This window comes from Hyaena hyaena, unplaced genomic scaffold (assembly GCF_003009895.1).
Source record: "Hyaena hyaena isolate Hyena2069 unplaced genomic scaffold, ASM300989v1 scaffold_54, whole genome shotgun sequence".
In the NCBI taxonomy this organism is placed as follows: domain Eukaryota; kingdom Metazoa; phylum Chordata; class Mammalia; order Carnivora; family Hyaenidae; genus Hyaena; species Hyaena hyaena.
Window position 1 is genome coordinate 2536227 of NW_024080685.1, and position 55038 is coordinate 2591264.

Below are 55038 nucleotides of genomic sequence, written 5' to 3' on the forward strand. Positions count from 1 at the left end.
GTGCATGGTGTGAGAAAATGATCTAGTTTCATTCTTCTGCATGTTGCTGTCCAGTTCTCCCAACACCATCTGTTAAAAAGGCTGTCTTTTTTCCATTGGATATTCTTTCCTGCTTTGTCAAAGATCAGTTGGCTGTATACTTTTGGGTCCACTTCTGAGTTCTCAATTCTGTTCCATTGGTCTATGGGTCTGTTTTTGTGCCAATACCATACTGTCTTGAGGATGACAGCTTTGTAGTAGAGGCTGAAGTCTGGGATGGTGATACCTCCCGTTTTCCACCAAAACATTTTTAAAACAGTTTTACAAAACATTTTAAAACACAATTTTTAAAGTTTCCCATTCTATCCCTGGGGGAGATCAAAGAATATCCACACTTCCTAGAATACCCTTTTTGGGTTGGCTGTTGGATCTGTAGGCTATCTGTGCGTCCCAGTTAATAAGTAGTTACACAGAAAACAGAACTTGAGGAAATGTGAGAAACTGCAGAAACAGCTTCATGGTCTAAAAAGTGTGCTGCTTTGCCATGGCAGTAACGCCAAGGTAATAGAGACCATGGATTAAAAATATTAAGTGCCAAAATTTCTGCATTTATAGCTGAAGATTTCTCTTGCAGCAAGAGGTTCACTGCTGAAAAAAGATGGTCTTGTCATCTATGAGGATAAATGAAGGGTTTCTCTCTCTTTCTCTCCCTTCTTTTTAAATGGGAAGGTGAACAGACATATGCTTAAGTGTCAGACAGTGCTCTCAATCATTTTTTGAATATTAACTCATTTAATCCTTGCAACATCCCTATGAAACAGGTGTGTTATGCCTCCATTTTATGGAAGAGAAGCCTGAGGTATGAAGAGGTTACATGGCTTGCCCAGGATCAACAGCAAAACCAGGATTCAAAATATGTAGACTGCTTCCATCCTCCCTCCCCACACCCCCCACTCCCCAAGCTCTGGCAGCCATCAATCTCTATGGATTTGCCTGCTCTGGATATTTCATATAAATGGAATCACCCAATATGTGGTCCTCTCTGACTGGCTTCTTTCACCTGGCATAATGTTTTTGTTTTTGTTTTTTTTACAAATAGTTCTCAAGTTGGTTTCCATATAACACCCAGTGCTCATCCCCACAAGTGCCCCCCTCCGTGCCCATCTCCCCCCTCCCCCCCACATCCATCAGTCCTCAGTTTGTTCTCAGCATTCAAGAGTCTCTCATGGTTTGCCTCTCTCTCTTTCCCCCACCATTTCCCCCTTTCTTCTCCTCCATGGTCCTCCATTAGGAATTTACCCAAGGGATACAGAAATGCTGAGGCATAGGAGCACATGGACCCCAATGTTCATAGCAGCACTCTCCACAATAGCTAAAACATGGAAAGAGCCTAAGTGTCCATCAACGGATGAATGGATCAAGAAGATGTGGTTTATCTATACGATGGAATACTACATGGCAACGAGAAAGAATGAAATTTGGCCATGTGTAGCAACATGGATGGACCTTGAGGGTGTTATGCTGAGCGAAATAAGTCAGGCAGAGAAGGACAAATATCATATGTTTGCACGTTTAGGAGGATTAGAAGGAACTTAATGGCATAATGTTTTTAAGGTTCATCCATGTTGTGGCACATATGCGTACTCCATTAGTTTTACGGCCGCATAATATTCTGTTATGTAGCTATACCATATTTTGTTTATCCATTCATCAGTTGATAGATATTTAAGATGTCTTCACTTTGTGGCTAATGTAATAATGATGCTATGAACGTTCATGTTCGAGTTTTTATGTGGATCTATGTTTCCATTTACTCTTGGGTATACACCTAAGAGTGGAATTTCTGGATAGTATAGTAACTCTATGCTTAACCTTTTCAGGAATTGCCACACTGTTTTCCAAAGTGACACCATACTTATTCCCACCATCCACGTATATGTGTGTTCTAATATCTTCACATGCTCACCAACACTTATTATTATCTGTCTTTTGATCATAGCCATCCTAGTGGGTGTGAAGTGGTATCCCATTGTGTTTTTGATTCTCATTTCCCTGATAGCTAATGATGCTGCGAATCTTTTTATGTGGCTAGCAGATATAAACCTGCAGGTCCCCTCACTTGGGGATTCTCTCTGGATCACCTCTTTTAATTCTAAAATGTTTGTCTCTCTTCTTTTACCAATGAAATTTTAATCCATTTTGGTGTCTTTTTAAAAATTTTTTATTATTATGTTTATTTATTTTGAGAGAGAGAGAGAAAGACAGAGTGCGAGTGGGGAAGTGGCAGAGAGAGTGGAAAACACAGAATCTGAAGCAGGCTGGAGGCTCTAAGCTGTTAGTGCAGAGCCCGATGTGTGGCTCGAACCCATGAGTGCGAGATCATGACCTGAGTTGAAGTCAGATCCTCAACTGACTGAGCCACCTAGGTGCTCCCACTTTGATGCCTTATTTTCTCCCTCTTTAACCCCTCTTTCTGTCACATAATTCCAACTATTCCAAACTTAGTATTTAGCCAGAGACCCCCCAAAAGAACTACTTTTTCTAAGTAGCTGCTCCATGTTTTATAGTCTTTGGAGTATTTATCACTGTCTCAAATAATCTCATTTACCTCTTTATCTCCTGTCTTCCCATACACATACTAAAAAATAAGCCCCATGGGATAGAGACGCTATTTGTTTACCACTGTATCCCCAGTGCCTAGAAAAGAGTCACAACAGAAATTCAAAAAATATCTGGTGACTGAATGAATAGTTCCTAGATTGTAGAGTCCTCACTTAATTTTATTATGCTATATTATGTATGCGTGCACACTAACATTTCATAGCTCTTTAAAATAAGGTATATTTCCTTACAGATCAAAACCACAATGAGATACCACCTCACACCTGTCAGAGTGGCTAACATTAACAACTCAGGCAATGGCAGATTTTGGTGAAGATGTGGAGAAAGAGAAACCCTTTTGCACTGCTGGTGGGAATGCAAACTGGTATAGCCACTCTGGAAAAGAGTGTGGAGGTTCTTCAAAAAATTAAAAAGAATTACCCTATGACCTAGCAATTACACTACTAGGTATTTATCTAAGGGATACAGGTGTGCTGTTTCAAAGGGACACATGACCCCCAATGTTTATAGCAGTGCTATCAACAATAGCCAAAGTACAGAAAGAGTCCAAATGTCCACCAACAGATGAATGGATAAAGAAGACATGGTTTGTATATACAATGGAATACTACTTGGCAGTGAGAAAGAATGAAACCTTGCCATGTACAGCAACGTGGATGGAGCTGGAGGGTATTATGCTAAGTGAAATAAGTCAGTCAGAGAAAGACAAATATCATATGACTTCACTCATATGTGGAATTTAAGACATAAAGCAGATGAACATAGGGGAAGGGAAGCAAAAATAATATAAAAACAGAAAGGAGGACAAAACATAAGAGACTCTCAAATATGGAGAACAAACTGAGGATTGCTGGAGGGGTTGTGGGGGGGGGAAGGGCTAAATGGGCAAGGGGCATTAAGGAGGACACTTGTTTGTTAGGATAAACACTGGGTATTATACATAGGGAATGAAGCACTGGATTCTACTCCTGAAATCATTATTGCACTATATGTTAGCTAATTTGGATATAAATTTTTAAAAAATAAATAATAATAAGTAATTAAAGATTAAATTAATAAAATTAAATTAAATTAAAAGAAGGTGCAGTTCCTAAGGTTAGTCTCTGAAATACAGAAGAGCAAAATACATCACTCTTCATCATAGCATATTTACAAATGAAAAGATATCAGTAACACTCTGAATGCTTGACATCTATAATTGAAATGTTATGCAGGACAGTTAATGGTGTTTACATACAGATTGTACTATTACAGGGATGTGTTTGCTCTATTATATGAAAAAGAGCAAGACACAAATATGTGCATGTTACATTATGATCACAAATGGATTTTTTTAAATATAATTTATTGTCAAGTTAGCTAACATACAGTGTATACAATATGCTCTTGGTTTCAGGAGTAGAATCCCATGATTCTAGCTTACAATCAACACCCAGTGCTCATCCCAACAAGTGCCCTTCTCAATACCCATCACCCAATTCGCTTCTCTCTTGCCCCCCCCCATGAACTCTCAGTTTGTTCTCTGTATTTAAGAGATTTAAGAGTCTCTTATGGTTTGCCTCCCTCTCTGTTTAAAACTATTCTTCCTGCTTCCCTTCCCCCATGGTCTTCTGTTATGTTTCTCAAGTTCCACATATGAGTGAAAACATATGATATCTGTCTTCTCTGACTTATTTCACTTAGCATAATACCCTCCAGTCCCATCCACGTTGTTGCAAATGGCAGAATTTCATTCTTTCTCATTGCCAAGTAGTATTTCGTTTTTATATAAACCACATCTTCTTTATCCATTCATCAGTTGATGGATATTTGGGCTCTTTCCATAATTTGGCTACTGCTGAAAGCACTGCTATAAACATTGGGGTACATGTGCTCCTAAGAATCAGTACTTCTCTATTCTTTGGATAAATTCCTAGTAGTGTTATTTCTGGGTCATAGGGTAATTCAATTTTTAATTTTTTGAGGAACCTCCATACTGTTTTCCAGAGTGGCTGCACCAGTTTGCATTCCCACCAACAGTGCAAGAGGGTTCCCATTTCTCCACATCCTCACCAGCATTTTTTTTCCTGAGCTGTTTATTTTAGCCATTCTGACAGGTGTGAGGTGGTATCTCATTGCGGTTTTGATTTGTATTTTCCTGATGATGAGTGATGTTGAGCATCATTTCCTGTGTCTGTTGGCCATCTGGATGTCTTCTTTGGAAAAATGTCTATTCATGTCTTCCCATTTCTTCATTGAATTATTTGTTTTTTGGGTGTTGAGTTTGGTAAATTCTTCATAGATTTTGGAGACTAATCTTTTAACTGATATGTCAACAAATGGGGTTTTTTAAATGCTTAAAGAAGAGATAGGAGGAAATTAACTAAAATATTTACAGGATTGTCTTTGGGTGGTACTATTAAGGGCCACTGTTTTTCTCTTTCCTTGTTTCTACTTTTCCACATTTTCTAATTTTCTATCATGAACATGTGTCACTCTAATGATAAACAAAACCAACTTTATTAAGAAAATCTAACTATAATTAGCATAGTGCTCTCACCACAACATAGAAATAGGCATTTTTACTGATTTTGATACAATTCTAAAACAATAATTTACAAAATAAAAACATCAGGCCACAATTATTATTTACATTGTCAAGTTGATTAGGGAGTTTTCTCTTTATAGTAATGTTCCTGCATAAACAAAAGATGAATAGTGGAATAATCTCCAACTGCTAATAAAGTAATGATTTAAGACAGTGATCATCAATGGCTACCAGCCATTCTGTGTCCCCTAAAGGAAGAACACAATGTAAGCTACAAGTAGGCTTGACAGGAATTTATCTTAAAATTGATTACTCTTATAGATTATCTGTTTACAGGAAATACAGGGACTAGAAGAACATGAAAAATGATACCACAGGGATGCAAGCAGCAAAATCCAGAATGTGAAAAAAACTGTAGGACAAACAACACATTTTCTTTAACAAACAAATTACAAAGGAATAAAATGAATAGGGAGGTAGGGGGAAGGATCCTATAGACTAAAAGTATCATAAGCGACATATCAACCAATTGCAATAAATAGATCTGCACTGTCCAATTTGATAGCCACTAGCTATTTGTGGCTCAAATTGAGGTGTGGAACCCCCTGATTTCAAACTATATTAGAAAGTTATAGCAATCAAAGCAGTAAGGTACTGGCACAAAAACAGATACAGAAATCAATGGAATAGAAAGCCCAGAAATTAACCCACACATATATGGTTATTTAATCTATGACAAAGGAGGCAAGTATATACAGTGAGGAAAAGATAGTCTCTTCAATAAGTGATGCTGGGAAAACTAGAAAGCTACATGCAAAAGAATGAAACTGGACCACTATTTTATGTCATATACAAAAATAAATTCAAAATGCATTAAAGGCTTGAATGCAATATCTGAAACTATAAAACATCTAGAGGCAGTAAGCCCTTTGACAGCAGTCAGGAATATTTTTTTGCACAAATCTCATCCTTTATATCAAACTAAAAAGGCCTTGCACAGCCAAGAAATCCATCAACAAAACTAAAGGGCAACCTACTGAATGGGAGAAGATATTTGAATGCCATATAACCAATAAGAGATTAACATCTAAAATATTAACTTACATCATTAATATTAAGAAACCCAGTTTAAAAATGGGCAGAGCACTTGAATAGACATTTTTCTAAAGAAGACATACAGATTGGTAATAGACACATGAAAAGATGCTCAACGTCACTCATCATCATGAAGTGCAAATCAAAACCACAATGTGGTATCACCTTACACTGGTCAGATTGGCTGTTATCAAAAAGACAAAAACATAACAAGTGTTGGTGAGAATGTGGAGAAAAAGGAATCCTTGGGCACTGCCAATGTGACTGTAAATTGGTGTGGCCACTGAGGAAAACAGTCTGGAGTTTTCTCAAAACATTAAAACTAGAACTAGCCTACAATCCAGCAATTCCACTTCTGAGTATTTATTCAAAGAAAACAAAAACACCAATCTGAATAGATACATACACTCCTATATTTATTGCAGCATTATTCACAATAGTCAAGATAAGAAGAAACTAAGTGTCCATCAATAGATGAATGGGTAAAGAAAATGTAGTCTATATACATGAAACATTACTCAGCCACAAAAAAAGAATGAAACCTTGCCATTTGGGACAACATGGATGGACCTATGGAGTATTATGCTAAGTGAAATAAGTCAGAAAGAGAAAGATGAATACCATATGATTTCACTTATATGTGGAATCTAAAAATCAAAACAAACAAACAAAACAAAACAGAAAGACTCAGATACAGGAAACAAAATGTTTGCTGTGATTGCTATGAGTACACCTGAAATGAGTAAGGTGTTGTATGTCAATTACACTACAATTAAAAAAATGAGGTAAAATATATACCAGATTTCAAATAGTTAATATGAAAAGAATGTAAAATATTTAAATATTTTATCCTGATAAATGCTGAAATAATAATGGTAATATTTTTGGTATATTAGATTAAATAAAACATTACATTCAACTTTGTTTTTACTTTTTAAATTAGCATTAAAAATTCATATATAGACTGCATTATATTTCTACGATAACCTGGCATTATTGATATTATTCAAATTATGATTTAAACACAAAAGTTATATAAATATTTAATTGTTCATTGGTCATTGCTTTAGGTGTGATTGTGGTTATGGCTTTTTTTTAATGGTCCTTATTTGTTAGAACTATATCTGAAGTGTGTAGGGACAATATGACACTATGGCTGGAATTTGCTTCAAAGTAATGTGAAGGAGGAAAATGAGTAAGGGTATAGATATATAAGGTTGGCCACGTGTTGATCATGTTGAAACTGGGCAATGAATATGGGGTTCGGTGCCTTAGTCTCTCCACTTTTGCATGTGTTTTTGCATGACATTTTCCATAATACAAAAAGAAGGGGGCAAGCTCAGGGTGAGGCTACAATTGTGAGCTTACTTTTACGAAGAGCAAGATAGCAGGCAGTATGCCATGTCCCAGAACCCCAACTAGTTGTGCTTTGTTAGAGATTCCCTTAGTGGCTACCCCATCCTTGATCTTGAATCCTTCTGTGCCCAAACTCCTTTCTGCTATTTAGCTTTTCCTTTGGAAATATATCCTTGATCTAACTCTCTTACCACAAATCCTCTTTCTGGTGGACCTTAATTTTGTATTCCAGTTGCTATTACTGGGTACAAATCCCCCCAAAACTTGGTGGATTAAAACAACAACAATCGTTTTCTTATCATGTCTCATGGATCGACGATGTTGAGCTGGGAAGGTCTCAGTCTATCATGTGGTAACAGGAGGTGATTGAAGCTACCGCCATCTGAAGACTTCCTCTCTCTCAAGTCTGGCAATCAAGGTTGACAGCTGGTTGGGATGTCAGCTGAGGCTGTCAGCCAGAACACCTACACCCGGGCTCTCCATGTCACCTGGGTTTCCTCATGGCATGGCAGCAAGGTTCCAAGAGCTGGCAACCCAACGGTATTCCAGGCAGCAAGTCTATAAACTTTATGACCGAGTTTAGGAAACTATTTCAACTACAGTCACCAGCCCCCCACACTGAAGGGGAGAAAACTAGGTCCCAGCTCTTGCTGGAAGCAGTGTCAATGTCACATTAGAAAACGAGCGTGTGACATGGAGGTCTTGTCACAGCCATCTTAGAAAATTCAGTCAGCCATACTTTACATCCCCCCACCGTAGGAACGTTTTTGTCCTCTGGTGTTGACCAGCTTCCAATCATCAGCAAGCCAAAGGACACTTTTCTGCTTAGGACTATCACTCACCTGGTCCCTCTCAGCTTGCAAATTCCCCATGGCACCACCACAACTAGCATCATTCCAGCATGGGAGCTGCCTGCTCCGCCTCCTGTCTCTACCCCATAACCCTCACTGTTCCTGCCTCTACTCAAGCCTGTTTCAAAATGCATAAGGACATAACAGCATATAACACTGTTCACATACTCTAGAAAATACTCCACCTTTACAAACCCTCTCCAAGAAATGCAAACAAGCAGATATGAAATATGGTGGTAACAGACATGCTTAATTAAATTTCAAAACTATTCAATGACATGTTTATGTCATTATTATAAAATGGACAATAAAAGTCCTCAATGTCAGTAATCCTGAAAAAGCTCTTACTTTTAATACCAGATAGAAAAAAAAAATCATTCTGCACAGAGAAGTCCTATCACCAGAAACATTGTGGCACCCTCTGCTGTCAGAAAACAGTTTAGAGTTACCCTAGGTTCATTTTCTTTGAAGGATTCTCCAGCATCCTTATACCATAAGCTGTCAACCATCTCATCCAGATGCAAAAGCATAAAGCAGAGACTGGGGGGAAGTTATGGGGCTTAATTCAGGCAAGACAGTAAAGACTGAAAATCCAATCAGTGTGTTTAACTGAATGGTGATTAAGTAGGAGACAGAAAAGGGAGCTAGGTAGAGAATCTCAAGAGGTAGCAGATATCAGAGACATCGCAGTATAGGTGTCATTGTCTAAACATTTTACATAACTTAATCTTGGCAAATTTCCCTTGAAACACAGAAAGGTTAAATAAGTTGCCCAAGGTCACAAAGCGAGTGAATGGCAGGGCCATCTGTCTCCAGAGCCTGTGACCTTGACCACTCTTCTCTACTGCCTAATAAACAAGTATGGCTATTCATGGGGAGGGACTTTCTTTAAATATATCAAGAATTATCATTCAGTATTATTGCTCTTACCTAAAAGAAAGCTGATTTCAAGGAAAATTACTTGCCCCATAATAAGCAGGGAAATTAGGAACTCATCCAAGGCTTCCATTCACAATTAAGCCATTCTAAAGTCTGGAAGATTCTTTTCCCTTCTAAATTTAGGAACAAATTTATTCTGAGAAAGCAAAATGTATTGCAATGACCCCCAAGCTAATGTCCCTCATCACAACCTCATGAAAGACTGGCTCACCTGCCAAGTGAAACCTGTGTGGAGGTAGGAGAGAAAAAGCCTTTCTTCATAAAGGACAGAACAATCAATTCCTATACTCTTTCATGAAAAAATAAGTGAAGCAGATCTGGGTCAGGATGAAAAGTACGTCCAAGGGGCTGGAGAGCTCTAGGCAGCAGGCTGAATAAAACAGGACCAAATTCCTGGTATGGTGTTAGAAGAACCTCATAGTTTAGTCAGCACCCACATGATAATGGTAGAGTCTAGACCCTGTTCCAGTGTTGGAGACTTGGGGACACTCACTAGTACAATTCACTGGGAGCACATGCTGTAGATCACCTAAATGCTGCCAAGAGGAAAATTATGAGCCTAATGTCTACTGAGGACTCAATGTGCACCGGGCACTATCCTTAGTGCTTTATCTTATTTAAACTTCACAACACAAACCCTATGAGACTGTTAATACTATCCTTATTTTACAGAGTAAAAGGTCTGGGTGGTTAAGAACTGACTCAAGGTCACATGCCAATATGTGTTAGATTGAAAGAATTTGAACTTTTGTCTCTCTGCTTTCAAAGTCCAAGCTATTTCTATTATATCAAGCAAATCATGCAACAAACAATTCATGACATTGAGTAACTCAGAGAATTGTTTATGGCCTTCCCCTGAAATTTTAGACTAGGCTAGAAGCCCAAATGTTGGGACAAACAAATACACCTAGAGTGGGAGAGGAAAAATGGGTGAAGGGCATTGAGGAGGGCACTGGCTGGGAGGAGCACTGGGTGTTGTATGTAAGCCAATTTGACAATAAATTATATTCATAAAAAAATACACCTAGATTGTGATACCCAGCTACGACACTGCGCAGTACATCTTGGAGGAGATACCTCTTCTATTTACTCCTCCGTGTTTTTCCTTCTTTTCCCACAGTCGTCATGTCTCCCCTCCCCAACCCAGGTCGTCTCTCTTGATCTTTATGTCTTGGATGGGTATTTGTCAAATGGGAGAATCCTATTTATTCCAGCATATATTTAGTCCAACACGTATTTAGTTAGCCTCAGAGAAAATAATGGTGCAGAAAATCAAGAGAAAGTCTTCCTTTGTAGGCCTTTGTAGAAAGCCTAGGCAAAGAAATTTAAGTTTGCTGGGCTTCAGTTTGTACAAGCAAAACCAGAGTGGGCTGGACTATACAGTCTTCTAGCTCTAAAGTCTATAATTGCATTACTTTAAACAAATTTGTTATTCTTCACAATGAAATGGCCCCAATGAAATACATCAACTTACAAAGAAAAAGGTCAAAAGAAAGGGATAGATTAATTGTAACAAATTCTGTGCTTTGCCTCGGACAGCATGATTTGATTTAAAAAAAAAAAAAAAAAAAGTACACAGACTTACACCAGCCAGCATTGCTTCTCTCTCAAAATGACAGGGTGGAAGGTGGGTCTCGCCTGGTGCCACAGCTCACCATCCCTGAAGGTCAGGCCAATTTTAGAGTCTGTACCAGAAAAAGGTTATTTACTTCATCCTCTGCAAATTACATTCAGCCCACAGGGGCTCACCTGATTCAGATTACCCTCCATCCAACGAATACCAGGAACTAGGGCTGCCTTGGGGTCTTTGAAGGAGGATTTCTCTATATTCTTGCCTCAGCTAATCAACCCTGCCCCCTGTGGAAGTACTGGGAAGAAAAGCTGCCCTCCCTCCCTCCATGGCTTCCCCTTTCACTCCACCCCACCAGAGGAGAGAGTTATATGATGGTGGCGAGATTTGAGAAAAAGCCATTGCACAGGTGTGGTCTAAGCCCTTCCTAGGGCTCTAGCCTCGCCCCAGGCAGCTGCAATATTTATAACTCGCTGCTCCTCTGCTTCGGACAGAGCCTCCCTGTAAAGGGAGGCCTGTAGCCTGTGATCTTTTGGGTAAACTCAACTGAGAAACAAGGAAGAACAAACTCAGTTTGGCCTTAGGTCCAAGCCACAATCCATTTTCCAGCTTTAGCAGCAATATTTGACTCCCATATCTACTTCCCAACTGATTTAAAACTTGATTCAGAAGTCTGGAGGAATTTATAACCCTTTAAAACTTTAAGAAAGCAAGCACAGATCATATTAAGTTCAATGTCACACACTGTAGTAGTTGCTCTAAAGGAAATTAGAATTCAACAAGGGACATTAACATCTGCATGATCTAAGCAAGGCAGAGTGGAACAAATGCCAACCAGAGATTTCAAGCAAATGCTGTTGTGATGCCAAGTGGGAGGTGGGGAGAAGGCAGTGGTGACAGCAGTCCAGGGCATTCAGGGCTAGGTTTCAAAAAATCTTTTGATGTTGTGACCAGGCCCTGAGAGAAGACCCGGAACCATCCTTTCCTTTCAGCGTTCTCCAAACTCCAGCAGGCAGGCTTAGTAGCTCAGGGTCCCCACACACGAGGATGCCAATGCTCCACCTAAATCCACTCTATTGGCAATGGCTGCATTTACAGGAACCTCTAGACAGGCCAGAAGTCTCTTTACCATACTTAGCTCATTTTGATTTCAGACTCCAGAAATACAGAATATGTAAGACAAGGAAAAGGACAGAGTGAAACTGGGACAAAGTATTTGTTGGAAGCAGGTTGGTGATTAAGAAAAATTTTAACTCCAGGGCGCCTGGGTGGCTCATTCAGTGAAGTGTCTGATTCTTGATTTCAGCTCAGGTCATAATCTCATGGTGGTGAGATGAAGCCTCACTTTGGGCCCCAGACTCCAGGGTCCTATGCTGGGCGTGGAGCCTGCGTAAGATTCTCTCTCTCCCTCTTTCTCTGCCCCTCTCATCTGCTCCCCCGCTGTCCCCATCTCCCCACACACGCACTTGCTCTCTCTCATAAAAAAAAAAAAGGTTTGACTCTAATTTGAATATATGTTGTTTGTGTCAGGAGGGGGGGGTAAGGAGGGGGGGTAAAGGCAATCAGTCTGAAATTTGATCTTGATCAGAGGTCTACAAGAGTAGATGTCTGGCTTGCCTGGGCAACATAATCTGGACAAGAGCAATCCTTAATGAACTGAGAAACGGCAGGTGTTCCACCAGGGACCCAGTGTATCCCTTATCACAGACTGGGCCTGTTAACTGACACCCACAGAAATCTAAGCTTAAATGCTGGTTCTAAAATAGAGGGCATATGAGTCACAGGCTTACATACTTCCCCAAAACCATATCTTTGTAGTCCCTGAGTGGCAGAACCAAGCCAAAATGTTGTCCTGAAGAGGCTATTTCTAAGGACATCTTCCTTATTGAGCCACTCAACACTAAGGTTAGAATTCAGCCAAAATTGTGGTGCATAGGCGTCTCAGTCAGTTGAATGTCCGACTTCAGCTCAGGTCATGATCTCAGGGTTCGTGGGTTCGAGCCCCGCATGGGGCTCTGTGCTGACAGCTAGCTCAGAGCCTGGAGCCTGTTTCAGATTCTGTACCTCCCTCTCTCTCTGACCCTCCCTTGTTCACACTCTCTCTCAGAAATAAATAAAGCATTAAAAAGAAATTAAAAATAAAAAAAAGAATTCGGCCAAAGCACTCCTTCAGCACTTTCTGTTGATCACACATCCACCTCTTCCAGACAGAACAATTTGAGGTTATTTATGGTCATACTCATTTCTTTATAACCCAGCTCTACGTAGTGTGTCTGGCACAAAGCCAGTACAAAATAGGTATTTGTTAAATGCAGTAAATGTATAGATGAACCTAACAATCAGATTCCAGCATGACTTGATTGTCTTCTAGTTTGAGAAAGGTAGGATTCCATATTTCAATTAGTATGTTCTAGTGTTAAACACTTATGTGTGAGGGTGTGTCTTCAATCAATTTTGGTATATTATGTGTGCACACACTTCTATCTGATTCCTACATGATAGAAATTCAACGAATTTTTTTCATTTATTTTGAAAGAGAGGGAGCGCAGAGGAGCGGCAGAGAGAGAATCCTAAGCAGGCTCCGCACTGTCAGCAGAGTCTGACATAGTCCTCGAACTCACCAATCATGAGATCATGATCTGAGCCAAAATCAAGAGTCGGACGCTTAACCAGCTGAGCCACCCAGACACTCGGAAATTCAACAAATTCTTATGGGTAAGATAAGAAACGAAAAGCTGCATCACCGTCGTCAAAATGTATTACGCTTTCTCTAAACCTGACCAATTACCTCCTGTGTTTTGTCTTGCATGAGCCAACTGCTAGAAAGCTTTCAGTAGCTTTAATCATACCCCCAACTCGACCCAGCTTCGTCTACAAGAAGCTTTATATAGTTTAATGTACAATGTTGAAATGAGGGGAAAAGCAAAAATTGAACTATAATAAAGGATATGCTAAATCTTTTAAAACTGGTACAAAGTGCTTATAGTTTAGAAGAAGGAAAGGAGCACTCAGTGGCTCGTCGGTTAAGCATCTGACTTTTTTTTTTTAAATGTTTTATTTATTTCTAGGAGAGAGAGAGAGACAGCGTGAGCAGGGGAGGGTCAGAGAGAGAGGGAGTCACAGACTGAAACAGGCTCCAGGCTCCGAGCTGGCAGTCAGCGCAGAGCCCGACGCGGGGCCCGAACCCACGAACCACGAGATCATGACCTAAGCGAAAGTCGGACGCTTAACCGACTAAGCCACGCAGGCGCCCCAAGCATCTGACTCTTGATGTCCACTCAGGTCATGATCTTGCGGTTTCTGAGTTCAAGTCCCACATTGTGCTCTGTGCTGACAGCACTGAGCCTGCTTGGATTTCTGTCTCCCTCTCCTCTCTCTCTCTCTCTCTCACACACACACAAAAGAGCAATTACAAAATACTTTTGTAGCATTCACGGAAAAGGTAAACTTTAAACTGGACTATGAGGAAGCAGAGTTTTCTAAGAATGAATGCTTCATGAAGGAACCATGTGCACAAAGGAGCAAAAATTCAGAGGCAGTGTGTTATAAAAATGTATGTAAACAAAGAACATAGAAGTAAAAAGATAAAATGGGAACAATATTGTAAAGACTTCAAAGTAAGGAATCTGGGCTTAATGAAATAAACATTAGTATACCTGTACATTATTTTGACCGAGACTGTAACGAGTCTAAGCTTAGGAAAGTAATCTGGCAGGATGGATAAGGAGAGACAAAGTGAAATCGGATGTAAAATAATCAGCTATTATGAGAATGAAAGGGATATGTAAGAACAAACAAAAAAAGTAGGCCTGTCCAAAGGTGGCATTTAATCTAAAGGATTAACTGGACAAACACAAGGAAAAGTCCACGTGAAAACGTCAGTAAGAAACAACTCCACGTAGTAAGAAATTCAGTAAATATAAGGCAAACAGCAGAACCTTTAAGAGAATTTCAGCACAGATGATTAAAAAAATAGCATAAAGAATGAACATCCACCATTTCAAATTAATTTATTCACTACTGCTCAACTATTAAGTGACAGGCACTTATAAAATAGGATCTTGGTTCCATAGTACTCACATTCACTTTGATTCATGACCAAAATTTCAAAATATTAAAAGAAAATTAACATAATGTACACATTATAAAAATGTTTTAGTGGGGAGAAAAATCTGGATTTTAAAATCTACGATGCCATAAAGGTACCACTACTTCAAACACAAGCTAGTTAGTATCCTACAGAGCTCCATGTACTAGTTAAGGTTCTGAAAGCTAGAGAGATACAAACTCCATACACACTCTTTGATGAAGCAATGAGTTTCTGCTTTATCACCCAGATATTCATAAACATGATGCATTACTGGTTTTTAAAGTAAGAGCACAATAGATACAAATTCTGTGGCAGGGCAACCTTATTTTAGGGACAATTCTGCTATACCTGATTTCATGGACAATTCTACCATATTAAAATCAGACTAAGCACTTAACATTTCTCTGAGTTTTGTTGAAAGTCTCTGAATAGAAAAAGGAAAAAAAAAGTTAACAGTATTTACCTCTGGAAAATGAGATTGTGAGTTTTTCACACATATTTCTTACATATTTCCTACAATAGATATTTTTGAACATTCAATTCACATGTCATGGACATATCTTGGAAGAAACCTGGGTACTACAGCCTAGACTCCAAGGGCGTGCGAAAACTGTTTCAAGCACATGACTGGATGTCAACAAGCGATAACATGTTAATTCTGCATTATTTCAGATAAATTTGGATCCTGAGTCAGATACAAGTCATCAGGTTTTGAATTAAAACATCTAAAAATGGACAGTCTATCAAATCATGAGCTCCTCCATGACAGAGGACTTAGCTATTATGTAGCTGAGTCAAAGGCAGTGTGGTTTGGTGTGTTTGGGGTCAGAGACCTAACTGGATTCCCAGCTCCCAGCATTTAATAGCTATCATTTACTTAAGCATATCATTTAACCTCTGAACCTCAGCTTTCTCATCTATAAAATGAAGACAACACCTACCCTGCAGAATTATCACACGGTCAATGCTAGTGCATAAGCACACAGTAGATGCTCAAAACACAAGCCTCTGTTACTATTACACACTCACTCCTACTCAAGGCCCAATGTTCCTGTGATTTAAAGCAGTTATGTTTTTAATTAGCTTAGAGCGAGATAACAGAACTACAAAGTATTACACTGGAGGGGCGTCCGACTCTTGATTTCAGCCCAGGTTGTGATCCCAGGGTCATGGATGGAGCCCTGTGTCAGGCTCCACGCAGAGCATGGAGCCTGCTTAAGATTCTCTCTCTGCTCCTTGGCTCCTCTCCTTTGCTCGTACTCTCTAAAACAAATCTGACGGGTATCTGGGTGGCTCAGTTGACTAAGTGTCCAACTCTTGATTTTGGCTCAGATCATGATCTCACAGTTCTTGAGTTTGAGCCTTACACCCAGCTCTGCGCTGACAGCGCAAAGCCTGCTTGGGATTCTGTCTCCCCCGCTGTCTGCTCCTCCCCTACTTGCTCTCTAATTAAATAAAAAATAAACCTTAAAAAATAAAAACCTTTTTTAATTAAAAAAAGTATTACAACCAGAAAACTAGTCTTTCCTTATCTGTATACTGATTGGCAACACCTGGCAAGATATCTCATTCCTTCCCCAAATCAAGATCAGCACTACTACTCTGCCTAGGCCAAGGAAACTAACATAGGAAGGGAGCACAGAAGAGTAGAACACAGAAGACAGGAAGGCAGGAGAGAATAAAGATCTGAGCCCCAAACTGGAAATCAATACTATTGCCTTCATCTAGGTAATGAGATTTCTACAGAATACATTTCTTTACAGAATAAATAAATTAGGAAAATGGTACCCAATAAGTACCCCTCAACTATTATATACACATTTACTAAAAGTGTTTATAAACAGGCTATGTTAAAACACTGGTATGTATACTACTGTAAAAGTTGTAGGATCATCAAAGCATCTTTTGTGTATTTTCTTCCTGAATTAAGAGGTGCATTTAATTCCATTACATGAGCCAAAAATAGTACTATAAAATCAGATCTTGCCAGGAATACTCCATGTCCCTTCTATTCATTCACACCTATTTTCAAGCACTTCAGGTTCAAGAAAGAAGCAATGCATTTACAATAAAGACAACCACCTCATGAATTTAAAAAAAAAAAAAGAAAAGAAAAAAAACAAGGAAAAGCTAGTCATGAGGCACCTGAGGCATGAAGAACCACTACCAAGAGGGCAGGGACTTTTGTCTTGCTCAGTTTTCTCCACAACCATCTAGAACCTCACCCAGCACAGAGTAGTTGGTCACTAAATACTTGCTCACTGAATGAATTAATCTCTCTTTGAAGAAATAACTTTGGGAAACCAAAACAAAATTATTTTCGATGTTGATGGTTTTTCTTAAGGCTTGGAAGAGTTCTACTGTTTTATATTTTTTCCAACTACTTTAATGGTTGGAATGCTTCAAAAGATAGAAAAGAGGTTTTCTATAGAATATGTACACATATATATGTATGCAAATCTGTACTTACAGAGAATTACATATAAGACTATATTGCCCAAACTAAGCCAAAAATAGGTAAACTTGGAAAAAACTTTCTATAAAACACTGTTTCGATATAATTTTATTAGCAGTTATTACATCAAAATTCACATTTATAGGATCCAAAGGACAGTCTTAGAAAATTCTAAAGTATATGTAATAAGATTTCAAAGTATGATAGAACATATTCTCATTATAGCACAGCCCTTAAAAAGTCAATAATACTGAGAAATAAGTGCAGTTCTATCAAGAACTAGAAATGAATTCTGCGTGCATAGTGTCACTTAAAGCGAAGTTCCATGGAAGTATAACATACTTCTGTGGATGTGAATTTCAGTGGCAAACATCATTGGCTTCCAAACAACTGACACTAAAGGAATTTCCAATCAAAACACAAGCACAGTAGCTTTCATCCAATATAGAGCTATGATAATTCTACAAAGAGACCCTGAATCCTTAAGTACTTGTAGTATGATTTTATGCTGTGACACTAGTACAAAATACATCAACTCTAATGCATAGATTCTGACACATTATGACAACAGAATACTAAAGATAGCCTTTTCCTAGATCAGAAAATGCTGAGTTTTCCAGTGTAGTAAATGCTGGTCATTGCTGATCTAGTGAAATTCTACATCCTCCAGCTTGAGCAGTATTGTAAGATTCACAAATATTACATTTCATGCCTAATATATGGAACTGGACAGTAGATCTCCCATTGCAATCATTGCAGAGAATCTGAAAAGTGAAGAGAATTCAAATTAAGTACATTAAATCTAATAGATACAAAGTGGCATTGTCTGCCCAAAACAATTCCTCAAAAATCATACCAAATAACTGGAACACATATAGGTAAGTCTAAATATTTCCCTAAATAGAAATGCCTTTGGCATAGAAAATTCTATTAGGGCTACTAAGGTAGCTTTGAATTTAGAAAATGAAAGTGTCAATTTGAGTCAAGAAGTCTCATTTTAAAACTGTTCCCAAATAGTATATAAACAGTACCGAGCATAAAATTTAATATAGGCATTATCAGATTGACACCTATATTTACAATTCAAAATAACATACATGATTTCATTATTCTTGACACTAGCAAAATTATCTTAGTTAATAAAACAAATCTTTACAAACACAATATTTTTTGCTTATTCTTTAGGTTTAATATACTAAGGTTCTCAATCTTCTATGCCTCAGAAATAAAGTCCAAAAAAGTAGTTCCTAAAATTTAATAAAAAGAAACTTTTGGCCCATCCCTAATATGACAGTAAGATGTCACTTGGGAATTAACCTCTTCTAACATGAAGATCCCCCAAAACAAAAAAGGTGTTAACCTTAAAACAGATCAACGCATTATGTGAGAAAAGCATTAGCTTTAGAATACTCATACCTGTTTTGTTTCTTAAATTACACGTAAGTGAAATCATATAGTATTTGTCTTTCTCTGACCTATTTCATTGAGCATAATACATTCCAGCTCCATCCACATCTTTGCAAATGGCAAGATCTCATTCTTTTTGATGGCTTAGTAACACACGTAGAATTTAAGAAACAAAACAGATGAACATATAGGAAGGGAAAGGGGTGATAAAGAAGAAAAGGAAACAAAGCACAAGAGACTTAACAACAGAGAACGACCAAGGGTTGATGGAGGGAGGTGGGTAGGGGATGTGCTAGATGGGTGATGGGTACTAAAGAGGGCACTTGTTGTGAAGAACACTGGATGTTGTATGCAGGTGATCAATCCTAAGACCATTATTGCACAGTATATGAACTAAAATTTAAAAATAAATAAGATTAAAAAAAGAAAGAATAATCCTACCATAATAAATAGAAAACTTCCAAATTTTTCAAAAATTTATTTTGGAATATAATCTGAATGTAGAAAGATTAGTGGTTTCCTAGAGCTGGGGGACTGGGGAATAATTGCTAATGGGTGTGGGATTTCTTTTAAAGGCAATAAAAAATATCCTAAAACTAACAGTGGTTGATGTTTGTACAATTCCAAGAATATACTAAAAAGCACTAAACTGCATACTTTAAATGGATGAGTTACATGGCATATAAGTTATATCTCAGTAAAGCTGTTATTTGAAAAAATGACATGGAACAAAGCACAGTGAAGCCTCTAGTAAAACATCACAAAATTATCAATTAGTATTCCAAACGTGATCCTTCATTTACCTTACTAACAATTCAATTATCCACATGAATAAAAAGGGTAACGAACATTAAAAAAACAAAAAATAATCTTCTTCATATATCAACAAATATGTATGCCTGAAATAAAATTTAAAATAATTAGAAATAAAGCATCATTAAAACATCAGACCAGTAATTCACCTCCACATCGTTACATCACTGACTGGCTCTGACAAGTAATGTGTAAATAATTCAGAATAAAGTTTTTGCCTGCCATCTAGTGTTGGGAAGAATTGCATAAAGATTATTCTTAGTATTTTTTTTGGTTTGGTCCTTTAAATTTAAAATTTGTATTTTGTCCTTCCCATTAATCATCACATTGGTGTTTCTGCCAAAGCAGTATTTTTTAAACAGGTTTGAGCAAAAAGGCAAAAACAAACAAGAACATCTAAGAACCTGAAAAGTTTTAAACACTGCTTGTACTCACGTCCACAGTCATGTTCTGGTATTCTGATGGCATAGGAGTCTGTGCTACCTCATCATCCAGCTGTCTCCAGTACCGAGTCATATCTAAAGCAGAGTGCATACATAATGGACATCTGTAGCCTCTAGAAGAAACAGAGACGTTATTTTCAAACATTTAACAAGGAGTAAATGAACTCAAGTATATAAGAGGATCATGCTAACTGGTACATAAACCATCCAAAACAGAGCATTATTCTAAATTTCAAGATGATCGGTAGATCTATAGTTTTTTAAAACCTAAGATCTATCTATATAGTTTTTTAAAACCTACTTTTTCCTAAGCTTTCTAAAATGGGAAGGGGTCAGTTTGTATTTTTTGTAGAATATATTCAATACGTTTTAAAAGCCAATTAAGGGGCGCCTGGCTGGCTTAGTCGGTTAAGCGTCCAACTTTCGCTTAGGTCATGATCCCGCGGATCGTGGGTTCGAGCCCCGCGTCGGGCTCTGTGCTAACTGCCAGCTTGGAGCCTGGAGCCTGTTTCAGTCTGTGACTCCCTCTCTCTCTGACCCTCCCCTGCTCACGCTCTCTCTCTCTCTCTCCTAGAAATAAATAAAACATTTAAAAAAAAATTAAAAAAAAAAAGCCAATTAAGCTGCTTTCTAACTAAATGACCTCAATTTCTTAATACATTCAGGCAACTCAGATCATATTTTTTCTTTGTAAACATTCTGAAAAAGTTCCCATCTATGTGGCTCTTACAATAAATTAAAATTTCTGCCTATGAATTTGCAGGACCAAAATACATTTACACAGTCTCTTCTCTCCTAACTACTCTCATCTTATTGTAACATCCTTTCCCCATAATAAAGACTCTGCTTTAGATAATCTTGTTACCAGCTTTCTTTGCAGATAAGTCTCCTGGGCCAATATAATGACTTAAAAGAATTCTGAGCGACATGCCTCGGCATTTTTACAATGCGATCAATTGTCTCTGGCAGAGCCCGTGCCTCCCGTTAAGCACAGCCAGAAAATAAGAGTATGTCTCTCAAGTTGAGGGATGAGATAAGGCATAATGCAAACATGGGGGGAAAGGTACAGTCCTACATCTATCAGATGCTTTGACCAGTTTCCCACAACTCATTTACCCTGCCCGTCTCAACATAAATATCTGCCACACGCGACATGGTATGAGGAACAGAGCTGGCCTGCTTCCACATTCCCACAAAAATAATAAATCAGCATCTTACAATAATAATTTTTAAAAATCCCAAACACTCACTCTTTCAACATTTCTTCATAACACGTTCTGAAAAAAAATATATAACATTATTTCAGTAGAGCAAAAACTATCTACTATTTTCAAACACTTTTGAGAGAAAAAGCAACACAAACTTCCTTTACCTATGTAAAAGATGTCCACACGGCAAGACATGAGCAACAACACGGGATGTGTGAATATCCTGGAAAGGGAATAAATATTAGTGCTTGCATGGAGACAATATAAACATCCACATACCTTAAATTCAACAGCGAAGATTTCCAAAGCAAATGATATTTTAAGCTTACCTCCAAACATATTGGACAATTCTGCCGGGAAACATTTTCAATACACTGTTTAAAAGAGAAACTCAAATTACTAAAAACCTAACTAAATGGAAATGACAAACATATATACTAATAAAAACAATAAAGGGAACAATAATACTAACTTACTAAAGATAATAATTAACAATACAGGTTTCTTATATGTCAGATAAGAACTGAACAATTAATTCACACAACTATTTCAGGCTTTGCACATTACCTGAAACAATAAAATTGCTCAGTATATCTTAATTGTTCAAATTATCATTTTACAAATCAGCGAATCAAGATTTACCAAAGATGCAGAGATAATAACGTTTGGAATCTATTTTATAGGTGTTTGGTTCCAAGGTAAACTACTTAATAATATCGATAATGATAAGAGTTCATATTCTTGAAATTTACTACATGCCATATACTAAGTACATTACCTTTATTAGCTCAATTAAGTCCCACAACTCTAAATGAAACAGGTACAATTATTACCCCATTTTACAGGTGAGGTATTTGAGGCCTAGAGAAGCTAAATAACTTCCCAAGTCATATGCTAATAAGAGGTGAAACTGTTTTTGAGCTCCAAAAAGCTGCCTCCAGTGTCAGAGTTCTTAACTTGACAAGACAGTGTGTGATTAAATAGGGGAAGGTGAGGGGTAGCACCAAGCCATGGATGATGCCCAGGTTTTTTAAGTAAGCACCTGAGTATACAACAGGACCATTTACTACAACATAGACAATAAGAAATAACTGAGAAGACAAAGATACCACAAGAGACAATCTGTATAGTTTTTGAAAGACAACAGAGCTATCACCCCAACTAAAGTCTATAAAACCAAACTCAATCTAAGGTATCTCCAGCAAATTTACAATCTATTTATCCAGTACCTTAAAAGCAAGGGCTAAAATCCCTGGGAGTCCTCTTTACTCAGCCCCACTCTTTTTCCCTTATACCTTTGTCACCATATCCCAAATGCTCATCATTCATCTCAATTTCTTTTAATACTTGACTATTTTAGGCCAGTTATTATCTAGTACCTATTTTTAAAAACCCTCATTAATGTTAACTATACTGGAATTAAAATTTTTTTAATTTTAAAAATCATCATTACCTCTCTCCATTCTCTGATGTTTATTAGGTTTTTTCCTAAATAATGAAAAATAATTTTAAAGGAGCTAGTATCATGATATAATTACTATATCCAAATTAAAAATATTTCTAACTATGAAAGAAAACACAAAAACATTTTCTGAATTTTCCTGGGATGCTGTTACATTGCTATTTCCTCTGTACTATCCATTTTTATTCTTAAAACTAGTATGAGAAGAATCCATTATTAACTTATTAGGAGCTGTCCACATTATGCTAATAATGATAAAAGTATTCTTATACACTATAAAGAAAAAGCATTGTAGATCACATATTCTGAGGCATAAATCTTAGAACACTTACTTAATACTGCTTATAAGTAAAAAGCAACAGAGTTGTACTTGGTAATATCTGAAGATTAGCAAGCTTCCAAACATATTAGGATTTAAGGTAGTTTTCAAACACAATATAGTATTTTTTAAATTACACAAACTTAGTTATATACCTTGTGCTTTCCTTGGAGATTCATAGCTAAACATAAGTTACATTTCAAACAGTGGAAAAAATCTTCCTTTGGACCAATCCTAAAAATACATGTGAAAGCCAAAAGATTAGGTTCATTTTTACTACAATGGTATTCATTTCTATGTAAGTTTAGTTTCACTCTATGTTAGTTCAAACCACACTGAAAAACATGAGGTAAACACTCACCTCCCTACATAACTCCCCAAATGTAAGTACTATAAACAGAATGGGATCTATCATCCAAGTCTTTTTTTCTATAAAAATGTGTGCACACACATACACACACACACCCTTTGGGCTTTATTTTTTACATAATTGAATTCTTTCTATATTTCTTGTTCTGCAACTTCTTCACTTAACAATATACCCTGAAGATTAGTCTAGGTCTGTCTGTATAAAACCACTTCATTCCTCTTCATAATTACATAGTATTACATGGCATGGAATAGACCATAGTTTTTAAAGTATTCCCTTATATGATTTACTGTCCTTAGGTAATGCAATGATATAAAACAACTATCCTTATACAAACATCACTTAGCCTATCTGTTGATAATCTTTTATAAGATTTCTAAAAGTTAAACTACGAGTACTGAGGGTATCACATCACCGGTTTCGATCCTGACAAAAGATCTCCAAAAAGACAATACTAAATTATGCCCCCACTAACCATGTGTGATAGCACTTGCATTCCCCACCCCCTAGTGAACACTGGTTACCTATATGATAGACAAAAGATGTCATTTTAATTTACACTTCTCAGATTATGAGACAGGAAATATATTTTGATGTTTATGAACTATGTGGATTTCTACTGTAGATTGTCTATTCATGTGCTCTTTTCATTCTTCTGCTAGGGAATTTGTCTTTTACCATTTTAAAGCAGCTGTTTATATATCCTGAATATTAATCTTTTTCATTTGTATACTTACAATTTCCTGGTATGTGACACCAAGATAATCTTGATTTATATATTTTGTCATACAGTTATTTTAATTCTATGTATTAAAAAGCCATTGATATTTTCCTTGATGGTTTGTGCTTCTGTCTCTTGTTTAGGAAAGGTTTTTGAAACCTATAGGTCATAAATATATGTATACCTCTAATACTTATTATGGCTTTTCATTTTTGTATTTTTCTTTTATCCATCTGAAATGTATTATGATAAAGATACATTGTTAGCTGTCCCCATATTTTTATTATCCCCTACTTTCACGACAACAGAACACTCAGGCACAGGGCTGTCCTGAATAAAAACTATTTGCAACTTCTCTGGAGACTGTGGACAGAGAGATAAATATAAATTCTGTGTTGTGTCCTTAAAGGAAAGCTCAACAAACCCTAAACACAAGCAACATTTAAAAAACAAAAAACAAAACAAAAAAAACCCTCTATCATAGATCATCATAATCAAACTGCTCAAAACCAAAGTTAAAGAGAAAATCTTAAAGGAAGCCAAAAAAAAAAAAAAGAAAGATCTATATAGTGGAACAAAAATAAGGATGACACCAGATTTCTCACTGGAAACAATGCACAATGTTTTCCACAAAATACAGTAGATCAACATTTTTGAAGTACTGAAAAAAAACACTGTCAGCCTAGAATTCTATACCCAACAAAAATATCTTTCAAAAAAGAAAGTAATATAAAGATACAAAACATACAAAAAACATAACAAAAACCAGGAGACCCTGTTTAAACAAAAGCACTCCATTTGGCATTAGTACATAAGCAGTTAGAGGTGATCTAGCAGGCTCTGCAGCAGTGTCTCTCAAACTTCACTTCAACACACAGCAAATATTTTTACATCCTGAACCAGTTCTCCCTCCCTCCTCTCACACAAATATACACACACACACACTCAAAATGCTAATGAAAGCTTCACATAACAATACTTATCCTTACCACATATTTATCTTTTTATTGTATCTTTTTTAAAACGGTGGCAGAGACTAACTAGATTTGCTTCAGCTTATTCTTAATGTTGTTTTTGTTTTTCATTTATTTCTGAGAGAGAGAGAGAGAGACAGAGACAGACAGACAGACAACGTGAGAAGGGAGGGTCAGAGAGGGAGGGAGACACAGAATCTGAAACAGGCTCCAGGCTCTGAGCTGGCTGTCAGCACAGAGCCTGACGCGGGGCTCGAACCCACAAACTGTGAGATCATGACCTGAGCCAAAGTCGGACGCTTAACCGACTGAGCCACCCAGGCGACCCAGATTTGCTTCAGTTTAAAATAACTACTCTAAATAACATATCCTCTTCACTCTCATCCTCAACCCCAGTCTCTATCTGTACTGCCCCTAACTCCATTCTTTTCCTGCCTTCTGTTAGGCTTGGTTATTTATTTATTTCTACCCCAGACCATTCTGATCTATTCAGCCTTGACCTATCTCTGTAAAAACTTTACTCAAACATTCCTAAAATTAAAATCACTCCAATCCCCATAATCTGATCACTCTTTAGTAGTGATTGCTTATGAAGCCCATTCTTCCACAAACAAAATATAAATTTAAGAACAAGAATCATGCCTTCTATCCTCTAGAGCTCTACACTTAAGATTGGTCTGATGCTTATTTAATAATCTGCAGAAATGTGAAAGCACACATCCTTCTCTTACAGCATCATTTTATTAGATGTTTTATTTATTAGATGATTTATACCAACTTATGTATCTTTTTATATTTTAAAAGTAATACTCATCATTTAAAACATATAAAACCCAGAAGAACATGAACCAACAAATATACCAACAAATACCTAAAATCACTCATGATCTTACCACTCATGGATAACTACTGCTGATATTTTGGTATGTATAACATCCTAACAGATATTTTTTACCAATCATTTTCCCAATCTCTAAATATTATTCAAGGACATTACTTTTGATATGGGCTTGCAAATTAACAATCTCTCAAACATATAGGTTTTCATTTTTCACTATTATATTTATTGGTATGAGACATATACTATATAGAATTCTTGGTACATATCTATTTTCTTGGGATAATCTCCTAAAAATGAAATTATATAGTCAAAGGGATGAAACATTTTTTAAGATCAGAAATCCGAATACCAAAACCACATCTATTATATCATACTCTCATAAAAGTATTGTGGTGATTATCTAATAACATTAAGAAATTTTATTTCCCCATTTAAAGAAAAGCTCATTCTAGTATATTTCAGTAAGGATATATGCACCTACTGCCAAAAAATTCAGTACTGGATGTCTGCCTCTAATTAAAGAATTAAAGAAATCCTATCTTTTAGGGCATATCGCTCTTTAAGAGAATTACCGCTGCACTCAAAAGATTATCTAAAACTATTTTGAGGCTATTTCAAAATATAAAATCAGTAATAACATGTTACTAACTCTAAGAAGCACTGATTTCCTTACAGTGATTATTGCCTAAAGACAATTGTCAAGCTCACACTTCCAGACCACAGCAAAGCCTACAGGTGCTGTGAGCGCCAAGTGCCAGTAGGAGAAATCTGATCTTCCTTGCCTGGCAGCTTTGTTCAATAAGCTAAAAGAAAAAACTAAATTTCATAATATACTCAAGACAAAAAAAAAAATGCTTGCTTTTAGTATCCAAAAGAGGACTCACTGTAAAAAATTATCAAAGAAAGTGCAGCTACAAAGTAAAGAGATTGATATTTATGCAAATATGTAAGAATTCATACATTCAAATGACATGATTTTTTTAAAAGTTACTATGAGAGGTAGAGTTTCCAACAAAACTGCTATTGCAAAAACATTTTTTAACTTGTCTTTTAATATTTTTGTTTAAAAAAAATAGTCATTATCTGATGGTCATATGTCATTTCTGACACACAATATATGCCAATCTTATTTAATAGAGTTTGCTCCCAATATCTTTAGTAATTTGAAAAAAAAAAAAAAGACAAGCAGCTCTGAAAATCCCCAAGGGAGGATGAATTTTCAGTGTGCCACTGGCACTATGAAAAACTGTACAAAGATGTTTCAAAGAGGGGCGGGCACCTGAGTGCCTTGGTCAATTAAGCCTTGGACTTCAGGTCATGACACCACAGTTCATGAGTTCGAGTCCCATGCCCAGGTCTGTGTTGACAGCTCAGAGCCTGGAGCCTGCTTCGGATTCTGTGCCCTCTCTCTCTTCCCCTCCCCCACTCATGCTCTGTTTCTCTCAAAAATAAGTATTTTTAAAAAAGATGTTTCAAAGATTTTTAAGCAATGACAACAGACATAATGCCACCTAAAACTACCTACTTTAAGTGATAATAATCCTTTAAAACACATACCATAGATGAATGGCCTCACTCAAAAAATGAATGAATAATGAATTTCTAATGAAAACCAATATGGATTCTTCACCTAGTCAGTCTTTCAGTAAGAAGGACTTCAATCCAAAGTATTTTGTTACATGAACCTAAACCATTCCATTTTACTAAAAAGATGTGGGACAGCGGTTTTCCATCTTTTATTATGTTTGTACACCAAAATTTACTAGGTATGACTCATAAATGGACAAAAGTTTAAGGGAAATAAGTGCATAAAGTATTTAGAAGAGAATAGATGATATAAAAATTGAAAAAATTCACAGGACTGATCATCCTAGTAGGGATTTACAAATCTAAAAATAAATATTTTGTTATATTGGAACTAAAAAGATGGCTACCTTTAAATACAAGGTTTCAAAAACACTTAACTTGGCAATGCGTAGAAACAAGTAAGGATAAGCAAGAATCTACTAGTGATTTATCTGAGCTCTGAAATCAATATTACATTTTGATGGTACAAGTATAAGAACCAAAAGTAATTACAAGCTAGAACATATTAGAACTGTATCTAAGACCTGGAATCAGTAATTAACAAGACGGACATGTGCCAGATTCATGTATGACAAATGACGGTAAATACAGTCAAAGGATATTGTCAAATTTAGTACATATCCCTTCAAAACTAGAAAAATATGGAATCAAAATTTGGATTTGCAACATTTAAATTCTTTTTTTTCTTTAAATTTTTAATGTTTTTTATTTATTTCTGAGAGAGAGAGCATGAGCAGGGGAGGGTCAGAGAGAGAGAGGGAGACACAGAATCTGAAGCAGGCTCCAGGCTCTGAGCTGTCAGCACAGAGCCCAACGCGGGGCTCAATCCCACAAACTGTGAGATCATGACCTGAGCCAAAGTCGGATGCTTTACCGACTGAGCCACCCAGGTGCCCCTACAACGGTTAAATTCTTATTAAAATTTCCAATGAAGTTGTTTTTCACTGCCTTTATTCTTACTTGTATCATTCATAATAATAAATAAAACAAAAATAACTTATTCTATGTTATTTTTAAAAGGTTTTAAAAATATACTTAGATGGTAAATGTTGATGACAAATTTTCCTCACATACAGAGAGGAATCCTAACACCAAAAACATCTTGCTTAAGATACATAGCCTATACATTACTAGCACCTACTGCGTACATGGTACTCTCAGGTATAGACATTTAAACTTTGAAAATACCTTGAGCTCATGAAGCTTAATACTACCAGGTATAGGAATTTAAAATCTGAAAATATCTTAACTTCACAAAGCTTAATATATACAGGATGGGATTAGATGTGCATTCTGCAGTCTCAACAACTTGAGAGTCAATAAATTAACTATAAAATGTATTGATTCCTTTATTGTAATAGTGGTAATTAAAAACTTTTGTGCAGATCTGACATACAAAATAACTCTGTACAACAGTGAAAATGAATTGGAGCTTATGAATCAAATAGGACAAACCCTAGAAACAAGACCGTTTCAAGGGAAAAAAATCCACAGAAAAATATATATAGTATGAGTTTAAGAATAAGCAAAACTAAACATATATTGTAAACTTCCACTCCGCAATGGATAAAATAGCTTGTACAGGACCAAAGCTCCCACTGAGAACTACAAAGTATGGATTCAAAGAAAAACAAGCAAGCTATTTAAAAGCAGCAAAAAACCAACAAAGGGCTCAATGGGTCAATATCCCAGAGAGAAGGGAAATACCCTGAGACAAAGCCTACGGTCCCTGCTTCCTCCTCCCTCCTCGGGAGACTTACAGATCCTATAGGGTCAGAAGAGAATAAGCAGCAAGCAGCAGGGAAGAGAATATGAAACCACGTAAACCCTCTGGCAATTTCTCTGCTAGGGAGGCAAAAAATTGGGAGCCCAGGTCCCATTACAAGAGTTGCCCTGGTAAACAACCTGGCTTTAAGTCAAGACTTGATAAAAGAAAACTCTACCCTAATTTTCTATTTCAGCTGCCTACAAAACACATCATATAAAAGCATATTTTATATCCAAAAGTTAAAATTTTAAATAGACACATAATAGTTGATGGGCTAATTAAATAATTACTACAGGGGCACCTGGATGGCTCAGTCGGTTAAGCATCCGACTTCGGTTCAGGTCATGATCTCACGGTTCGTGGGTTCGAGCCCCGCATCGGACTCTGTGCTGACAGCTAGCTCAGAGCCTGGAGCCTGTTTCAGATTCTGTGTCTCCCTCTCTCTCTGACCCTTCCCAGCTCACGCTGCCTTCTCTCTCTCAGAAATTAATAAATCATTAAAAAAAAAAAAAATAATAATAATTACTACAAAAGAAGCATGAAAATATTTTTCAGAATGGAAATGTTTTTTATCTTGATTATATTGGTAGTAACACAGTTACATACATTTGTCAAACTTACTGGACACTTAAAATGAATGCATTTTATTAGATCCAAGTTACATCCCAATAAAGATTTTAAAAACTATTATTGCCCAGGTACATTAAACTTAGAAAAGAACGTTTTACATACAGTACCTACAAATTCCACAGTTTTCACAATGATATTGCTTCTTGTCTTTGTCAAAGAGATGGCATATACTGCAATAATATTCTCCAAACAATGTGCTACATTCTTCACAAGTCTGTTGGGCCTAAAACAGATATGTGTAATTACAAATTAGACTAAATTTATCAAAACATTTTGTACTATTATTTAAATATCCAGTTTGTTATATCCAGATTTTTACAAGGTTTTAAACATTTAAATCAAAGATATTGCTTAGAATTAAAGAAGTCATTTGCAATACTCGATTCATTTTTGAAGCCGCCTTAATTATTTTTTAAAAAGAAAATAGAAATGTGATAAAATCTTACGTGTTGAATTTTTTCACAGTTTATGCACTGCACTTCCTTTACTTTAAAGCGATCTAGCTGATGATCTTCATTGTTATCATGACACAACCGACAAGTATAAAGTTTGTCACAGCAAGGTGCCTAATGCCCAAGGGGGAAAAAGAGTTATAAGAAGAGAAAAACAAGTTTGCAATACAACAAAAAATTTTTTCCTCCTCCTCCTCCCAGAACAAGGTCAAAGAATACAACCAATGGATTAGTTTATAAACTAATCCTAAACATAACTTTTCACTGTTTCTTAGCATATTTTAATTATTCCCTTCAACATCTACGTCTGTATCAAATTGGACATAATCTGGTCTTTAAAGATAAAGGAATAATGAAGAATGGAAATCCCTAGACTGAAGAACTAATCTCACAACACCCTAAACTCATCCTCAGCCTAGACAGCAGGCAGACAACTTCTTCTTAGACATTTCCAGATAAATTCATTTACCTACTTCAACCCTTAAACATTAAATATGATAAAGATATTTTAATTCAGTTGTACTTATTAATCATCAACTATATGCTTGTTATTTTAGAGGATGCAATAAATGTAAGAGCTAGCCCTTGTTTGCAAGAGTGGCAGACGATCAAAGTCTATTCTCTCCTTCTTCCCAGACACGCTTGCCCAGCTTTATTACAATTCCCAGCCTTCTTTGATTTCAGCTGTGGCTGAATGACTAAGTTCTTACCAAAACAATACAGGCAGAAGAAATGAGTGCCACTCCTAGGCCTGAATATTAAGAAACGGGCATGTCTCCTCCTCCACGCTCCCTTTCTCCTTTCCATCAGATGAAACCTGGCCATAGCAGCAACCCAGCTGATGACTGTATGCCCCAAAACAGGGCAAAATACAGTGAGGAAAACTTGTCCCTGAAGTGATCATGTAGAACAGTCTCATTACCAAACTGGATTATTCATCTTGAAATTGTTAGGTGGGAAGAAATAAACTATTTTTTTTCTTAGTTTATTGTCAAATTGGTTTCCATATAACACCCAGTGCTCATCCCCACAAGTGCCCTCCTCCATGCCCATCTCCCCCCCCTTCCCCTCGCCCCTCACCCCCATCAGCCCTCAGTTTGTTCTCAGCATTCAAGGGTCTCTCATGGTTTGCCTCCCTCCCTCTCCCCATTTTTCCCCTTCTCCTCCCCCATGGTCCTCCGTTAAGTTCCTCCTAATCTACCTATACGGGCAAACATGGTATCTGTCCTTCTCTGCCTGACTTATTTCGCTTAGCGTAACACCCTCAAGTTCCATCCACATTGCTACACAAGACCAGATTTCATTCTTTCTCATTTCCATGTAGTACTCCATTGTATAGATAAACCACATCTTCTTGATCCATTCATCAGTTGATGGACACTTAGGCTCTTTCCATGATTTGGCTATTGTTGACAGTGCTGCTATGAACACTGGGGTACGTGTGCCCCTATGCATCAGCACTCCTGTATCCTTTGGGTAAACTCCTACCAGTGCTATTGCTGGGTCATAGGGGAGTTTTACTGTGAATTTTTTGAGGAATCTCCACACTGTTTTCCAGAGCGGCTGCACCAGTTTACATTCCCACCAACAGTGTAGGAGGGTGCCCATTTTTCCACATCCTCGCCAGAATCGAGAGTCTCCTGATTTGTTCATTTTAGCCACTCTGACTGGCATGAGGTGCTATCTCAGTGTGGATAAACTCTCTTCTTTAACCTACATTAGCGTTGGGCCTTTATGTTACCATTAGTAACTTACCTTTATCCTAATTAGAATAGTACATCAAAAAAAAGGTTTCCAAGCCAGTAAACTCACCCAATAGTTTCCAGTATACTGTGACCTTCCAGGTCCACTCATTTCTGAAGATCTTATACCATGATTTACCACAATGCAGTTCATTCCTTAAAGATTTTAACACTTAACTGGTACCCCTTCTCTCCCAACACTACTCTTGTCCTACATCTTAATGATCTGCACATCCACCATTATAATCCTTCCAATACTCTGAACTCTCAATTCCTTGACTTTCTTACTTCCTACGGCCTTGTCCTCCAACCTTCCTCAGCCACATATTCTCAAGGCCATACCACAGAATAGCGGTTTTTAAATGTTTTGGTCTCAGGACCTCCTCACATTCTTAAAAATTATTGAGGATCGGGGCACCTGGGTGGCTCAGTCTGTTAAGCATCTGACTCTTGGTTTCAGCTCAGGTCACGATCTCACGGTTTTGTGAGTTTGAGCACCCTACCATCCCTGCTTTGGATCACTGACAGTGTGGGACCTCCTTAGGTTCTGTCTCATCTCCCTTCCTCTCTGCCACTCCCCCATTCATGCTATCTCTGTCTCTCAAAGTAAACTTAAAAAAAAAAAATTGAAGATCTCAAAGACCTTTTGATTATGTGACTCACATCCACTGACACCATATTATAAAACTGAAAGGTTTTTTGAATATTACTTCTCTTTAAAATAATAGTAATGAACCCATAACATGTTAACATAAATATTTTAATGAAATAACTAGTTTCCTCTCAAAATAGCTGGATTCTCATTTCTGCTTCTGTATTCAATCAGTTTACTTGAAGTATATGAAGAAATTTTGGCCTCCCACAGATATGTAGTTGGAAAAGGGAGGAGTATCTTAACAGCTTTTGCAAGAATACTCATCTCTGATACTACATCAAAACTCAACAATTCATAAATGATTAGTGTGCAATGGCTCTGAAATTATATCAGTGAACTTTTCCCCCTCTGTTACATGAAAATCCATTGATCTATCTTGCACTTTGAATGGATCTTTTACCCACGTATTAGTCATTTGGAAAATATCAGTTCACTGAGTTCTACCGCTCTTTGAAATATTCACAAATTTTCCATGCTGATCTCATCAGAAAAGTCTTTAGGTACCAGGATACTTTCAAGCTTACAGCAAATAATACAAGTTTTCCAAAATTCTAATTTTGGGGGCACCTGGGTGATGCAGTCAGTTAAGCATCCAACTTCGACTCAGGTCATGATCTTGAGGTCCATTAGTTAGAGCCCCGAATTGGGCTCTGTGCTGACAGCTCAGAGCCTGGAGCCTGCTTTGGATTCTGTGTCTCCTTCTCTCTGCCCCTCCCCCACTCACACTCTGTGTCTCTCTTAAAAAGAAACAAACAGTAAAAATATTTTTTATTCTAACTTTTATGTGAGAGCTTGAATTTTATCACTATCAATGATTTTCCTTGACAGTTTCACTTCCCTCCTTTTCGAGAAAACGTTTACCAAATACTCAAATTTGAATAACCAGATTTCAAGTAAGAAATAAATGTACTTATTTCTACTAGTTCAGTTTGCAATCCAATTGCATAACAGCTTTCCTCACAATGACCATCTAATTTTAGTTTGCAGAAGTGACTGATGAAAACATCTCATTTCATCAAATATGTAAAAAGACGTGTATGCAAGAGCTGAGATTTTACAGAATAATTTAATCAATGACATTCTTAAGTGAAACTGGCTTTTTAAAAAAACTATAGTTGTAAAACAGGTCACTGCCACTGCCATCATTTTGCTAAGGTGCCAGCAATTTCAATCATCACTTTTGCACACACTGAGAAAGAATACATCTTAGTATTAGAAAGTAGTTTTGTCCTAAAAGGACCTCAGGATTCACGGGGTGGAGGAGTCCATTCATCACACTTTGAGAACCACTGCTCTAAACAATTGAATCCTGTTTCTATCTTAATTTCAAGCATGAAATTTTCTAATCACTACCTCATCTCTTCCCAACTCACTTCAATGTTCCCCTTGCACATAACTCTATTTCCTTCTCTCTCCCTCTACATACTCACCTAACCAAAACTCCAAGTCTGGTTAAATCCAATTCTCTCCTATATAAGAACAGTGAGATACAGCTGAAGAAAAAGGACAACTGGGGCACCTGGGTGGCTCAGTCGGTTAAGTGTCTGACTTGGGCTCAGGTTATGATCTCACGGTTCGTGGGTTCGAGCCCCATGTCGGGCTCTGTGCTGACAGCCAGCTCAGAGCCTGGAGCCTGTTCCAGATTCTGTATCTCCCTCTCTCTCTGACCCTCCCCTGCATGTGTGCTCTCTGTCTCTCAGAAATAAATAAAACATTAAAAAAAAATTAAAAAAAAAAGAAAAAGCACCACTGGTCTCACTTCTAAGTTACAACCACTAATAAAATATGAGTTTTTATTACGTTTCCCTAGTCATTTCCCTCATTCTTATACAATCTAGGACCAAAAATTTGGATGATTATTTCACATCTCTTTCTTTACAGCTTTTCCTCCACCCTTACATTGTGCTGATAGCCTTACTTATTTCACTATGAAAACAGAAATAATCAAAAGAAATCCTACCACAAACTCCATCAACCTACTCGCAAACGTACCTAATACTCTGTCCTCCCTTCCAGGTTTTTATCCAAGGCTAACTCCTCCAATTGGGCACTGGATCCCATCTTTTCTTTGATTACTCAAGGGCAGTTAAGTGCTCCTACAGTTTTCTTTCCCTCCTGCATTTAAAATGTTCTCACTTTTCTGGGTCATTTCCAAGAATAAAAAACATTCTGCAATACCTCCCATTTTAAAGGGAAAAAAAATCTCATGATTCTACATCTTTCAGCAACCAGAGCCTCATTTTTCTTTTTTTGCTTTCTTTCACAGCAAAACTCCAAGAACTGTCTATAAAGACTACTTCCAGTTTAACTTCTCTCTGTCACTCTCTCATCCACTTCAATCAGACTCTGACCAAATCTCTTCACTGAAACTTCTGTCAAGATCACCAGTGACCTCATTAAATTTAAAGTCAATTTTCAGTTCTTATCTTACTCAAACAGCAGCATTTGATTTAGTTGATTACTTCCTCCTTAAAACTCTTCACTTGGCTCCTGGCATTGAACAAAAGAGCGAGAGCAAGCAAAAAGTATTTGATACTGAAGGTCAAGTATCTCAACTCTATGAAATACAGACATATTTACGTAGTTTCTTGGGGGAAAGGACCAGCATGTTGAATTCAGTTCTAATCATCAAGTTTCAAAGAGTAACATCATATCAGTGGAAATGGAATCATAAGGATAGCCTTCAAACTGCTTACACAACACTTGGCGAAAGACTTTGAAAAATTTTATCCAGTGCTCTAGAGGAATTTCACCAAGCCTGGCCTAAAAGAAAGTTTTAAGTTGTCCTTCCAGGCCTCATACTTTTTTATGAAACAGTAACTCTATCACCCCTATTTTACAAACGGAGCACCTGCTCAAATGCACTGAGCTATCAAGGGGCAGCGCCATGACTTTTGGGTAGGGTTGTGGGGCTCCAAAGCTCAAGCTTTCTAAGTAAAATCTTTCAACCGCTCGTCAACAACAAAATTTGGAAACTTTAATTGAGTGGGTGCCAATTATAAAAGTTCTAGACTGACTAGAAATTTTCCTCGAAGTACACAGCAAAAAAGAATATATGTATAGTAGACACTTTCCTACACATAATTTAGTGGCAATTTCATGGCTGTCTTCCTATGTCACAAAAGCACTTTCTCCTTGGCAGGCTTAGGCACACTCACTGACTCTAAAATGAAGCTGGCAAGCTGTAAAACTTAGTTACTACAAGGGCCGAAATCGTATTCCGAGTCTCCACTTGCTTATTCCTCTTCCATTATTTCATCACACTCCTGAAAGTCATCCTGGGAAAAAGCTAGCCCAGGCCCGACGCTGCCTCAGTCTACTTCCGGTAGCAAAAGACCAAATAAACCCATTGATAAGGGTGACTGATGTGCAAGCCTAGGCTCTTCCCAAGCAAAAAGGGTTTTGCTCTACAAAGTAAAACAAGAGGAAAGGTGCGGCCTGTGGTCGCCCTGCTGAAACGTCTCGACAGCGGGAACCCCGTTCGAGAGGTAGAAGGTATCCTGGCAAACAGTTTAGCCTCTTAACTTAAGCCCAAGCCTAACCGCCTTGCCCACTCCCTCCCCACCCGACCCGGCGGCAGCTCGTAGGGGAAAAGCCCATTGAAGTCGTCACCTTCAGGAGGCATCCTCTGTCATAGTGCTCGCAGCCCCGCCGCCCTTGCTTTTGGCCGCGGGCGCCATCTTCCCGCGCCGAGGCCGCCATCTCCTCCATCTCCCCTCAAACTCCACGGACCCTTCCCCCAGGATGAAAACCACGCCCAGAGAAGTAGCGTCACTATCGCACCCCCTCTCGGCCGCAGCCGCCAGCGGAGCTGATATGGCGGCTGAGCACGTGACCCGGGGCAGCCGGATTTCCGGTTCCCGGGGCTACGGAGCGGAAGTGAAGGGAAACGCAATCTCAGTCGTCGACGTTAGTCGCTGACTTCGCTGCTAACGGTAATAACTCTTAGGTTGCCTCTTCTCTCCACCTCCCCCCACCCCCATCGCTGCTCGCCCAAACCCTGGGCGTGGTTCGGGGCGAGGTGGACCGCAAAGGCGCGGAGACGCCGGCTGGCCTCTAAAGAAGGGACGCTATCCGGCCGCATCCGCACCTGTGACAGGGCGGCCCCTCCCTCTCCCCCTGAGGTGGCCTGGAGCCTCGAGAAGGGGGCGGAGCTCCGCCAGGCCTCTGGGCTCAGAGCGGGTACTGGCGCGCTCTGCTTTTACAGCTACTGCGCTCACCCGGCGCTGGGATCTGCTGCTGCTTTTAGTTCTTCATTCCTTTAAAATGTGTATTGAGATTTCCTGTGTTCCAGTCACCAGCTTAGCATGGGGACAAAAAGTGAGAAAAAGTAACCGCCCCACCATGCCCTCTTGGAACTCACAGACTGGTAAAGGAGAAAGACATTGATCGCAGAATCACTGACATAATTAAGATTACAGCTTCGAGAAGTGCTAGGAAGAAGTGTGTGTTCCGTAAGAGCTAATGCTAGAAGGGATCTGATTCAATTTGGATGCCTAGGAAGGTTTCCCTGGGAAAGCAACACGTGAGCTAAAAAGATGAGCAGGAGTTTGTGTGCAAAGGCCTTGTTGCATGGTGCCTGTAAGAAGGCGGAAGGGAAATGTACACGCCTGCAAGACTGAGTCAGACGCTCCCGAGTGTGTAGTGAAATGCGATTTGCCTTATATCGAGGCAAGCCCCCGGAAGATATTTAGAGCTGCTGGTGTTGGAAGAAAATATTTGCCTTCGGCTTTCTAGCAAGATTTCACATTACCCAAAACATGCTGGGAAAAGTAAATGTGTTCCCCTTAGCTTTGAAGTTGCTAACTCTTACCGTTCTAATTTTCTTTCAGTTCTGTTATGAGTTGCTAAAATCATGGTGAAATGTTGCTCGGCCATTGGATGTGCTTCCCGCTGTTTGCCAAACTCCAAGTTAAAAGGACTTACGTTTCACGTGTAAGATTTTGTCATAGTTAAGCCAAGTACTCTCGGCCTTTATAAAAAGCCAAAGACAGTTATACTTAAATCTTCAGTTTTGAACTTTAGTTCCCAAACCTTTTTGAAATAAATAGCCTTTTAAGTAAATTTGAAGTGATACACTTACATTTTTATAACTTAGTTTAAAAATTTAAGGTACCTGTCAAGGTATCAGAGGCTAGTAAACAAAAATATCAAGTTCATTTTTGCTAATATTGTTACTTTGCGTTTTAACATACCTTCAAAGAAATTCAGTTTTGTTTATATGGAGTTTACAGTCTGAAGGAAGGATCTTTGCCCAAATATGTTCTATCCTTTCTAATTAGAAATAGATCAAACTTACACTGTAGGGAAAATATATAAATTACAAGTTCAGACCAAGGGTTCTTTAACAGTGTTACAGGTAAATCAAGTTGATATTAATTTTAATAATTATTCATCTGCTAAAAGTTTATTTTGCTGCTTGCGTGCCAGGCACTGTGCTATGTGCCAGAGAAAGATCTGCTAGATACTTCTCCAGATGTGAGGAAATAAAAAATGAGTATGTGTACCCCACTTTATTCCAAGAAGAATTTGAATCAGCTTGGAAAATTAGAAAAGATATGGTTATTGGTTTCCAGATCTCTCAAAATAGTTTTTATCTCTAGAACCCCAAACTGCAGCTGTTCTCTGCCTTCATTCACTAAGAATTTATAGACCTGTTGTGTGTTACATGCTGTACAAAGCAACTTTCAGATGCTGACAGAAGAATGAAAGTACAAGGTACTCTGTTTATCTGGGATAAATTCTGGATATTGCTTCACATAGAAAAAGTCCCAAGTAATAATATCATATATAGATGTAGAAAAACCCCCAATTGTAGATCTTAATGTAAGGTTGAAATATCCATTGAAACTTTTATTTATGATATGAGGAAAATTGAAATGAGGACCATATGTCGGCAGCATGATTGGTAGAAAGATCTATTAAAACCGAAAGTTCTGAGGTACCTGGGTGGCTCAGTCGGTTAAGTGTCCAACTTCAACTTAGGTCGTGATCTCATGGTTCGTGGGTTCAAGCCCCACTTCGGGCTCAGTGCTGACAGCTAGCTCAGAGCCTGGAGCCTGCTTCAGATTCTGTGTCTCTCTCTCTCTCTGACCCTCCCCCGCTCACTCTCTCTCTCTCACTCTCTCTCTGAGAAATTAAAAAAAAAATTTTTTTATTTTCAAACAAACAAAAACGAAACTTCTATAAGCATGATTCATGATGGCTTCCTGAATAGCCCATTTCCCAAAAGTAATAACAAACTTATCAGTAAACCAATGTAGTCACAACCTTAGTTCAAGTATTTGTCAATGGCGCTTCATTTTAGAGTGCTTTTTGTATGTTTTTTCCTAGATTCCCCACAGATGAAAACGTCAAAAGAAAATGGGTGTTAGCAATGAAAAGACTTGATGTGAATGCTGCAGGCATCTGGGAGCCTAAAAAAGGAGATGTGTTGTGTTCAAGGCACTTTAAGAAGACAGATTTTGACAGAAGTGCTCCAAATATTAAACTAAAACCTGGAGTCATACCTTCTATCTTTGATCCCCCATCTCACTTACAGGTTTGTTAATGAGACACTGTCATTTTTATGGTACTATTGAAGAACCGTCACCATTCAGCGTAATGTTATTATTGTCTGCTTATTCATTTGAAGTCCATTTTTTGAGTTTTGTAATTTGTAAGCTACTTTTTCAGGTTTTATGATATGTAGTAGGAGTATTTTACCAGTAGCCACTCAGAAATATTTGTATGTTACGAAGATTTGGTGAAGGGGACTGACTTTAGGAGTTGACATAAGTCAGGATTTGTATCTAAAAAAGGAGGAAAACAAGAGGGTTGAACTAAAGTTCCAAGTTGCCAGTCTTCTTCATGCTGGAGCAAAAATCAAGAGCAGAGCCACTAACAGGACCCAAGTATACTTTTAGAGCCACATACATTCAAGCTTAAAGCCTAGGTAGAACTAAAAGGAAGAAAAGCAAAAGAGATGAGAATGGGAGAATGAAAGGAGAGAAGAGGTAAGAAAAAGACAATAAAAAGATTGTATAAGTAAAGGCTAGTTGAATTTTGTGGGTGTTTTCTCAGTGATATTAGTGCCAGGTTGACTGCCTCACCTTCATTGTCTCTCTTGAGTTAACATATGGCAAAGTTTTTCTAGACACCGATTCCAGTGTAGAAAATTCAGGGAGAGAGAGCCTATCCGTTCCCAGAACAATAGTAATGAACCTCCATTGAAAGATACCTCCTTCCTGACAGCTGTTAACAAGGGAAGTACAGATGGTCCTTGACTTCTGATTTTTTAACTTTATGACAATCCAACAGCAATACGTGTTCAATAGAAACCATACTTTGAATTTTTAATTTTCATCTTTTCCTGAGCTATTGATACGCAATACAGTGCACATGGGAGTATGCAATCCCATACTCTTATGATGCTGGGCAGTGGGAGTAAGCTGTAGCCACGTGGTCATGAGGATAAACAACCAATACGCTGACAACCATTCTGTACCTACACAACCAGTCTGTTTTTCCATTTCAAAACAGTAATCAATAAATTACATGAGATATCAACACTTCGTTATAAAAATAGGCTTTGCTTTAGATGACTTTGCCCAACTATAAGCTAATGGGAGTATTCTGAGTATGTTTAAGGTAGGGTAGGCTAAACTACTATGTTCAGTAGGTTGGGTGTATCAGATGCCTTTTCAACTTAGAATATTCTCAATTTATATAACCCTATCATAAGTCAAGGAAGATCTGTAATCCAGAAGTGTACGTGCTTCTAGATGGTCTTGGTCACTCTCTTCACGTGGTCATATTCCAGTGCCAGAGTGATCAAATAGAGACTGCCTCACTCTCTCTCATATTAATCAGTTTATAATATCTTGTGCAATTTGTTGTAAAGGATTTCCTTATAGCGAAGTCTCATCCAGCATTAATGTTGAGAACCTTAAGAAATGTAGGCATACTAAAATCAAACCATAAGTTACTAACTTTCAAGAACTATATCCTATAACAAGAAATTTTTCATTGTAGGAAATTAGATGACACAGGCAAAAAGAAAAGAAAAATTATCAATAATCAGCTAATCCAGAGATAATACTTTTAACACTTACTTCAATGTGTATTTTTCCAGTCATTTGTATATACATGTTTGTGTATATATTCATCTCTATTTATATATTCTTATAAAACTATAATTATACTCTACATTTGAACCTGCACAAACAGAATTTGAATGGATGGGTCTACTTATATATGGATTTTTTTTCAATAAATATACAGTGCAGTACTGTAAATGTATTTTCTCTTCCTTAGGATTTTAGTAACATTTTTTCTAGTTTATTGTAAGAACATAGTATAGAATAGATATACAAAATATGTGTTAACTGTGTTATCAATAAGGCTTCCAGTCAACAAACGTTAGGCTGTTAGCAAACATTAGGCCATTAGCAGTTAACTGTTGGCAGAGTCACAAGTTATACACGAATTTTCAACTGTGCAGAGAAGTTGGTGCCCCTAACCCTGCATTGTTCAGGGAGCAACTATATATCCTTTTCTTTCTTTCTTTTTTTAAATTTTTTTAAATGTTTTATTTATTTCTAAGAGAGAGAGAGACAGCGTGAGCAAGGGAGGGTCAGAGAGAGAGGGAGACACAGAATCTGAAGCAGGCTCCAGGCTCTGAGCTAGCTGTCCGCACAGAGCCTGACACGGAGCTCAAACCCATGAACTGTGAGATCATGAGCTGAGCCAAAGTCGGACGCTTAACTGACTGAGCTACCTGGGTGCCCCTATATCCTTTTTTTAATTTGTTTCCATCTCATTCCCTTCCTCCCTCCCCTTCAGCTTCATCTCAACATTTATATAGTGTTTATTATGCACCAGGCACTATTCTAGACCCTTTGGATATAAACTCATTTACTTTATAAATGCCCATGAGAAAGAAATACTTTATTACTCTCATTTTATTACTTGAGGAAACCTAGGTCCAGAGAGCTAGAATATCTTCCTCAGTGTCATATTAAATGGCAGAGGCCGGATTTGAACCCAGGCATTTTGGCTTCAGAGTCCACTGTTTTTTGGTTTTGTTTTGTTTTTTAGGGAGAGAGTGCATGAGCAGGGAGAGGGACAGTGAGAGAGAGAATGTTAAGTAGGCTCCATGCCCGGCACAGAGCCTGGCATAGGGCTCGATCCCACGACTCAAGATCATGACCCAAGCCAAAATCAAGAGTCAGACTCTTTGAGCTACCCAGGTGCCCCTAGAGTCCACTGTTAAATACTACTTTCCATGATGCTAAATATTATCCACAACAATGGCTTTTAAACTCTAGTCTGCATAAGAATTATTCAGGAAGCTTGTTTAAAATGGAGAATCCCGTGGCCCAGAGAATTTGACTCACTGAGTTTGCGCTGGAGTCCAGAAGCCTACACTTTTTTTTTTAAAGTTTATTTTGAGAGAGAGAGAAAGAGAGAGAGAATCCCAAGTAGGCTCCACACTGTCAGTGTGGAACCTGACGCAGGGCTCGAACTCATGATCGTGACCTGAGCCAAAATCAAGAGTCGGACACTTAAAAACCTTAGCTTTCCAGGAGCCCCAAGAATTCTGACTGCACTTTTTCACAGGCACCCCACACAATTGTGTTGCAGATCTATGGATCATATTTTTAAGAGAAACCTCTATGGAACATCAATTTTTAAACTAAATTTACTGAAATATACGTATGCAAAAGTGCACACATCGTAAGTATACTGAGCAATACATTGTCATAAAGTGAATACACTCATGTAACTCCCTTCATACCAAGGTATAAAATATTATCAGCATCCCAGAAGCCTCTGCATGCTCTTTGGCAGTCACTACACCCCCAAAGGCAACTACTATCCTGACTTCTATCACCATCCATTATATAAATGAACTCAGATAGTATGTACTCTGACTTCTTTAGCTCAGCATTTTGTTTGTGTAATTCATCCATATTTTATGTGATAATCGTCCATTCATTTTCTTTGCAATATAGTATTCTATTGTTTAAATAAACTTTCACCATTCTACTGTTGATTAACATTTAGGTTGTTTTCACTTTGGGGCTATTATGAATGGTGCAACTATGAATATTTTTGTCCATGTCTTTTGGTGCACTTAGGTTCACATTTCTGCAGAGTATATGTACAACTCTCTTAAAAGTGGAACTGCTGGGGGGTGCCTGGGTGGCTTAGTCGGTTAAGCGTCTGACTTTCGCTTAGGTCATGATCTCACGGTTCGTGGGTTCGGGCCCCGCGTCGGGCTCTGTGCTGACTGCCAGCTCAGAGCCTGGAGCCTGTTTCAGTCTGTGACTCCTTCTCTCTCTGACCTCCCCGGCTCACGCTGTCTCTCTCTCCCAGAAATAAATAAAACATTAAAAAAAAAAAAAAAGTGGAACTGCTGGGTCCTAGGGATGTGTGTGTTCATCTTGAGCTGTTATCACTATAGTTTTCCAAAGTGGTTTTGCCAGTTTGTAGTCTTACCATCTGCATGGAAGTTCTGGTTCTATATCCTTTGTCAATACCTAGTGGTATTGGTTTTATGGAACATTTTTAGTGACCAGGTGGCAATTGATCTTACGTATGAACAGTGGTTTATGTAGCCCAATCACTATTGTATATAGGTTATCATCTTACCATTTTAAACAACACTGTGGTGAACATGATTCTAGCCAAATCTTTGTATGTATCCTTATTTCCTCAAACTAAATTCCTGGAAATAAAATTGGTACACCAAAGATTATACACATTTTTGAAGCCTTTGCTTTTGAACAGATCCTCAAAGTCCCACCAGAAAGCTGGTACCAATCTTCTCCCCAGTATCTATGCATGAAAGTGTCCATCCACCCTATTCCACAGTGTAAGTTGTGTTTTTAACCTTTTTTAAAATTGATAGGCAAAAATGGCATAAATATTGTTGAGTCTCCACATTTTGTCATATGTTTGTTAGACATTTGTATCTTTTGTGAGTTACTTATTCGGATCCTCTGCTATTTCCATCTTTCTTAAACTATCTGTAAAAACATTGTACATTGAAGATACGACTCTTTTAACTACCATCTGTGTTGCAGTTTTTTTTATATAATTTTATTTATTTTTTAATGCTTATTTATTTTTGAGAGAGAGCACAAGCAGGGGAGGGGCAGAGAAAGAGGGAGACACAGAATCTGAAACAGGCTACAGGCTCTGAGCTGTCAGCACAGAGCCCAATGCAGGGTTCAGACTCCCGAACCACAAGATCATTACCTGAGCTGAAGTCAGACATTTAACAGACTGAGCCACCCAGGCGCCCCATGTGTTGGAGCTACTTTTTGTGATTTGTCTTTAGTGTTAATTATCACATTGGTTTGGTATTTTTTGTTTTGTTTCATTTGAAGTTCAGACTTTGTTTTTAAATAGTCATTTCTATATTTTTTATTGAATTATCTGACTTTAGCCTTTCCCACTTTAAGATTATGTAAATATTTCCTAATTTTTTCTAGTTCCTAAGGGTTTTCATTTGTACATAAATTTTCAGTACTAGAATTTCGTCATGATTTATTATATACAAAGGATGTAACTATTTTTCTTAATTAATTTTTACATGACCTACAGCTTTTTTCCACTTATTTAGAAGGCCATTTTTTATCCTAATGCCTTTTTACACCTGATCTATTTCTAGATTTTTCTGTCTCATCTTAGGAGAGTAGCAAGAGTAGCACACTATTTTAACTGTTGTTACTGGGTAATATATCTTTAGTAAGTGGTAGAACATATTCTTTTCTCAATAGCACTTTTTTTTTTAGGAAAATTGGTGTTTCTAGATGAACTTTAGAGTTATTTTCAGGAAGTTCCTTTAATCTCAGAGGAATTTAAAATTTACTGAGTTTTTAAAGCAATTTCATGAAAAGAAATATTAATTCCACTACACAAAGTAAAGAAGGAATAAAAAATGTAAGAAAGGACAGAAGTATCCACAATGATTTTTATTAACTCTTCTTAACAGGGGAAAAAAGAAAAACTTCATTGTAGAAAAAACTTCACCCTCAAAACCCTTCCAGCCACAAATCACAATCACCAGCTTGTTGGTGCTTCCTCATGTACTGAAGAATTCCAATCTCAGTTCACTTTTGTAAGTAAAATTACTTACTGAACTAATGTTGATATTTTTTAAGATAATATGTCTTCTCCATTAGGATTAAACTAGAGATTTAGGTGTTTGAGGGTTCATTTAAGTTTATTTTGAGAGAACATGTGCATGTGTGTGCATGCTCATGCATGAATGGAGGAGGGGCAGAGAGAGAGAGGGAGCAAGAGAATCCCAAGCAGATGCTGTGCTGTTAGTGTGGAGCTGGAGGTGGGGCTCAGTCCCACGAACCATGAGATCATGACCTAACCTTAAACAACTGTATATATATTTAATGCCCCAAAATAGTACTGCTTCCCAGGGCCATTATAATTTTTATATATGCACTATTAATATATACAGGTAGTTAATCCTTTGGTACATATTTAGTTCTAAGAGTGCTTTCATACAGCTATTTTTACCAAGAAAATGCAATAATCCCTTTAAGTACTGCATTTTCTACATGGAAATATCTAATAAAAAAATATAGTTACGTCTTTAGGTTTTCTTAAAGAACAGTCATACACTTACAGAGTTCTCAAGCTTGTATTATTTATTCATCTCATTGTGTATTCATGTTAGAGCCCCACCTAGAACCCAGGTCTGTTTTACTTTCTTGATTACCATAGCTTTATAATAATATTTGAAATAGGGCGGTGATTGTCTTCCAACTTTGTTAGTTTTCAAAGTTGTTTTGAATATTCTAAATCTTTTGCATTTTCATGTGAATTTTAGAATCATTTTGTAACAATTTCTATAAAAATGCCTGCTGTAATTTTAACTGGGGTTGTGTTGAATGTACAGATTCATTTGGGAAGAACTGACAGCTTAATGAAACTGTTTTCAGTCTTTGAACCTGTGAACTCATTATATATACACATTTATTTAGGTCTTTAACTTCTCTCAACAATCGTTTGTAGTTTTCACTGTACACATCTCTCATTTTGTCAGATTTATCCCTAAGTATTGTATGTGTTTGGATGCTATTACAAATGGTGGTGTTTTGTTAGGTTTTACTGATAGTATATGGAAGTTGATTTTTGTATGCTGATCTTGAATTTGGCAAACTTATAAACTCACATATTAATATAAAAGCTTTTTTGTAGAGGCTGTTAGAGTTTCTACATAATTGTGTTGTCTGTCATTAAAGATAGGTTAATTTTTTCTTTCCAATATGGATGCCTCATTTCTTTCTTGCAATATGTACTGCTTTGAACCTCCAGGGCTTTGCTGAATAGAACACTGAGAGCTGATCTCCATGCTTTGCTCCTGATTTCAGGAGGAAGGCATTCCGTCTTTCACCACTGAATATGATGTTAACTGTAGGTTGTTCATAAATGCTTTTATCAGGTTAAGGAAGTGCCTTTCTGTTCCTAGTTTGCTGAGAATTTTTATCAAAAATGAATGTTAGTTTTGTCAAATGTTTTTTCTGTACCTATTGAGGTTTTCTATGGTTTTTCTATTTTAGTTTGGTAATATGATTAGTTATATCAGTTGATGTTTGGATATTAAACCAGCCTCAGCATAAACTCAATTCTTCATGGTATGTTATCTTTTTATATATTGTTGAATTGGATTTATTAAAAATTTTTTAGAACCTTTCCTTGTATGTTCAGTAGGGATATTGGCCTGTAGTTTTCTTTCCTTATAATGTTTTTGTCTGGCTTTTCGAATCAGAATAATGCTGACCTCAATGAATAAGTTGGAAAATATTGCCTCCTGTTTTGATTTCTGAAAGAGTTTGTATAGATTTGGTATTATTTGTTCCATAAGTATTTGGTATAATACTCCAGTTAAACTATCGGGGCCTGTGATTTTGTGGGTAAGGTTTTCTTGGTAGCTTGTATCTTCCAAAGGATTTGTCCCATTTTATCTCATTTGCCAACTTTATCAGTTTAAAATTGTTCATAATATTTGCTTCCTGTCCTTTTAATATATATAGAATTTGTAGTGATACCATCCTCTCCCATTTCTGATATTGGCAATTTGTTTCTGTTCTTTTTTATTAATGATCAGTCTGCCTAGAGATTTGTCAATGTTACCGATTTTGTCAAAGAACTAGCTTCCATTGATATTCTCGCTTTTTTGTTTTTGTACTTCAGTGATTTCCATTCATCTTTATTATTTTCTTTTTTCTACTTATTTCAGTAAAATTTGCTCATCTTTTTCTAGTTTCTTAAAATGAAAGCTAAGGTCACTGACTTGAGACATTCCTTTATAATAAAGGCATATAGTGGCATTAATTTCTCCCTAGGTATTGCTTTAGCAACACTCCATAAATTAAATGTTTTCCTTTTCATTTAGGTCAGAAAACTTTCAGATTCCATTTTTCATTTGTTCTTTGACACTTGAGTTATTTAGAAGTGTGTGTGTGCTAAGTAGTTTCCAAATATTGGGATATTTTCCAGATGTCTATTAATTTCTAATTTAATTCTGTGGTAGTCAGAGAATATACATTGTATGGCTTGAAATTGCTTGAAATGTTTTTAAATTTCTTGAGACTTATAGTCTATAATATAGCCTCTCTTGGCATAGCCAAGAGCCTTGTTGGCTCTATAGCCTTGTTCTGTGTGCGTTTGTAAAGAATATGCATTCTGCTGATGGTACCTAGAATGTTTTAGAAATGTAAAAATTGTTGTTCAGGTTTTCATCCTTACTAAACTTCTGCCTACTTGTTCTTTCTCTTATTGAGAGAGGATTTTATTTTTTTGGTATAACTATGTATTTGTTTGATTTTCCTTAAGTTGTCAGTTTTTACTCATTACATTTTGCAGCACTGTTATTGGGTGCTGAATATCTAGGATTGTATGTCTTGTTAATTTAACCCCTTTATTCTTAGGAAATGACCTTTTTTATCCCTGGTAATGTTCTTTCCTCTGAAATCTATTTTGTCTGATAGCAGTATACCTACTCTAGTTTGCTTTTTCATTAGCATTATGTTGGTATACAGATAGTCCCCAACTTATGATCATTCAACTCATGAGTTTTCAGCTTTACAATGGCGCAAAATCAATAAGGTATTCAGTAGGAACCATATTTCAAGTTTCTAATTTTTAACTTTTCCTGGGCTAGCAATATATATAATACTATCCTCTTTCATGATGCTGGGGCAGTGGCAGCAAGCCACAGCTCCCAGTCAGCCATGCGATCACTAGGGTGAACAACCAACACACTTGGAACCATTCTGTGCCCACACAACCATTGTATTTTTCACTTCCAATACAGTATTCAATAAATTACATGAGATACTCAACACTTTATTATAAAATAGGCCTTATGAGACCCATCATAACTGGAGAACGATCAGTATCTTTTTCTAGTCTTTTACTTTAAACCTATTTGGGACTTTTTGAAGTACATGGTTTTCTTAGGCAGCTTATGCTTTTGGGTCCTGATTTTTTAATCTGATCTGGCAATTTCAGCCTTTTAATTGGGTTATTTAGACCATTTACATGTAACGTATTAATATTGTGTGGTTTCCTGCATGTTCCATTTGTTCTTTGTTTTTTAACAATAAGTTATCTAATTTTTGACAATAAATTATCATTTATAGAAATATAAGTAAAAAGAAAAAATTTGTATACATTACCTGTGTAGTGGCCATTGCCAGGGCTTTTCATTCCTTTGTGTAAGTCCATATTCCCATCTGCCATCATTCTATCTGAAGGATTTTAACTTTTCTTATAATGCAGCTTTTCTGGATATGAATTCTTTCAGCTTTTATATATTTCTGAAAGAAGTCAATATTTAGTCTTTGTTTTTGAAAGATTTTTTCATTAGGTATCACTAGATTGAAAGTTTTAGAGATTTTTTTGTTTTTAGTTCTTCAGAGATGTTGCTCCATGGTATTCTCATAGGCATTGTTTCTAATGAAAAATCTGTCATCTATATCCTCTGTACATTCTATTTCCTCTAACATTTCTTTTTTTCTTCGCTTTTAAGAATTTTTCTTTCCCAGTCATTTGAATAATTCGATTATGATGTATATAGTTTAGTTTTCTTCATAATTCTTATGCTTGGGATTTTTGAGCTTCTTTATCAGTGGATCAATAGTTTTCATCAAACTTGGAAAAATTTTGGCCATGAAGTCATCAAATATTTCATTCTACATCAACTTTTCTTTCCATCCCTTCAGGGATTCTGATTACATGTATATTAGGCTATATCTGAGTCATGCCACCACTCACTGATGTTTGTTTTTTTCTGGGTTTGTTTTTCAATATTCTCATTTCTCTCTGAAGTCTATTCTGGATGGTTCATATTGCTGTACCTTCACATTCACCAATACGCTAACAGTTCCCCCCAATGTATTTTTCACCTCACACATTATAAATTTTATCTCTAGGTGTTCTTTTTGATTTTTTTATATCTTTCATGTCTCTACCTAACTTTGAACATGTAGAACACTTTTTAATAGCCTTCTTAATTCCTTTTTCTGATAATTCCAACTTTTGTATCAGCTCTTGGTTATTTCCCATTGACTGGTTTATGGTTCTGTCATCCTACTTCTTTGCATGCTTGATAAACATTTGTGCCACACATTGTGGGTTTTACTTTGCTGGATGCTAGATATTTTTGTGGCCTGTATTTTTTATCTTGTTCTGGGATACCACAAAATTATTTGGAAACAGTCTGATCCTTTCAGGTTTTGTTTATTGGGCAGGAGTAGAAAAATGTTCAGTTTAAGGCTATTTGTTCTCCAAGGTTGAGGCAAGACCCTTTTGTAAGCTCTACTCAGTGCCCTGTGAATCTTGAAATTTTCTAATCTGGCAGGGGTAGGAGTAGCGGCCATGCCCTCTGAGCACAGGGCACTGTCATTCTTTCCTCAGACTTGAGCAGATTTCTGCAGGCACTGAATACTAGAAGGGGAGCCTCTGAGGATCTTCAGAGTTCTCTCTCGGTCTTCCAGGATGCTTAACACAGTCTTCTCAATCTACCAGGCTCTGCCTGGGTTTCCCCTCCATGCACTGAGGCATACACACTCTCCAAGTCAATAAGCTGGGGCATTCGGTGATAGGGTTCACCTCTTAGTCTGCATCTCTCCAGGATTGCTGCCTTCCCTACCTGATCTCTGTTACCCTCATAACATTTTTTATGTCCTTTGGCCCTATGTCGGTTTTTTTAGATAGGAATCAATCCAGTCTCTGTCATCTTGGCTAGAAGCAAAAGTTCTCTTTACTAATTTTAATAGTGAGTAACAGCTTTTCAGAATTATTTTATAGTGCCTTTAAAGATCTGTCAGTGTTACTTTCCCTGTTTTCAACTGAAAAAAAAAATTATGCCCAGCAAACTTAAGCATAACCATAATAAATACTGAAAGAGCTTATATTCTGTCTCTAAAAACTGAAACCTGGGTCGTCTCTATCCTGAAGACCTACTCCAGTGCTCCTTTTCTGTCATCACCTTTGAAATAAATATTTAGCAAAATAAAATCATTAAAAGTTTAACAGTGTAAGATTTTTCTATAGGTAAAACTTAAACTTAGCTGTGCCACACCTAGGGAACGAAAGCTGGATAGTCATTCCAAGTGTCGTCTTCATAGCAAATACTAACCCCCCATAAGCAGTGCTTCCCATCAGTAGCTACGGTACCCCTCGTGTTACGCCTAGCCTTAGATAAATGGGGGAGGCTCTGGGCACCCAAAATACTGGTTCCACTCCCATCTTCTTCCTGTGTTCTTTAAACTTCTAAGTATCGCCAACTTAAAAATATCTTAACATCATAAGAAACAGCTGAGGCCTAGCTAAAAGCTTTTGTCTAACTACTTGTCTCTCCAGTTTAATAACTTGGTGTTTATGTTTTTAGGAACATAGCTACAGTGTAATGGACAGTCCAAAGAAACTTAAACATAAATTAGATCATGTGATCAGCGAGCTAGAGGATACCAAGAAAAGTCTGCGGAATGTTTTAGACCGAGAAAAACGTTTCCAAAAATCATTGAGGAAGACAATCAGGGAATTAAAAGATGAATGTCTCATCAGCCAAGAAACAGCAAATAGACTGGAAGTTTTCTGTTGGGAGTGTTGTCAGGAGAGCATAGAAAGAGACTATATTTCATGAAATAATTCCATGTTATATTAAACCTAAAATTAACATTGGGACAGTTTTTTAGAAAATAATTCTCATTTACCATCATTAAATAATATTCATCATTTAGAGTGCTTCTTTGGCTCTTCTGTAGCATTATACATTTAGTTGTTATTCAAAGACTTTGTTTTGAAGATTTGCAGAAATTTGTGTTAATTATCATGTTTTTGTGTTATATGTAACAATTATGTTTTTATAGACCTAAACGAGTGCCAGTTCATTATTGTAAGATGTTAAAAGCTTAAAAAGATTCCATAAGACTTAAGAAATGGTATCAAATTAGTCCCATTCAGCAATGGTGTAGGTATTGGGCACTGCTTTGGCAGCATCAGATTTTTGGCCTCAAAGGAGTACTTTTATGTATGAATGCTTTACGGTAAGTACAATGAATTATACTTTAAATGTATTTTACTATAAAGCAGAATTCATTTATAACACATGTCCACCTTGGATCAAATCCAGGGTGCTTTTGTTATCAATAGCACCAAAAGATTACACAGCATCCCTTAGTACTGACCCTGAGAATAGCATATGGTACAGATCTGTGGGCTTTTACAGTTGTTGAGAGCCAAGTTGAGAAGACCTCTGATGAGGTCGCGGTTTTCAGTGGTACGTCATTCCCCTTCTGTCTTCTTGGCTAGGAGTACTTCCATATAAACCAGCATAGGTATAAAATGCAAAAAAAAAATGGGTCATAAACCTGATTTTTAAATGGTTGATTGCTGACAGTTCTGAACATTTTGTTTCATTATAAAGGAATCCCTTCAAATTCTGAATGCCAGCACTAGGTGAATATTTTTAAAGCTCCTTTGTATTTTACAGAATATTAGTAATATTGCTGACATTTCTAAAATACAAAATATAAGTGAAATTGGTAAAAAATTGTGACTCTTCCAGTTGTAATAGGAATTAGAGAAAGGGTTAGAATATTTTCCTGTAATTAGAGAGTAGATTACTGTCTAAAGGCTTTTATTTTAAGAAATAGCTAAGTAAAGCTGCAGCTTTAGAATAGCTTCTTACTGAATATACGAAAGAATGACTCTTAGCTATCTTCTGATCCAAGTGTCAGAAATCTAGCTTTTCTCCTAATTTATTATTAAAAACAACTGAAATTAAGAGACATAAACTGTGGATTAAAATAAAAGTTACCAGCTCAAACCCAAACTCTACTTAGAAGCACATGTACATATTCAAACCTATTCAGATATCTATGCTCCAGTAGTTAGAATTTGAGTATCAGTTGTTTCCATGTGTTAACTAGAAATGAATTGCAGTTAGTGCTAAAATATTCATGGAAATTTTATTTGTATTGTCAACAAGGATATGGTCACTTGAATTACCTTTGTATTCAAGAATTTTATGTGTTGATGTATGTTCTATTTTTATGTAGGATTCCAAACCTTCCTCTAAATTGGAATCTTCCCACATTTGAGAGGTCAGCATTATGCTAAGAAGAAACATTGAGGTCATATCTTTTTACTACCTAAAGAAAATCTCATTAGCTACCCATTATTTATTTTAGTTATTTAAGTTTGAACTCATAGTGGACATTCTAATGGGAGGTTTGGGTATGATCTTAGATTTTATGGAGGTACTATGATAGAGATGGAGACTATTTCTGAGTATAAAAATTAAAGTCAGTGAACAATGGAGAACAGTAGGATAGATCCAAACAAAGTATATCCAAATTCGAGCTCTCTACTGCCTGCCTAGAATAACTCAAGCCGGGGAGACCTTTCCAAGAGTCCAGTCCCCATTTGTGCCACAGTCACAGTTGCCACGGTCACTTTTGCTACTTTTGCTCACAGCAACCGCAGCCTTTGTCTTCTTTGTCATTGGTCTTAGTATCACTGAGAGATGGGTAACTGAGAGCAAAATCTTGGTATCATCAAGCACTGGGAACTACCCATTTGCTCTTTATTCATATGGAGAAATGATTACCAACAGAAATCTGACACAAGTAATAGGGCTCTCCCCATCTGCCACCCAGAACAAATGTCTGGACGCAGTAAATACCTCAGTCCTCTGTTCCAGATATTCCAGCCTGGCTCAGTGGGAAACCGTCCTGTGCAGAGCAAATCAGTGACCCCATCCAGAATTCCTCAAGCAGATGAGACCAGCCTGCGGGTTCCACTTTGCTTTAAAGCTTAGAGTAGACTCTGCTTCCTAGAACAAACCAATACACCAGTTCAACCTCAGCACCAAATAAGGTACAAAGGACTTGGCATGGCATTTTTCTCCATATCAAGTTTAAGTCTCTGGAAATATACTTTGGTTGCTAGAGATAATCACAATTATACCACAGCCTTTGAGAAAAGATGAAATGTATGAAAATATATATGTAGGTTTAATAAAAAGGTAAAATATTACAGAAATAATTGAGGAACAAAGAATCCATTATACATTTGAAAAATAAAATATTTTCTCCAGTAATATGCTGTATGTGGTTTTTATAGAGTTATTCAATAAAATGAGCAGAGAAAAATGAAGAGTATATATACTGTGGTTTTGCTTTAATCTCTTCTGCAATTTTTCCCCTTCCCTCAAAATCATAGAGTCTGCTAGGTTAGGTGAGCCAAGTGACAGACCCGCTTTTCCCACAATGTGGACATGCCATAGAGCCCTTTCCTGTTTGTGCCTCCACCAAAACTGGCACCTTTCATGTCACCCAGTATAATAGCTCAGAGCAGTATTTTTAGGTGTGAAATGTGCTCCCTTCAAAATCTAAAAAGGCCTCTTAGGCATCATGCTTCCTTCCTCAAAGTGGGAGAGGCAAGTTGTAATAATTTGTCTTTTACTTCAGAGGGGATGTCCTAGCATGCCCGTGCTCAATGGACACTCCCCAAATTTCACTGATGTATCATACACATTGTCAAATTCAGTGCTTCTAGAGGGAAGATCAAAGGTATAATTGGCTCTTCCATTGGATTATTGGGGGGGATGTGATAGTCAGTGGTCTGCTGGAGACCAGTGGAAGGGGCGAGAGCTGTCTCTACCAGTGCCTGCCTTCTCCAAGGGCCTCATAGTCTTCCTTTTATATCGCTTCCTCACAATTCACATCTCCATACTTCTAACAATTGTCACATCTCTCACCCTCCTCCCTGCTGTGTGTCTGGTCATAGACTGGGGCCGGATGCAAAGCTGGTGCTGCCAGAGATAAAAAAGAAAGAAAAAAAATATTGAATCAGGAGCAGAAAAAGATGTACTTCACAATCTGAGATTCATATGGGAGTTAACAGTGAGCACTAGGAACAGCAGTTTAAGAACAAAGTGTTGAGAACATTCAATAATTCTACACGTATTTTTCAAGTACCGGGAACTGTATACCAGAGAATGTGCCAGGCACTGGAGAAACAACAAAGACTCTGTTCCTGTCCTCAAGGAGGTTATAGAGTAGTAACGGGGGCAGCAAGAAGTGCATCTCAGGAGAATGGGCTGTCTGATGCCTTTCTCCCCAAGGTGCACTGCTTTATAGGACTACACACATACTCAGACTCATATCACACCTCAAGGCTTAAGTGTCTGAGTCTCATTCAGTCTCATTTGTCTAATATTTCTCTTAGGCACATGAAGAAGTTTACAGACTAATATTCTGTGTAACAGCCCATCGTGTGTACTGCTTTAAAGCCCCATACCCTCTTGTGAAGAATACAAAAATGATAAGACGAAGGCATCCACAACCTATAGGGACACAGATGTATGTAACAAAGATGGAGAAGTGGGCGACGCAGGACTGCGGCAATTAAGGTGCCAAGACTGGGAGAGTAATGGAATCTCAAAGTTCCAAAATGGACCATTAACACTAAATAACATTAGTTAAGCACTTTCAGTGTGAGCACTTTCCAAGTTCTGTCCCAGGACCTGGATTCTCTTCGTACCTCCTCGGACATGAGAGTAGAAGATCGACCCTCAGGGAGAGAAGCAAACAGACCTAGATTCAAGGCCCAAGCCAGCCACTTGATCACATGTAGG

General features: G+C 37.4%; 2 protein-coding genes across 5 annotated transcripts; one reads left to right on the forward strand and one right to left on the reverse strand.

The window, feature by feature from the left end:
• Positions 1 to 17575: 17575 nt before the first annotated feature.
• RCHY1 (ring finger and CHY zinc finger domain containing 1) lies at positions 17576 to 36673 on the reverse strand. Of its 2 annotated transcripts, XM_039230947.1 has the most exons (9): positions 36489 to 36673; positions 30474 to 30593; positions 30135 to 30250; positions 23292 to 23370; positions 21685 to 21729; positions 21520 to 21578; positions 21398 to 21424; positions 20140 to 20260; positions 17576 to 18248 (listed from the first exon to the last, which is right to left on the reverse strand). In XM_039230947.1, exons 1-9 carry the CDS (start codon positions 36585 to 36587, stop codon positions 18120 to 18122), a joined length of 795 nt encoding a protein of 264 aa, XP_039086878.1. In that variant the 5' UTR covers positions 36588 to 36673; the 3' UTR covers positions 17576 to 18119. The 2 variants fall into 2 exon arrangements, with proteins under 2 accessions (XP_039086878.1, XP_039086879.1); XM_039230948.1 differs by lacking the exons at positions 30135 to 30250; positions 30474 to 30593 and having other exon boundaries at positions 36489 to 36563.
• Positions 36674 to 36678: 5 nt separating this feature from the next.
• On the forward strand, positions 36679 to 54667 carry THAP6 (THAP domain containing 6). 3 transcript variants are annotated; one of them, XR_005528254.1, is made up of 6 exons: positions 36679 to 36811; positions 37709 to 37811; positions 39210 to 39417; positions 44860 to 44985; positions 50785 to 53276; positions 54630 to 54667. XR_005528254.1 is itself a non-coding variant. In XM_039230949.1 (5 exons), exons 2-5 carry the CDS (start codon positions 37732 to 37734, stop codon positions 51037 to 51039), a joined length of 669 nt encoding a protein of 222 aa, XP_039086880.1. In that variant the 5' UTR covers positions 36679 to 36811; positions 37709 to 37731; the 3' UTR covers positions 51040 to 53456. The 3 variants fall into 3 exon arrangements, 2 of the variants coding, with proteins under 2 accessions (XP_039086880.1, XP_039086881.1); XM_039230949.1 differs by lacking the exon at positions 54630 to 54667 and having other exon boundaries at positions 50785 to 53456; XM_039230950.1 differs by lacking the exons at positions 36679 to 36811; positions 54630 to 54667 and adding an exon at positions 37069 to 37196 and having other exon boundaries at positions 50785 to 53456.
• Positions 54668 to 55038: the final 371 nt, after the last annotated feature.

What these genes read in the sequence shown, in the direction of transcription:
- THAP6 (XM_039230949.1), top strand. Translation starts at nt 37,732, where the DNA reads ATGGTGAAATGTTGCTCGGCCATTGGATGTGCTTCCCGCTGTTTGCCA. An exon ending in AAAGGACTTACGTTTCACGT is followed by an intron (nt 37,812 to 39,209) that starts GTAAGATTTTGT and finishes GTTTTTTCCTAG; the next exon opens with ATTCCCCACAGATGAAAACG. An exon ending in ATCCCCCATCTCACTTACAG is followed by an intron (nt 39,418 to 44,859) that starts GTTTGTTAATGA and finishes TCTTCTTAACAG; the next exon opens with GGGAAAAAAGAAAAACTTCA.
- RCHY1 (XM_039230947.1), bottom strand. Translation starts at nt 36,587, where the DNA reads ATGGAGGAGATGGCGGCCTCGGCGCGGGAAGATGGCGCCCGCGGCCAA. An exon ending in GAAAACTGTGGAATTTGTAG is followed by an intron (nt 23,371 to 30,134) that starts GTACTGTATGTA and finishes ATGTATTTTTAG; the next exon opens with GATTGGTCCAAAGGAAGATT. An exon ending in TATGAAGAAATGTTGAAAGA is followed by an intron (nt 20,261 to 21,397) that starts GTGAGTGTTTGG and finishes TGTTTCTTCTAG; the next exon opens with AGGCTACAGATGTCCATTAT.